Raw genomic sequence first — 66590 nt, 5'->3', positions numbered from 1 at the left:
GTTTGTGTGGTGCTGACTCTTCCCATTCACTTCTGGCAGCTAACACACAACTCTGGGCTATCCCCCTTAATCCTAGCATTGGTTCAGGAAAGAGCACATGGACCAGCCCCTCCAAAGCCCTCCCTGGAGCTTTTCCTGGAAGAAACAAGAGATCAGTAGGCATTAAGATTATGTAGGCCTTGAGTTGCAGTCTGCTCAAGTGATGACTCACTCTTCCCCCACTATTTAGCAGCTGTGGGGTTTGGGAGGTGTATTAGTCTATTTTTACACTGCTGACAAAGACATACCTGAGACTTGGCAATTTACAAAAGAGACGTGTAATGGACATACAGTTCCACATGGCTGGGGAAGCCTCACAATCACAGCAGAAGGCAAGGAGGAGCAGCAGGCAAAAAAGAGAGCTTGTGTAGGGAAACTCCCATTTTTAAAACCATCAGATCTTGTGAGATTCATTCACTATCACAAGAACAGCGCAGGAAAGACCTGCCCCCATAATTCAATCACCTCACACTGGGTACGTCCTGCGACATGTGGGAATTGTCGGAGTTACAATTCAAGATGAGATTTGGGTGGGGACACAGCCAGACATATCATGAGGCATTAAAAAACAATTATACTATCTCCTTCTACAGTGCAAGGCACTCCCCCTAGCTACAGTGATTGGTCCAGAAGTTAGCTAATCAAGGCAAACCACAAGCCTTTCAATCAACCCTTCAGGAGCTACATGCTCTCTTCCCCAGGAAATGACCCCCTGGCCTAGCCTGAGGATAAACGTAACACATGCAGGATGGCAAGGCCCACAGAATCCCAGAGAAAGATTGATGAGGCCACTCTTGAAGATGGTTCTACATCTTTACTTTTTAATTGTGCAAACAAATAAATCTCTTTTGTTTAGCCAGTTTAAATTCCATTTTATACTGCAACAAAAGCATTCTATTGCGTTCAACATCTTTCTACCTTTGTTTTTTTGGTTGTTGTTAACTTTTCTGTCATTTGATAGTGCCAAAATTTTGTAATTTTGTGCTCTTGGGCTTCAACTGTTCACGCATCTTTCTTTTTTTTTTTTTTTTTTTTTTGGCAGTGGGGGTGCAGTGATGGAGTCTTGCTCCGTCATCCAGGCTGGAGTGCAGTGGTGCAATCTAGGCTCACTTCAACCTCCACCTCCCAGATTCAAGCAATTCTCCCACCTCAGCCTCCTGAGTAGCTGGGATTACAGGCATGCACCACCAGGCCCCACTAATTTTTGTATTTTTAGTAGAGACAGGGTTTCACTGTGTTGGCCAGGATGCTCTCAAACTCCTGACCTCAAGTGATCTACCTGCCTCAGCCTCCCAAAGTGCTGAGATTACAGGCATGCCACTTGTCTTCTGATCTTTAAAGTCATCCAGCATATCTGTGAAAGCAAGCATGGAAGGACATGAATGAGAACACGCTGCTATTGATCCACAGTCATCTGTCCTTTCTTCACCAACAATCTCTTTTCATGCAGGCCTGCTCGACCCAGTTTTGGACTGTCTAACTTTACTCCAACCTTGCCCACTAGCAGAACATTGTATCTATCAATTACCCCCGATTCCTTATGGAGAACTATGGCACCCTGGGCAAAAAACACCCTGTCTTGAAGCCCAACCCAGGCTCCTGGGACTTGTCCAGACTGAGGTCTTAGCACATACCTATTAAGAGAAAGAATCAAATAGCTGCAACATGACTTTCTACTGATTCTTCTGGCTTTTGTGACCATTCCATTTCAATTCTTTTCAAAAGTTCTATTGGCAATATCTGCTTCTTAAACATTAGCGATTCCCCAGGTTTAAGTGCCACATAATAATTCCAGTTTTAATTAAATCCATAGAAATTGAGTGTTCTGTCCAAAATCAGGCTTGGAATTCAACTTTCTAAAGTCCAGGAGAGGATTCAGTTAATTTCTACATCTGGTAGAACAATCTTTAATAGCCTTAATTGGATAAACATCTTGGAAAAGTTTATATTTAATTCTGGGGGTGATGTTTTTCTTTTTCTTTTTTTTGTAAAGACAGGGTCTTGCTATGTTACTCAGACCAGTCTTGAACTCCTGAGCTCAAGCCATCCTCCCACTTCAGCCTCTCAAAGTTCTAAGCTTATAGACATGAGCCCCCACCGTGCTCAGCCTGGATGTGATGTTTTTAGGCAGAATGTCAATATAGAAATACCTTCTGAATGAAGAATCCAAAAGGCTTTATTAGGTCGGGAAAGTAAAGGGACTAAGAATGTTCTATCTTGAGAAGAAAATTCTTAGGAGAGAGCTGACAGCTGTCTCACATATGTAAGTGTCTGGACTGGATTAAAGGAAACTGGATTTAGGCCAGGTGCAGTGGCTCACGCCTGTAATCCCAGCACTTTGAGAGGCCAAGGCGGGTGGATCACCTGAGATCAGAAGTTCAAGACCAGCCTGGCCAACATGGTGAAACCCCACTACTAAAAATACAAAAATTAGGGTGTAGTGGTGGGCACCTGTAATCCTTGAGGCAGGAGAATTGCTTGAACCTGGGAGGTGGAGGTTGCAGTGAGCCAAGATTGTGCCATTGAACTCCAGCTTGGGTAACAAAGCGAGACTGTCTCCAAAAAAAAGGAAAGAAAGAAAGAAAGAAACTAGATGTATTTCATGCTCCTCATGAGGAGGACTGGGAACAAGGATCGAAAGGAGCAATTAACTCAATTTGGATTAAATGTATAATAAATGAGATTTTTCTTCCTTCTTCTTCTTTTTGTTTTGTTTTGTTTTGTTTTCAGACAGATTCTCACTCTCTTGCCCAGACTGGAGTGCAGGGGCATGATCATGGTCCACAGCAGCCTCAGCCTCCTGAGCTCAAGCAGCCTTCCCAGCTCAGCTTCCTTAACAGCTGGGTACACAAGTACACATAACCATGCCCAGATTATTTATTTATTTATTTATTTATTTATTATTTTTTATTTTTTGTAGAGCTGGAGTCTTGCTGTGTTGCCTAGGCTGGTCTTGAACTCCTGTGCTCAAGGGATCCTCCCACCTCAGCTTCCCACTGTGCTGGGATTACAAGCAAGAGCCACTGTGCCTGGCCTTGAGATTTTTCAATAATTTGAATTGTTCCCAAAGGTAACAGATTGATTTGTGAGGTGTTGAACTCCCATCTGTAAAAAATGTTAAGCAGCATTTAGATGCCAACCTATCAGGGTTGCTAGAGATACACACTCCCAACTGGAAGTGGCTTTTAAGATCCCAGATATTTTTTAAATTCTAGAATGTGTCTCAAATGAAATGCAATTTGTAAAATCTTAACTGGCGCTTCTCAAACTTTAGTGTGCATAAAATCACCTAGAAAACTGGTTAAAACACACATTCAGGGCCCCACCCCTCAGAGATTCTGATTCATTAAGTCTGAGGTAAGCCCCAAAATTTGCTTTTCTAATAAGCTCACAAATGATGCTGATTCTGTTGGTCCAGGAACCATGCTTTGAATAGCCCTACAAATCACTAGTTTTTATTCGCTATTTTTAAAAAGACTTGGCAAGCAAAAAGAAATGAAAAGTAATGTGTACTTGGTGTTCAAATAGGAAATAAAACAGTGTAATGGCGTACTTCAAAGGAAAAAAAATCTTCCGAAATATAGGCCACATCCACCAAACAGTATGCAAACATTTGGAGAGGAAATTAAATGGTACATATGGCTATGGGTGTTCATTTCTAACTAAACTAAACAGTCCATCAAAGCCTTTCTTTCAGACATTTCATTAAGTAATTCTGAGGAGATGTCATTTAAATATTTGTTGTTTGGGGGTCAGGGACCCACTTAGGTTCAGGTATCTCTTCTGCTCATCTCTAAATCCTTGTTTAGCAACTCCACCCAGACCATTAGCAAAATCCAGGGTAAGCTTGTCAGTTAGGAGTAAAGGAGAGCTGTTTGGGACAAATAGTATAATTCAGTTTGTAAATGTGTTTACCCTTGAAGTGGAGATCTGAGCAATCATCTTAAAACGATAAGCTCCCTAATGGTAAGTTCAAAGGAAATCCTTATCCATACTTCAAGGCTCATCTTAAATTGCACTCCCTCATTAAGTCTTTCCTGATTCCATCAATAGACTGTGAGCTCCAAATCCTTATCTCACTGGCAGATCTCTTAAGATATAACCAACAAATTCCGAACTATAATGTTATTTGTTGTATCAGTGTGGATTCAATCACACAGTGGGTTACATAGAAGAAGTATAATACAAAGAATTATTAAACTCTGATAAATGAATATACAGAAACAAAGACAGTAAAAGAAAACTATAAGGCACCCTAGGGCTGAAGGAGAGTAATCAAGGAAGAACAAAGTTGTAAGGGGGCCCCCCTCCCCAGACCTGGGGTACAGACCTCATTGGAGAAGGTGTAGTTCAGCCTGATAACAGAAACAGAAAAGTTCACTGGTTTGCATTAGCCAGAGCTGGTCTGGGGTCACTAGGAGAGCAGGAAGCATCCCTCCAGAGTGCAGCCAGAGCTTAGCAGATTAGAAGCCAGATGCGTAGTTATGCACAGGTGGTGGGACTCCAGGCAGCACGCAAGCCACACAGTAATGTCTCAGTGGAAAACTCCCAGTCCGTTGACAATCCACATGCAGGTTTGCACAGGGAATTGAGGCAGTCATGTGGGCAGGAAGACTCTGGGACACCAGTTTCCATGCCAAGGGGTCCACGGGAAGCTTATTGCCAGGTAGGCTGAAACTACAAGGTTACCTAGTGACTGCATATTCTAGGAATGTGACCAAAACAGAGTTCCACCAGATGTCTTCAAACCCACTCCACCAACTCACCATGCAGTAGTCAGAAACAGCAGGGGACATCTTTCCAACAGCCTCTACTAAGAAAACTTAGCATCATGCTCACTGTAAGGAGGAGACACTAGAGATAATTCTGCCCATTATCAAAGGGCATATATTGTGGAGTGAATCTGGAGCTGAGAGGCAATAAAGTGATGGTTGACATATATGTGTTATTACAAGATTGTTGATTCTTTTAGGATTAAAGACTGGGTTTCATCTCTGTAGTCTCTGTGGTACCTAGGTCTTATTGTAACAAACTATTCCTCAGTAAATATTGAAAATTCCTGGATTTTTTTTTTCAGAAATTGACAAGCTGATCCTAAAATTTATATAGAAATGTAATGGACTCAACATAACCAAAGCGATATTTGAGAAAACAAAGTTTGAGGACTTGCATTTTCTGATGTCAAAACTTACTACAAAGCTACATTAATCAAGACAATATGGAACTGGCATAAGTATAGAAATATAGATAAGTAGAAGAGAACTGAGATCCCAGGAATAAATCCTTAAATTTATGGTGAATTGATTTTTTAACATAGGTGACAAGATAGTTCAATGGAGGAAGAATATATTTTCAACAAATGATGCCAGAACAACTGTCTACCCATATGCAAAAGAATGAATTTGAACCCCTATGTCATACCATATACAAAAATTCAGTCTAAATGGATCATATATCTAAATTTAAGAGTGAAAACTATGAAACTCTTAGAAGAAAAGATTGGAATAAATATTTATGACTTTGGATTAGGCAATGATTTCTTAGCTATAACATCAAAATTCAAAATATTTGTGCTTTAAAGGACATCATCAAGAATATAAAATGACAGCCCACAAATGGGAGAAAATATTTATATATCTGATTAGGGATTTATATCCAGAACTTCTGCCAATCAATAGTTTAAAAACAAAATTACCCAATGTTTAAAATAAAGGATTTGAATTGATATTCTCCAAAGAAGATACATAAATGATCGATAAGCACATAGAAAGAGGCTCCAAACCACTAGTTATTAGGGAAATGTATGTCAAAACCTCAGTGATCTACCACTTCATACCTACTAGGATGGCTGTAATAAAATACAAAACACTAACAATTTTTGGAGGAAAATGTGGAAAAGTTGGAACCCTCATGCATTGCTGGTGGGAATGTAAAATAGTAAAGTCACTTTGCAAAACAGCCTGGTAGTTTCTCAAAATGTTGACCATAGCATTACCATATGACCCATCAACTCTACTCTTAGGCATATACACCAAGAGAATCAGAAAGCTTATGTTGACATAAAAATTTATACATGACTATTTATAGCAGTATTAGTCATAATAGTCATAAAAGTCAAAAAGTGAAAAACACTCAAAAGTCCATTAACTGATGAATGGCCAAATAAAATGTTCCGAAATATAGGCCACATTCCATTGTATGGATATACAATACTTTTTCATATGATGATTAAAATAAATTAAGTACAGATACATAGTACAACATGGATAAACCTTGAAAACATTATTCTAAGTGAAAGAAGCCACACACAAAAGGCCACATATTGTACAATTCCATCTATATCAAATGCTCAAAATAGGCAAATCCATAAAAACAGAGTAGAATAGTGGTTGCCAGAGACTGGGGAAAAGGGGGAAAATGGTGAATGACTGCCAGTGGATATGGGGTTTTGAGAGAGAGAGATAAAAATAGTCTGGAAATAGAAGTAGCCAAGCATGGGAGCTCACACCTGTAATCCCAACATTTTGGGAGGGCGAGGCAGGTGCATCACTTGAGTACAGAAGTTCGAGACCAGCCTGTGCAACATGGCAAAACCCCCATCTCTACAAAAAGTCAAACAATTAGCCGGGCATGGTGTCATGCACCTATAGTCCTAGCTACCAAAAAGGCTGAGATGGAAGGATCACTTGAGCCCAGGAGGTGGAGGCTGCAGCAAGCTATGATCACACCACTGTACTACACCTGGGCAACAAAGTGAGACCTTGTCTCAAAAAAAAAAAAAAAAAAAAAAAAAGAAAGAAAAAAAAATGAGGTAATGAATGATATCTGAACAATACAGTGCATATACTAAAAACTATTGAACTGTGTCCTCTACAAGGGCGTTTTACAGTATGTGCTCAGTTCTGAATTATATCTGAACTAACCTGTTAGTTAAAACATTGAGAACTAAGATTTTGATGTTTGCTTCCATTTTCTTCTTCCCTTTCCAAGTATAGAGTCACATCCAGAGAACCTATGTAGAAAAGAACAAAACCTTCTTTTCTTGGAACAATTAGAACAAATAGAAAATTGGAATGTAATAATCATTGACGTCAAGTTTCATACATCCTTATAAAAATACCTAATTATAATTTTTGATTGTCATGAATTTTGAAAACTCATTAAAATAAGTGACACAGACGCTATGGCACTAAATAACCAATGGAATAGAAGACTTGACCAAGCCACCTCGTCTCTCCCTGGGCTTCCAAATCCTCAACTATGAAATAGGAAAGTTAGGAGAGATGACCTTCAGTATCTGTATGCTTCTGTTATTTGTTCTAGAAAATTAGCTTTAAAATCAAAATGTCAAAGACCTTGAATGTTTACAAATTAAATACATAGTAATAAGAATTATTTTCTGCCAAATACAGTTATTATTAACTGTGGGTGCAACTGTATATCATGCTTTTCTTTTTCTCTTGATAGAGTTCATGACTTCTTATCACTAGGTTAAAATATGTAATTCTGTGTACGTAGAAAATATTATTATATTTGAATTTTTACATGTTCTTTGAAGGAATTCTTTACCCACTTAACAATTTAGGCCTTCTAATTCTATACATACTTGTACATACTTTGATTACAGAGATTTCATTTTTCTCTGCATAAAGTTAAAATACAGGCAGCTAAAAAAAGCCTGTGCTATTTCTGCCAGCCCTCTCCTGGGACTCTGCTCCCTAGTTAGGCAGTTATTTAAAATTGAGCGATTGTACTGTCTTTTTCTAATAGTTACAATTTTTAAAACTTGACTTTTCTTTAAAAAAAAAAAACAGAGAATAAAGCAACTGCATTCAACTGGTCAGTGTGCTCCCTGGAAACCCAGCAGATACTTTTCTGTCTATATTTGGATTTAAGTATATATTTAGACTCTTTATCCCAGAGAGCTCAGTGATTTGCACTCTGAAAGCATGTGCTCTTCTGTTAGTCATTTTAAGAAACTTTTTTTCTTGCCTTCCCACTTCAAAAAAAAAAAAAAAAAAAAAGGATGAAGGGCGAAGACAAAAAAGAAAAGGAAAGAAAGGAGAAATAATTTGATTAAAGCAGGAAGAGAGAATAACAAGGAAGACAAAATTATGTCAAATCAAACTCCCCAGGTCTGTTCCATCCATTCATCTGCTTGCTACAAGAGGAGATCCTGTTGTTCACGGCCTGTTCACGAAAGCCCACCCTGCTTCTCCTCTGCGTACCCACAGTATGTTACTTAATGCTTATTTTTATTCTCCTGCGCATTATATTAGTTACTTAAATGTCTGTCTCCCTGACTAGAACTGGATTTCCTCGAGTACTGAGTCAGATTGCCACTGAGTCACATTGAATACAAATCTAGTCGTTTCTCAACTTAAAACTCTTGAGAGTCACCTAAAATGGGGAGAGATGTATATTCCTTGAACAGTCCCTTGTACAATGATTTCATAAAGTGGAATCTCAATACAATTTGTTGAATTAAATTTGCGTGTGAGATCATTCAGCATAAACCATATGAAATGTTCATTTCCTCAGGTCAAAAACTGGCAAGAATTCTATTACTCTGGCGTAAAGGAATTTCAGACACCCACTGTTTGGTGTTGCCTTCCTCCTTCCTTGTAAATGAGCTCTCCTATCACGCACTTCATATTCAAGGGATTTTGTCAATATTTCATATGGCTCATTTTAATAATTTTCACTGAAGAGTTTTAAATTTATAGAGGTATATTAATAGTAAAAGGACTATTTGAAATTAATTTCTTTCTGTCTCTTACAGATTTGATAATAAGGATCACAACAGGGGCCAGGAATTTCTTTATGGAACATAAACGGAGCAATGGTTTTTAGTCTTTTAGGGTGAATCCGACAGAAAACATGGACACACCTCCCAGAAAAATGCTCACACGTACACTCTGACCATTTTGCATATAATTCCAGCAGACTAGTAGATCCTTCCACCTCCTCCAAACAATTAATAACTCCTCCTCTAGAACACTATATTCAGAAGATGAAAGAAGTGTTGAGCAATGGTTCAGTAATTCCAGCTGAACCTCAGTTTTAGAACGAGAAAAAAAGTAGTCTGTTTTGGGATCGACCCAGTCCACAATTTACCAGATGGTTGCCACTCTTTGCCTGTATAAACACAGTCAAACAGGAAGTGCACATAATATATTATCCAAATTGAGACACTATTGAGGGTGAAAGAGGCACTGACAATTACAGCAAGACAACAAAACTATGATCTATATAACTATGATCTATATATATATCTTTAAATATTTGGAGAGTTTATTTTTTAAATGTGTCAGATCCCTATTGTCTAGATGACTCCCATTTTTCTGCCTTCCATAAGGAGCTAATACCCATTAGCATAATTAGCCCATAAAAAGCAATGATCAAATTCATGGATTTTTCTTCCTTTTATACTTCAACTTGGAGTAAGTCAGTTAAACTCTACAGGGCTCAGCCTCTGCACCAATAAATGCACAGGTGGAATAGATGTGTTCTTAAGGTTTTTTTCAAGCTCCACCATCCTATAAATTCAATTTGAAAACGGATTTTTTTTTATCAGAAATGCTGCTAAGTAAAAAGGTTTCTAGGCCCCCTACTTAGAAAAAAAGACCTTCAAAATCAAAGTATTTTTGTAAAAAGCATATAAGCTTAATTGATTAAAAATCGTGATAGTTTATAATCAAGCTTATAATCTACAATATAGTCTGTAACTTTGAAGTGTAAATGTAACTATGTTAAGCACATCATGCATTTTTTTCATGTAATTACCACAATAAGGTAGATACCTTACTCTCATTCTACAGACAAGAAAAACAGAACTTAAAAACTTGACTGAGGTTACACTGCTGATAAATGACAAAATCAAAGTTAAAACCCTGTCTGACTGCAGAGCTTGGACACTTCACTGCTGAACTTAAAGTTCATGAATTTACCAAGTACCATCCCTGCTTTAAACTTAGCTATCAGTCTACTATAGCCCTGACATATCCAAAAATGCCATATTTCCTAGAACATCATAAAAGGTATCTCTTATACGATCACTTAATTGCCTATCACAATAAGTGATAATGGTTACACTCTGGGTTTAAATAGAGCAGAAAAATGTATTTAATATTTATTAGTACATATTAAAAATACCAAGTCTGCTGAGACCAATTATCTAAGGAAGTTCATAATGAACCACCCTCAAATATGAAACAGCTCTAACTGTGAGGGCTATGACTCCATCTGAAATAAATTTTTAAATGACAACCCCAAAACTATACTTTGCATTTTTACATGTGATACTTAAAAACCAGCTGCTATCAAGAATTTTTAACCTTAAAATATGATGTTTAAGTATGTATATATAAAACATGTATATGTAAAATTGTCAATTGCTTTCAGCATTGAGAAGAGACACTAGCACAACATATGGCTACCACTACTGATACTTTAAAAGACACTACCTTATGTTATAAAATACTACCTTGGAGACAGTCATAGACCTTTATGGATATTCAAACCTAACTAATGATAGGTTTAAATGACTTAACCTTGAAATCTAATAATTTAAGTTAGCATGCAAGATTACAATGCAGATTTTCCTTGAGATATATGGAAAAGTTAAGCAAAAGTTGGTAAAGGATATTTCATTAAATAACCAAAGTGAACCACTTCACCAACTTAATAAATACTGAAGACTGTGCCATTCTATATGCTCAGGAGGACGCAGCGACAGGTTAACAAACAATCTTAGGGTTTCTACCTGAAATTGCCCTTCTATCCTTACATTAATCAGCTAATTTGCTGGGACAAGGCAGAATGAAGATGTGCCTTCAGAATATAAATCTTTGAAGACCATAAAGATGTTCCATTAACTAATTTTGACATTTTCTCAACTCCAAAACATATTCTTTGTGTAAATGCTATATCATATCAGTTAGATTTTAAGCACCTGTGAACAACGAGAATCTAAACAAATACGTTTTGCTAGTTAGCAAAAATAAAAGCAAAAATAATAACAATGGAAGATGAAAATGTTAAAGTAGTCAATATTTTTGGTGATCTGAAAACTATAAACTTTAAGAAATTTTCTAGAAAATAACGTGTTTTGTGTCTTTCATCTAGAATGTAACTTCACATCACATAAATCATAATACTAATGAAAATTATAACAAATTCATTTTCCTCCCCCACAATGAAAGTAGTATAAAATTTCATTGAGAGATCATTGGATTTATATCAAATTGCATAATCAAAATTAAAAACAATAAACACTTGTACAAAATGTATCCCATGGAAAACCAAAACTGGAGATAAATTGTCTTGTAAAATGCATTAAAATACAGGTCCAAAACCACAGGCAATCTTTAACACAAGCCTGAAATCCTATTGAATCAAAGGCAAAACTTGAAGGTCATTTTAGCACCACCATTCAAAAACTTAAACCAGCCGGGTACAGGAAAAACAGAGGGAGGTTTCTTCAAAACCACCTACACAGTGGCTGTTTTCCTGCTCCCAGGTCTGTCAGTGGAGACCAGCTTCCTGCTCAAGCACAAGGAGCACACAGTGCATATGGAAAACTGTGGAGTCAGCCAAATTCCCACCCACACTACCTCCTATCCTCAGCCGAGCCCTAACAAGCCACAGAAACTGATCAACTCAATGTGATGGAAAGAAGAAACCCAGGACTCACTTCTTTTGTAAATGGAAATCTTTAGGTACATTGCAGAGACTCAAATAACCCACAGAGGGGTTGAATGAAGTATCATGAGTTTTAGAAAGCAAAGACTGAAAAGGTACATTTCATTACAAAAAGAGACTTGAGGAATAAAGGAATAGAGATTTCTTAACTATAAATGGAGAAAGGAGCAAAAGATATTGAGAAATGGTCACACTAAGGAAGCTAATATAAGAAATAAAATCCATTTCAGAGGAGCTAGGAAAGGAAGAAAAATAAATAATTGAGTGATATAAAAAATAAAATATTGGCTCTACAAAACCATTAGTAAATGAATTACTATAGAGTGCAGAGTTTTCTGGAGAGCTGGGAGTTTATCCTTTAACTCATATTTAAAACACATTTAAAACAAATTTAACCAAATTTAATCTAATGCAGATCTTTCTAAAATCAATTACATATCATTGCTTTGACTTCTTAAATGTGATTTTTTTTTTTTTAAACAGAGTCTCTTTCTGTTACCCAGACTGGAGTGCAGTGGCACAATCTCAGCTCATTGCAGCCTCCACCTCCCAGGTTCAAGAAATTCTCCTGCCTCAGCTTCCCAAGTAGCTGGGATTACAGGCGTGCACCACCATGCCCAGCTAATTTTTGTATTTTTAGTAGAGACAGGATTTCACCATGTTGGCCAGGCTTGTCTTGAACTCCTGACCTCAGGTGATCCACCCACCTTGGCCTCCCAATGTGCTGGGATTACAGGCATGAGCCACTGTGCCCAGCCAAATGTGATTATTCTTAAAGGTTCATGAAAGGAAGCACTGTCCAATGATTTACAGACTCTGGCCTGAGCACAGGTGCTTGGCTGACCCTTAAGAATCACCTGGGAAACTTCATAAAAATACAAAGAAAAGATTCTGACTTACTACAACAGGAATGAAGCCCAGAAATCTGTGCTTTTTAAAACCTTCTCAGGTAATTTGATTCATGGCTAGTTTCAGGAACGGGGAGTATAAGGGGAAGAACACTTGTCTGACTATTAGTATTCAGGCAGTGTTACTTTGATAGCTGTGCATGCATTCGACACACATTTATTGAGAATCTAATATATCGTAATATTGAGTACTGTCTTAGCTCATTCAGGCTGCTATAACAGAATACCATAGAATAGGTGGCTTATAGATAACAGGCACTTATTTCTCACAGTTCTGGAGGCTGGGAAGTCTAAGATCAAGGGACCGGCACATTCAGTGTCTGGTTGGACCTGCTTCTTGGTTCATAGACAGCCATCTTCTCATTGTACCCTCATGGGGTGGAAGGGGCAAAGGAGTTCTCTGGTGTTTCTTTTATAAGGGCACAGATACCACTTATGAGGATTCTGCACCCATGAACTAATCACCTCCCAAAGTCCCCACCTCCAAATACCATCACACAAGGGATTAGGTGTCAGCATTTGAATTTGGGGAGTACACAAACATTCAGTCTATAGCAAGCATCTAAGATAGGCTTTGGCATACAAAGATGAATAAAATATGGTCTGCCAAAGAGTCTACATTCAAAGAATGGAGCCAAATACATTAAAGTACAATGAAGTAAAAATATAATAGGATGTAATGAAAATCTATCCTGGAGAGTGAAAGAGCTCCTAACTTAGCCTCGGTTTCCTGGAGGAGATATCTGAGATGAGTCCCAAAGTTTGAGATATTAGTCAAGTGAATTTGAAGAGATAATGAGGAGGAAGAAGGGGCAATGTTCTGAGTCCCCCTAAATTATACAAATAACATCAGTAGTTGATGGTAGAAAGTGGGAAATGGATGGGTAAGAGTTTGAAGTTTAGTTTGCAGGCAGTGGAGAGCTATTGTGGTATAAAGTCAATGAGTGTTTCCATCAGATTTACATTTCAGTCAGATGACTTTGGCCAGATAAGTGGAATATAGATTTAAGAAGATAACAAATGGAAATAGAAAAAAGACAGAAATGGAAGAAGAAGAATGAGTTAGGAACCTATGGAACAATGGCAGGCAAGAGGTAATGAAGTTCTGATAAAAAGCAGTGAAAATTGAGATGGAAAGGGGAAGATAAATTTGAGAAAAATGGAGGTGAAAAGACAAAGTGATTGATTCGAAGAGGAAAGGAGGTGGAAGGGGTAGAAAAGGTGAGGGAGAGAGAAATTAAAGGAGTCAAGGATGACACCCTCAGACCATGTTAGGCAAGTCATTTACTCTTTCTAAGTGTCAATAAAATGTGTACCCTAGATGACCTCTAAAATAACTTTAATTCTAAAAGTCTATGATCATTATTATATTGATTATTATATTATTCATTGATGTCCTCAAAACATTTTAGAGCTTGCCCTTACACTAAGGGGCTCTTCGATATTTGAAGTTCAGGTATCTGCTTTCTCAAGTAATTATGTTCTCTCTTGATGTGATGTGTAAATGGAACTTGTCAGCAGTAACAGTAGCTGCTGACAGCATACCTGCCTATAGCAGTGTCCTCTTCTAAATGTGCTATTTCTGTATACTGTAGGTATGGAAGGAAGTTAGAGAACTGAGTAATCTCCCTCTCTTCTGAGCAATATGCGCCTTCATTTGTAACTCCCTCTGAGACTTTCTTTATTCTGCATTGTTTTACTCTTAGTTGTGTACATGCTTTGTATGTCCTATTAGGGCTTAAGCCCCTGAGGACAAGAAGGGTTTCTTAATATTCTCTGTGCTGCTTCATATAAATCATCCCCTACAGTGCCTTGCATACAGAACTTAAACAATGCATAGGTGTCTCTTTTGCACCAAGATTGTTAGAATTGTTAATAGATTATGAATAAACTGACTGGGTGAGGACCCAAGAAGCAGTTTTTTTTGGTTTTTTTTTTCTGAGTAGATGAACTACAATGCTCAAGGCAATTCAAAAGTCATTCAGAAAGCCTTTTGCTTAGTTTCTTGTTCTTAACTGTGTTCTAGATAGATAAAGTTGTTAAGAGACAGAGATATGGAACAGCAAAATATTATTAAAGGAGGAGAAACTTAAGATGACTCAAGTACAATTTGAGAAAAAGGCAACTATCATGGAAAGTAAGCATAAGCAGTAATCTACTTTTTAATTAAATGAATTTTGATAAATCTATGTAAGAGTCAAATGTGTACATTGTCAGAGAGCTAAAAACTATAACATCCTTTAGGTAATCTTATACAGGTACTTGGAAAATATATGTCTAGCAGTTTGTATCAACCCTTTAAGTTTATTATCTTGCCTGACAAACTACACAGATAAGAAAGTTAAAGCTCAACAGTGTGTTGCTGATTCCAAAATTGTGCCATTAGAGACATCCCTAAGGATATGACCTTTGCTCAACTGTCATTAAGATTATGAGGCCTATACCTCTTACATACATTTCAACCGAATTATTTTTATAGCATTTTTTTAATATCTATAAAATTTATGACAAAATTTGGTTGGGTGCAGTGGTTCATGCCTGTAATCCCAGCGTTTTAGGAGGCTGAGGTGGGTAGATTGCTTGGGCTCAGGAGTTTGAGACCAGCCTGGCAATATGGAGAAGCCCCATCTCTACAAAAAATACAAAAAATTAGGCAGGCGTGGTAGTGCGCGTCTGTTGTCCCAGCTTCTCTGGAGGCTGTGGCAGGAGGATGGCTTGAGCCTTGGAGGCAGAGGTCGCAGTAAGCTGAGATCGTGCCACTGCACTCCACCCTGGGTAACAGAGCCAAACCCTGTCCCCACTCCCCCCAAAAAAATCTTTTTTTTTTTTTTTTTTTTTTTTTTTTGAGACGGAGTCTCGCTCTGTCACCCAGGCTGGAGTGCAGTGGCCGGATCTCAGCTCACTGCAAGCTCCGCCTCCCGGGTTCACGCCATTCTCCTGCCTCAGCCTCCCGAGTAGCTGGGACTACAGGCGCCCGCCACCGCGTCCGGCTAGTTTTTTGTATTTTTTAGTAGAGACGGGGTTTCACCGTTTTAGCCAGGATGGTCTCGATCTCCTGACCTCATGATCCGCCCGTCTCGGCCTCCCAAAGTGCTGGAATTACAGGCTTGAGCCACCGCGCCCGGCCAAAAAAATCTTATGACAAAATTTAATTAAATAGTTACACTGTCACTATTCAGAAAAAGAAGGCAACAAGGTCAAAACTGAACAATTAACCAACTTCCTGTAATGGTGAATATTTATTGGAGAATAAAATATTAATAGAGATAATAAAATATAATGGAGAATAATTATTCTCCAGCTCCTGAACACCATAGTACACATTTTATTTGGGAGTGTCAATGATGTGGAAAGGTCCAAGTTTGACAAAATTTCAGAAATTAAGAATTAAGGACTGCCTATAAATATTTAAGAAGACAAGAAATCACTCAATTTGGATTTTGTTTTTCAGTTTCTAATGGGCTGCAGAAGCAGGTGGGAGCTGATTACTATTCACAGATGGCCTAAAGTTTATGTCTCCAGTGTCCTCACGTTTCCCCATTCCCTACCTAAGTTGTGTCCTTCATGAGGTCTGAAAAACGGCTGAGAAATCACAGGCTAATCTCATATTGCTCTTTCTCTATACTGATCAAAGTTTGGCAAACATCTTTTTGCACTTAGTTTACTTAAGACAATATTAGACTTCTCCCAAGATATTTTCAATTAGAAATTAAGCAGAGCAGGAGGCTTCAAAATAAACATAGAAATGGGATGAGTTTTACAGAGTAAGGACTTTCGATCTGAACCTAATTAGAATTTAGTTATAGCTGAATCAGCTCTCACACTGATTATGTTCCAACTACATACTGGGCACTTTGTAAAACACAGGGATAGTAGTAGATCTCCCATCCAGAAACCTGTAGTTTAATTGGAGAGAGGAGCACATAAACAAAGGAGCTGCTATGATGTGGTAAATGCTAAGACAGATATATGCACGTATTATTGAAACTTTCCTTCTTTGCCTTTTACACCTAGACCAGAATTGGCAAATGCATATGTCTTAGTCCATTTGTGCTGCTATAACAAAATATCTGAGACTGGGTAATTCATAAATAATAGAAATTTGTATCTCACAGTTCTTGAAGTGAGAAAGTCTGCTATTGTTTGGATTTTTGTCCCCTCTGAATCTCATGTTGAAATGTAATCCCTGATGTTGGAGATGGGGCCTGGGGGAGGTGATTGGGTCATAGGGGTGGATTCCTCATGAATGGCTTAGCACTATCGCCTTGGTGGTGGGTGAGTTCTCACTCCATTCACATGAGATCTGGTTGTTTAACAGAGTCTGGGACCTCCCCCTTTTCTCTTTTGCCTCTGCTCTATGTGATGTGCCTGCTCCCCCTTTGCCTTCCACCATGATTGTAAGCTTCCTGAGGCCCCCACCCAGAGCAAATGCCAGTGCCATGCTTCCTGTACAGTCCACAGAACCAATTAAACCTCTTTCTTTAGAAATTACCTGGCCTCGGGTATGTCTTTATAGAAGTGCAAAAATGGACCAACAAAAATCCAAGATCAAGGAATTGGCAGGTTCGTTGTCTTGTGAGGATGCAGTCTCTGCTTCCAAGGTAGCACCTTGAACACTATGTTCTCATTTGGCAGAAGGAGGAAGGGCAAAGGGGGATGAACACTATGTCCTCACATGGCGGAAGAGCAGAAGAGAAGAAATCCACTCCCTCAAGCCCTTTTATAAGAGCCTAATCTCATCCACGAGAGCTTTGCCTTCATGACTTTATTACTTCCTAAAGGCCCTACCTCTTAACACTATCACATTGGCCAAAAGTTTCATGAATTTTAGAGGATACATTCAGACCACAGCAATATGACACCGTGCCATCACTCGTATCTCCTATTCCACAGCAGTCATTCTTTCCCAATAAATTTTCACAAGCTTTCTTGTGAAAATACAGTGTGCCACGCAGTTACTACCAGTAACTGGAACATGAGATGAAACCCATCTGCCTCTCCGTATCTAGGATTACATCTGCTAGTACCGTATTGGCAGATACTATTTGGGGTCTGATTTCTTGCCCAGCTGGAGATACGTACAGAATTCTTTAATTTCTGTTTCAGCTTTTTTCAGTCCCTTTTAAGTCAACCACTGAGTTATTTACTATGTGAGGAAACCCAAGATCCAAGCTCATTTGCAGAGCATAGATAACAGATTTCCCATATGCAATGAAAAAGCTAAGCATACCTCATGCTATCAGCTCCATTCCATAATATTAATGCTAACCAATATATTTTTAGTATAAACTTAGATACCAATAATACCCGTTATTTTGCAAATAAAAAACCTGAGGATTAGAAAGAGCCAGGATTGGAATCTAGGGGCAAAGTCAGGTCTCAAGTCTTAGAATTGTTAACTGCTACACTGTTGCACCTTCATTTCTCCAGATCCTTCTAAATGTTCCCAGAGAAAAGTAGCATTCCTTCCAGAATTTCTTGATTCTCTTCATATATACCATTTTTACAAACTCATTGAAGGCCAGGTCTGGTGATTCACGCCTAAAATCTCAGCAGTTTGGGAGGCTGAGGCAGGCAGATAACTTGAGCTCAGGAGTTGGAGACCAGCCTGGACAACATGGTGAGACTCCATCTCCACTGAAAGCACAAAAAATTAGCTGGGCATGGTGGCACCTGCCTGTAGTCCCAAGTACTCGAGAAACTGAGGCATGAGAATTGCTTCAGCCTGGGAGGCAGAGGTGGCAGTGAGCTGAGATTGCACTGCTGCATTCCAGCCTGAGTGACAGAGACCCCATTTCAATTTAAAAACAACTCAATAGGCTTAGCCAGGAAAACACATACAGGAAAGCAAATGTAGAAAAATATTAACAACTGGACATTCCAGGTGAACACTCTGTGAATGTTCACTGTACTATTGCAACCTTTCTGAAGGTGTGAATTTTTTGAGAATAAAAATGTGGAGGCAAAAATGTAATAGACCTAATTTTCACTGAGTAAAGAGGGTTTTTCTCATTGCGGAGTGTTAAAATAATAGATACCTTGGAATTATAATAGAACAACTTATATGTGCATCAAAACATGTTAAAAATCTTTGGGGAGGTGTTGGCAAAAATAACCTTAGATAATTTCATTATGATGATTAAGACACAGCATAAGAAAAATTCCTTCTATCCTTTCGCTTTTGAGAATTAGTATCTCCAATCAGAACAACTTGACTAATTGGAATAAATGAACAGCAGCCAAGGCACTCAGGTTGGATCTAGGAGAAAAGTCATATAGAAATCATAGAATTTTTTTTTTTTTTTTTTTTGAAACGGAGTCTTGCTCTGTCACCCAGACAGGAGTACAGTGGCGCGATCTCCGCTCACTGCAAAGCTCTGCCTCCCGGGTTCACGCCATTCTCCTGCCTTAGCCCCCACCCCGAGTAGCTGGGACTACAGGCGGCCGCCACCACGCCCGGCTAATTTTTCTGTGTTTTCAGTAGAGACAGGGTTTCACTGTGTTAGCCAGGATGGTCTGGATCACCTGATCTCTTGATCTGCCCGCCTCGGCCTCCCAAAGTGCTGGGATTACAGGCATGAGCCACGGCACCCGGCCGAAATCATCGAATTTTAAAGGAGAGAGAGATTTTTCAAATTGTCTGGTTCAGCCTGTTCATTTTACTCACTATGAAATTCAATAGCAGAGATTTTAAATAAACTGCACAAATTTCTGCAGCCTGAGAGTGGCAGAACTAGTCATTTCTCCTGTATCCCAGTTTAGAGCTTATATCATTCTGATTCCTTTAGTAAGTGATGAAGAGCTAACTCAACACTGCTTATGAAAAAAAAACTGGGGACAACATTATGGTGATAGATTTATGGGCTAACATAACTGAAAAAAGCATACAGGTGTAGCTCTAATATTTGGAGTAGCTAGCTAAAAATATTCATCTCTCAATCACATATTCTGCTGGGTTGACTTCATTCTTATGCCCTATATGGTGGTCCTCCTGCAGTTCCAAGCTCATACCACCACAGGCCAATCCTGTAGACAATACTTTTCTTATAATACAAACAAAAGTCCCCAAATTGAGTCTTATTGGTCCTGATTGGCCTGACTTGTGCCTATTCTTGAACCAATCACAGTGGCCATGGGAGGTGGGGAGAGTAAAATGCATTTAATTCACTTAGTAAAAGCCATATTCTCCATTCCAATCACAGCTGGGAGTGGGAGAGAGATTGGTCAATAAGAAAAGCTGGGGTATTGTTAACAAAGAAGTAGGTACACCTTATTGCTCATCTGTCAGTAACAAATGTGCTTTGCCTAAAAGAAAAAAATAGGTACAGATAACAATACCAAACCCCAACACTTACCCATAAATAACAGTAAAAAGAATAAAGTATAAGAGAAGACAAAATCACTTTTAAAAAATGTTTGAGGCCAGGTGCGGTGGCTTACACCTGTAATCCCAGCACTTTGGAAGGCTGAGGTGGATCACGAGGTCAGGAGTTCCAGACCAGCCTGGCCAACACAGTGAAACCCCCGTCTTGACTAAAATTACAAAAATTAGTTCGGCATGGTGGCGGGCAACTGTAGTCCCAGCTACTCAGGAGGCTGAGGCAGGAGAATCGCTTGAACTCAGGAGGCGGAGGTTGCAGTGAGCGGAGATCATGCCACTGCACTCCAGCCTGGGCAACAGAACTAGACTCCGTCTCAAAACAAACAAACAAACAAACAACAACAAAAAAAAATAATTGAAAGGACTGTCACCAAAAAAAAAAAAAAAAGATTAATTTATTCTTTTGTACTTCAGAAATGAATTAGGACCAAGAGGCAGAGGACATAAGGATACAGATTCAATTCAGTAGATGCAATAAACTTTCTAACAATTAGTATTAGTTATTTGGTAATTGAATGGGCAGTATCATGAAGTAATGAGTTTCCCATAGTTGAAGGCCTTCAAGCAGAAGAAGGGTGACCATCTACCAGAAATGTTATAGAAGGGATCTCTACATTGGGTGATAGCTTACTCTAAACTGCCTCTTAGATTCCTTCCAACTCTAAGATTCTAAATTATTGAGAACAGCATGAATAAAAGATCCAAACCCATTCAAGAACTAAATAATTCAACAAAAGGTAATAGAACTTTCAGCTATGAAGTTGAATCAACCAGACTTTGGGTGCCAGCAATCCCATTTTACAAGAAAAACAGATATAGATCTTTTTAAATGATTTATTTTTAAATTACAACATTAAAATTAATTTTACAAGGAAACACATCCCCCAGAGTCACATTGTCCAAAAAGCCATTTTAAAATTTTCTCTTCCAAATTTGATCTTTTTGTTCACATAATTTCACCTCTGTGAGACTTATTTCCTAAGCTGAGAAGCTAAGTCCTGAATTACTCTTTGTACTTGCCTAGCTCCTGGGGTACAGGATAACTGAGTGGCTCTGTTCCTATCAATCTGCGCTTTTTCACTTAGCATTACATTTAAATGTTTATCACATTGATACAAAATTTTTACCATTTTAAGGCTTTACATATTTATGTTGGTATACCACAGTTTACTTAGGCATTTTCTTACAGGAAGACATTTAGGCTACTTTCAGCTTTTCACACTAATTATGCCTTGAACATCTTTATGCAAACAACCCTTTTCCCTTTTTGTTTTTTAATTTTCATTTTTATTTGAAATAATAATTGTATACATTTACAAGGTTCAATGTGATGTTTCTATATATATATATACATTGTGGAAAGATTATATCTAGATAATTAAGTTACCCATCAGCTCACATATCATCTTTTTTTTTTTTTTTTTTTGTAGTAAGAACATTCAAAGTCTACCCTTTTAGCAGTTTTGAAATATGCATTATTATTAACGATGGTCACTATGCTATGCAATAGATCTCAAAAAGTTACTCTTCCTATATAACTGAAACTTTGTACCCTTGGGACAACATCTCTCTGTCCCCCACCCCACCCCTTTTTTAATCCTTTCCTAGTACTGGAGTTAGTAGGCCAGAGGGTACAGATATCTCTGTGGTTCTGAGTATGTACTGCCAAAAGAATGCTATCAGTTTTCAGAGCTCCTAGCAATGCCTGAGTTTAACCATCTCTCTAAAATATTGTTCACATCAGGTTTTATTCAACATTTTAAAAATTACTAACAGATATTAAATAGTGCTCAATAATTGTCTATATTTCCACTTCTCTAGCAATTTTAAATAGCCTTCTCAATACTTTATTTTTTTTTTTTAATAAAACAACTGTTAATCTACCTTCCTACTGTAAGGAGAGAACTCAGCAGTACATTTGAATGCAGCAAAATCACACTGGAGAACGTTAATAGAGCAGAGAGAATAAAAATTAATTCCAACCCAGGCGTAGTGGCTCACACCTGTAATCCCAGCACTTTGGGAGACTGAGGCGGGCAAATCACGTGAGGTCAGGAGTTTGAGAACAGCCTGGCCAGCATGGTGAAACACCGTCTCTACTAAAAATACAAAAATTAGCCAGTGTGGTGGTACATGCCTGTAATCCCAGCTACTTGGGAGGCTGAGGCAGGAGAATCAGTTGAACCCAAGAGGTGGAGTTTGCAGTGATCTGAGATTACACTACTGCACTCCAGCCTGGGTTACAGAGCAAGACTCTAAACGTCTCAAAAAATAAAACAAAAATTAATTCCAACAGAAAGAGCACATTTTTCCTTCTCCCCATCAGAATGGACTGTCTGGGAAGGAAAGAGAGCATTAATAGAGCATTGTTTTAGCTAATAGAGCTTCCTTAAACTGAAAGAACACTAAAGGAAGTGAGGGTTCTCCAAGTTTCCTTTCCTCTAAATTTACATAAATTGTGCAAGAACCATACAGTTTCCTAGAATTTTGGTTCATATTCCAAACATCTCAAAAATAATTCCCTGTGCCATGCTAAATAGAAAGGAAGCAGATGAAAATCATAGGAGAAAAATTAAAGCATATAAGGAAGCTTAGAATAACATTATAGCGTGTCAAAAATCAAACCAACAAATGAAGTTTTGGGTAGTTTCCACAAATAACTGCATTTGTTTTTCTAAGATTATATTAGCAATTGAGTCCAGAACTCTCTGATTTGCTCGTTTCTCCCTCTGGAAAGATGTACAAATGAAATAAGAAGAACATTAAAAATAATAAAGGCATGAAAGTGAAGAATTAAAAGTCCTTGTTCCCATAGCAACTGCACAAACCACATTTGCACTAGACAGGCCATTCCTTAGACATGCATCTGTTTCTTGCCACTTATTAATTTCTGGGAAAGCACAAAACACACTAATAAAATCACAACTCCATATGATTTGACTTTGGGAGGCCAAGGTGAGTGGATCACCTGTGCGCAGGAGTTCGAGACCAGCCTGGCCAACATGACAAAAATCCCATCTCTACAAAGATAGAAAAATTAGCCTGGCATGGTGGCACATACCTGTAGTCCCAGCTACTTAGAGAGCTGAGGCAGGGCACGAGGATCACCTGAGCCTGGGAGGCGGAGGTTGCAGTAAGCTGTGATCACGCTACTGTACTCCAGCCTGGGCGGAAGAGTGAGACTCTGTCAAAAAACAAACAAACAAACAAAAAAACTACGTATGATTTGAGAGCAACATGTTATAGTTGCCTAGGTAATAACAATCTTATATTTCCCTTGGGAAACTGACAGTGCTAGCTTTATGTGTATATTTTTCACATCGTGCAGCAGAGTGAAAATAGCTCGTCTCCCATAAGATTAGGATGTAATCTGGATAATGTCTTTTGTGTAAAACGCTAGATTCATTTAAAGAGGTGGTTCTCCAGATCTCCAGGAAAAACCAGACTCTATGAACAAAAGAGTAACAGTTTAAAGAAGAACTCACTCACTAAACTAAAGGTAAATGATATTAGAAAAAAAAAAAAAAAAGGTTCAGTGCTAGGTGGAGATCTAAGGATTCTGGCTACTCTTTGGTGAAAGTTCTTGACTTCTGCCAAGAAAATAACACAAGAATTGGATTAAAATGAAGCTTCACAAGAATAGGAACCTAGACTTGGGCCTAAGGCCTAGTAGCGTTCAATAAGAGAATAGGGACTTAGAGTGGACCCAAGGCCTATTAGCGTTGAATAAATACCTGCTAAAAAACTGAATGAATACACTTCTCAAAGAATCAAGAAGTCGGAATCTACAAAAGACCAGACAGTATACTCTAAAGGACTTTTTAAGACTTGTCCCCTAAGCTGAACAAAGCTAACTTCTGTATTGTACCTGCCCAGCTATATAAATATTCTGTGCCTTCTGAATCTTTTTATATATACAGAATTTCTGCTCACTTTAGCCTGATTGAAGAGTGCATAGTTGTTTGACTTATCAAGTTACCAATCAAATGCCAAGAGAGAGAACTTCAAAATGTGCCTTAGTTCATGGGGTTGACAATAAAGAGCTGATGTTCTCTGGTTTGCTGTATATAATTCTAAAGTTTTATCCAAAAAAGTTGATTTTTATTTTTTTATTTTTTGTTTTTTAAGACAGTCTCGCTCTGTCGCCAGGCTGGAGTGTAGTGGCGTGATCTCGGTTCACTCAACCTCTGCCTCCCGGGTTCAAGTGATTCTCCTGCCTCAGCCTCTTGAGTAACTGGGGCTACAGGCGTGTGCCACAACACCAAGCTAATTTTTGTATTTGTAGTAGAGATGGGGTTTCACTATGTTGGCCAGGATGGTCTCCATCTCTTGACCTTGTGATCCGCCTGCCTTGGCCTCCCAAAGTGCTGGGATTACAGGTGTGAGCCACTGCGCCCAGCCAAAAAAAAAGTTGATTTTTATAAGAAACACTACTAATAGCCAAACCAAAATTCCAAGAATGAAAATGTTGTCTTTAGGGGAAAAATAATGAGGTCATCAGAGGCTACTGGGTTCCCATGGTGACATTTGTTTCTGATTATACGTATATAATATTAAATACTCTCTTCTGGGGTTTTAAAGACTTTTAAGAAAGGGAATGAGCCAGATTCATTTTCTTTCTAATTTTTGATATCCAATAGCATATTTTCTGGCCCCTAGAGACTGTTTGTGGAAGAGACAATTAGAGAGGGCGTGTGTGAGAAACTATGTGTGAGAGATGGTGTGTGCGAGAGGTTGTATATATATGAGACAAACTATATGTATGTGAAATCATGTGTGTATGAGAGAGATTGTGGGTATGAAAGATTGTGGGTGTGTGAGAAAGACTGAGAGTCTCCTGACTACAAAAAACAGGAAACAGGTCTTAAAAATAAGCCTATGGGATTCTGCCTATTTTAATTCCTTTTCTGGGCCTGAAAACATTTTAATAGAAGGTCCCAAATAACTCTTACTCTTCTTCATGTGTACACATGTTTACTTTCCATATTTACTTTTCTGATATTTTACCTATACAATAACCCATCGCTTTCTCAATGTACAGATAAGGCATACACAGAAAAAAGTATATTTTATTTAAACACCCCTCCATTTTCCTTGAACAAAATGGATGGGGTAGTACAAAAAAGAATTACAAATTGGATATATTCCCCTTACCACCCACTGAGAAAGATGTATTCTTACCCAGTTATAGAAAGATACACCATTGGATACACCATCAAACGACCCAAGCCTCCAATAAACTACACACACTAGGAAGCACTCAACAGAAAGGGACAAATACACAGACCTTCAGTGAGACACTAGGAAAGGAGGCTAAAGGAACAAGAGGGACAGTGAAATGTGTGTTCCTTGAAAAGGATGGGCAGCTACTCAGGCAAGAACAGGGGGACCCTGCTGGAGAGTGTAACTGGGTGTATGTGTGTTTCTCTCTCACATGCAAACCCACACACACTCATCTCTTACACAAATGCACTCTTAAATATATCTACTGGCTCTCTCACACTAGTTTCTCTTTCACACTTGATCTCTCTGTGTTCTGTTGTTCCCTCATACAGTCTCTCTCTCACACAGTCTCTTGCATACACATACACTCTCTCTCTCTTTCTTTCTCTCTCTCTTTCTCTCTCTCTTTGAGACAGGGTCTGGCTCTGTCACCCAGGCTGGAGTGCAGTGGTGTGATCTCTGCTCACTGCAGCCTCGACTTCCCGGGCTGAAGAAATCCTCCCACCTCAGCCTCCTGAGTAGCTGGAATCAAAATGCCACCACCACGCCTGGCTAATTGTATTTTTAGTAGAGACGGGGTTGCCCAGGCTGGTCTCCAACTACTGGGCTCAACCAATCCTCCCGCCTCGGCCTCCCAAAGTGCATACAATCTCTTATATGCAGTTTCTTTTCTATAGAATCTCTCTTACACACACAAATGACGCTCAACGTCTGTCTCACACTCTCTAATGGTTTCTTACACACGCACAATGTCCCTCATACATACACACAGCCTCTCTCATCGTGTACAATCTCCCTCATGCAGTCTATGTCCATAGTTTTTCACACAACCCCCTTCTTCTCTCAGTCTGTCGGCCTCTCAATCTCTCACACACATCCCCCCCAACACACTCCGTTGGCCCCGCCCCCTGTCTTGGCCCCTCCCCTGTATGGCTCCGCCCCGACAGCCGGGGGTTGGGCGAGCCAGTGACAGGAGGGGCCGGGCTGGTACTTCAGGCGCCCAGGCCGGCGGGGCGCGCTCCCGAGGCTCCTGTCAGCTGCGGGTGCGGCAGATCCCAGGGCAGCCCTCGGGCGGCGGCGCTCCCTAGTGCGTCGCGGCGTGGTCCTCCGGCGGCTGTCCCGGGCGGCAGGAGTTGGTGGCGGGATGTGCTCAGCCAGGGAGCTGCTGCGGGGCGGCGACGGCGGGGAGCGCGACGAGGACGGGGACGCGCTGGCGGAGCAGGCGGCGGCAGGGACCGAGCGGGATCCCGATGCGAGCCCGCGGCGGCGCGGACAGCGGCCGAAAGAGAACGAGCAGGTGAGCGCGGGGAGGGGCGGCGGCGGAGCGTCAGGGTCTGGGGCCGCGAGCCCCGCCCAGCGGTGGAGGGAAGGGACCCGGCCAGTGGGCCGCGCCGCAGCTCTGCCCCGCGTGGGGCACTGGCTCCGCGGCTCTCTGGGAAGCCGCCGCCGGGAGCGGTTAGACGGCGCTCCCGGGAGGAACCGCGGGGTCGCGCGAGTGCGGACGCCAGCGCCAGCCGCGGGGTCGCGTGTCTGACGGGGTCAGCGTGGCCAGTCCCCTGGCGTCCGGCAGAGGATTCTCAGGCCGGCGCCCAGGGCTCGGAGGAAATGCCCTCCATAGTGGTGATTTATTTAAAAGCCTCACTTGTAAACACTTCTTTTTCAACTTCGAGTCCGTGCCTTGCGCCGGGACTCCCCTCCCGCCCTCCATCTTGCGTTTCCGAGCCCACACCTAGCGTGTCTGGAAGGTGTGGGTGGATTCCGTCCAAGGGCAGCGCTGAAAGCATGAGTAGGAGCGGGTGTTACAATGGATGTCTTGACAGGGACTCTCCCAGAGCGAGTTCTTCACATAAACACAGATGAGATCAAAGCTTCAGTTAAGAAGTGGAGAGGCAAGAATATTGCTTTCGGTTAGCATTATACTAAAGAGAAAGAAGTATAAGAGGCCAGCCATAATAAGGGAAGAGAGAAGTTGGGTTATTTTTTAAACTCGCTGAGTTTGATCTCATTTAAATAAAGTGTGATAATGGGCATTATAACATCAGATATCTTAAAGATTAGACAAAAGGTTTAATTTTAAAATTGAATTGTATGTTGGATGAATTTTCTACAGCAAATACAGTATTTAGACTTTCCAAATACCTGAGGTAAGCCAATCTTTAGAATCACGTTAAGGCGCAGGAATTCAAATGATTATTGGCCTTTATTATAGCCTGTACTGTTAGAACAATTAATACCTGTCTCTCCTCATCTTTCTTCATCTATCCTTTCTGTCACATTTCACAAATTCCAGTATCATCACTAAATGCGTTAATAGATGTATACCTTATATTGTTTCAGTAGGTTACTTAGGAAACAGAGTAACACTGTGCAGCACACAAAATATGCCTTAGCGTTAGGTTTGTTCACCACGTGGAGTGTAATTTTTCATCTGTGACAATATAAGAGAAAATGACTCAAGCAAATAATTTGGTAGCTAGTTCTTCTGATTGCCTTCCTAGTGGTTTTTCCCGTTAACTGTACTCAGTTGCTCAAGGGCTTGGTTTCCTCTAGCTTAAATTGCTCAACTGGAAAAGTGAAGAAGACAGCACAAGAATTCCTTTGGGGGTGGGGAGGGGGTGCATTTGAGCAGGGGTTTCCAAAGTAAATTTTCAAATGGTTGTAAGGGAGCATATAAAATACTTCATTTAAGCTTCTGTGCACTTCATTAGTATGATTATGTAGACATCACTAATAGCTGTGGTCTTTCCAAAATTGCTTATGTTACAAAGTAAAAGGATAAAACAAAAAATGAAATGTATGTCTTAGAAAACAGATATCACTTTGCATACCTGCTCCTTCATTGAATGTCATGAAAGTTCATTTTTCATTTTCCTGTACTCTTTTGAAGTGTTATTTTTATCATTCTCTTTTTGCCTCAAGATTTATTAATGTATTCGAAGCCCCCATACACAATAATTAAAAATCACTTCTGAGATAGGCATTACCTACTACATTAGCAGCAAAGAAGAATTTGTCAAGAAGCCAAAAATAAGCAAAAACTTGGTGCAACCCAACCCACTGGTGTAAAAAGCAAACTTTTCTGATAAATCGTTTCTTGGTAATATTATCATAAAGCCTTGCCGTTTTTTTTCAAGTCCTGTAAATGTAAAACTGTTATGCGTTACATGTGTAAAGATATTTGAGGGAGAAATGTAATTAACAACAATGGAACATATCCCAAGGACTCGTTTTATTTAGCTTTTATTTAAGGAGATGATTTTTGTTTGTCTTCTTGGTGGTTTTAAGGATACAAGGACGCCAGATTACAAATGGAATATTTTTGAAAGATTGGTTTCTAAGTTAATGATTTAGAACTTAAGGTGAACTTTTCCATGAAAACAATGATATAAACAGAAACAGAACCAAAACTAATTAGCTAGAAATGAGACAGAGGCCATCTTCCTGCCGTCTTTTCTGCTTGGCACGCTCACTTGGTGTTCCAGAGTCATGGATAGCCTCATGGATATTGAGAGGAAATTAGAGGCAGGAGCTAGCAGAGGCGCTCCTTCTAACCCGGAAAAGAGCTATGGTTGTATGCTCTTGAACTCGGTAACTCCAGAGGCACCTGACTTGTGCTCCTCTAACTCTTTCAATGATTTTGTCAACACCTACTTTTCTGTACTAAGTCCCTTTCTATTTCTATTCCCCTCACAGAGTTTGCCCTTTCCTGATAATTTGATGGAGGTTTCTTTCTTGGGCTATTTCTCAAGCTAAAGCCTCCTCCACATACATCCCTTCCTTCACTGATTTTTCTTTCCACTTCTATCTGAAAGGTTCATTCCTTTTCCTCAACCTGGAAGGCTGTTTGATCAGCTTGTTATTATAATACCAGAACAAAATGTATCTTTATTTTGTTATTTATTTCATATAATACTGAAATGCTAGTATTAACATAGGTGTTTTATTACTAGTTAAGATATTGTCTGCATCATTTTTTACAATTTGTCCTTAGATGCTACTCCATTTGAGCAAAAAAAGAAGGTTCCCCTCTGTCCTTCTGGCCTGAGTCTTTCCAGGTAGGGTGACTGACAAAGGAGGCCTGGTTAAAATCAAGTCACTTAAGAAAGAAGGCATTGGGAGAATGAATCAAGTCCCGTAGATGAAGAAACTGTGCCAGGTTTGAAGTAGGATCAGGTGTCTAAAGAGAGAGAAGCAAGGGAAAGAAGGAATTTCAAGGAATGACCAAAGAACTGAAGAGACAGGACATAGCTATTCCATATATATGTTGGTAATAGTGTGCATGAGAGATGATCCAAGTATGTTCATGAGGGTGAATGCCAGGTGGCTTTACCTAAAAATTTCTGTGCCTCGATGCATAGCTGGAAGGCTAAACATTTCCAGTCCATTATTATATAATGTTAAATGTCAATAGCATCTGACTAGATGTGGCACAATGTACACTTACAATCTGAAATAACCTAACATGACCCTCTTACCTAGAGAATAGGGAAGTCCCATTATCCTTAGATTGACTTTAGAATTATTAACTCAAGCTTTAACATCTTTATGATGATAAAAGTAATGTGTGCTTTGGAAAATTAGAACTATAAAAAGATCTAAAGAAGAAAAAAGCCTTTGAAATCCCACTCTGAATAATATTTTGATATCAAATATGAAACATTTGGTATTACTACAGTATATTCATTTGTCTATGTGTATATGCATATATACACACTTTTTTTTTTTTTTTTGAGGTAGGGTTTTGCTATGTTGCTCAGGCTAATCTCAAACTACTGGCCTCGAGCAATCCTCCCATCTCAGCCTCCCAAAGTACTGGGATTACAGGTCTGAGCCTCTGTGTCCAGCCACACACGTATTTTTAACATGTTTTAATATAAATAGAATTTTGTGTCTTCTTTTACAAAAGGTTCTGTCATTTTCCCATGTTATGGAAATTCTATGTGAAAACTCTCTTTAGGACTGCCAAATAATTCGTTCCCCTAACACCGCACATTGAAGTTGCTTCAAGCTTTCTTTTATAAATCATGCTGTATAATCTTTTATAATATTAAGCATTATATTAAAATCTATATTAAGTTTTTTATTTTTGTTGGTATTATGAAAAGGATTTTTTCCATATCATATTTTATTTCTGGTGTCTAGCTATTGGCTTTTATGTATTTCATTTTTAACTGGCCACCTTTCTAAATTTTTATACTGGTACTAATAAATACTAGTATCTCTTAGACTTGATCTTCTAGGTATATAATTATCCATTTTATAGATAAGAATGATTTTGCTTCCTTTCAAATGATAATGTCTCATTTCTATTTCTTGCCTTTTGCAATGCCTAGAACTTTCAGAACAATGCTGGCTCATAGATAAATTTAAGTAAATAAATGAAGGAACTTCTGTAACAGCATTTGCCAAAGTGTGTTCCATGAGATGAGCTGTAAAAAAGAAACAAAATGGGGGGTCAGTGAGGGGGCCCATGCCTTTTTATCTATCAGTAGAAATATGATTAACAGTACAGATTCTAGATCAGGGATACCTGGGTTTGCCTTTTATTGACTGTAACTTTAGGCAAGTAACCTCTCTGGGCTTCAGTTTCTGCATCTGTATAATGGGAATAATTGTATCAACTTCGTAGGATTATTGGAAGTTTTGTATGAGTTAATAATATGTGAGATGTACTTAGAGCAGTTTCTGGCATATAGCTAGCATGTGAGTGTTAGCTGTTAGACCTAATTTTGAACCAAAGTCCTAACTGAAACAAAATCTGAGAAAGGCAATTTTAAGTTTTCCAGCCTTTGCAATTAGAAAAACACCTTAGGAGAAAAGCAGAATAGAACAGTGTTAATATAGTTTGGATGTTTGTGGCCTCCAAATCTCATACTAAAGTGTGATCTACAGTGTTAGAGGTGGGGTCTCGTGGAAGGTGTTTTGATCATGGGGGTAGATCCCTCATAAATGGTTTAGTGCTATCCCTTTGATGATAGGTAAATTGTCACCCACTTAGTTCACACGAGATCTGGTTGTTTAAAAGAATCTGGGATCTCTTACTCTCTCTCCCTGTCTCTCTCCCTCCCTCCCTCTCTCCCTCCTTCTTGCCATGTGACACTGCCTACTCTCCCTTCACCTTCCACCATGCTTGTAAGCTTCCTAAGGCCCTTACCAGAAGCAGATGCCAGCACTATGTTTCTTGTACAGCCTGCAGACCCATGAGCCAAATAAACCTCTCTTCTTTATAAATTATCCAGTGCTGTATTATCTGTGTCTGATTTTTTTATAGCAATGGAAACTGACACAAGTATTCCTCAACTTTAATGTGCATAGGAATCATCTCTTATTAAATGCAGATTTTGATTCAGCTGGTTTGGAGTGAGATCTGAGATTTTGCATCTCTACAAGCTCCTAAGTGATACTGATGCTGTGCCCATGGACCACATTTTGGCAAGGGAATGGAGAATAAGCAAGTCAATATACTGTGTTTACCACACTTGCCCTTCAACATAGTATCAGTAATACATACATATGAAGTTGTTTAACTATTTTCTTAGAAGTGTATATTTAAACTCTTGGTAAAATATGAGAAGCCAATAGTTGTTCCCTAGGCCACATTATTTGCTGTAGGTCCTACAGCTAACTCATGCTAGAGCAGACTAGAACCCAGGTTTCTGAACACCAAAGCTAGTGTTTTTTGTTTCATAAATACAAAAAGCACATGACATGATGGAAGAACAGTCTGACAAATTTTCTGCCCTTCTTTAGATTGTGTAGTTCAAAACTAAATGTTAGTTTATACTCACTTCCTTTCACATATTTTAAAAGCAGTTTGCAAGCAATATTGTAACAAGTGCTATGAGCTTAGATGAATTCTGCCCTAACTTAATCTCATCTTGTTCCTAAGGACATCCAGTCACTAGAGTAACTCAGGGAATAATTTTGCATTTGATAGGCATCTTTTGTTCATTTTTTTAAATCATCCCGACTGGAACTTCTAAATCAGTGGTTCTCAACTGGGGGCGTTTTGTCCACAGGGGGCATTTGACAATGTCTGGACATTTTTTTATTGTTGAGACTAAGGGGGTGGTACTGACATCTAATATGAAAAGGCCAGGAATGCTGCTAAACATCCTATAATGCTATAGTCCCCTACAGCGAAGTATTGTCAGGCACAAAATTTCAATAGTGCCAAAGTTGAGAAACAATACTCAAAATATGTAAGGGTTACAGTCCTTTGAGTTGTCAAAAGTAATTACTCTGATAATAGATATTCCAATAGATAGTTTAAAATTGTTTATTTGCTTGAAACCTGTATTTTAAACAGACTTCTAAATGATCCCTTTTCTCTCCGTCTCTTCTAGCAACTCCTCAAATGCAACTTGCTGTATTTTGCTTTCTCGCACTTTCCTTTTCTGCCTTTCTTTCCTACCAACCACCTACTTTCTGTCCCTGTTGAGTCTCATTCTCCCATGTGTTTTATCCTTCTCCACCCATCTCGACCACTTTCTCTTCTTCTGCATACATCTTCCCCTACCTCTTCCACGTCTTTACAGAAGCTGAGCATTATGAAACAACGAAAAGGGGTTTGAAGTATGACAGATCTAATTTTGAATCCTGGTTTTACTACTTTATTAGCCCCCGTGATCCTGATTACTTAATCCCTCAGAGATTCAGTTTCCTCATTGGTAATGGGTATAATGCTACCCACCTCTTAAAGTTTTTATGAAGATTCAGTCTCATTTTATATGTAAAATGCCTTAACACATGGGAGGTAGGCCCTCAATAAATATTTACTCCTTATTTTTCCCTCACCTTTTCTATTTTTCATCTTTTTCTCTGATTTTCCTCCTCTTATTTCCCTCAACTAACACATCATAGAACTGTTTTTAGTACATGTAATTCTCAAATTTATAGAATATTTATTGAACAAAGTGTTAAGATTGTCTTTTCTAAACATTAAATACATTGTTTCACAATCTCTAAAGAAAAAATTAAACCTGTCAAGCTAAATTATGTTGTTTTTCTATGTAGATCTCTAGTTGGTTTTTTTTCCCCTTGTTGCTCACTAATCCTTGAAAGGAAAAATACCCACCTTCTCTGTACAAACTATTCCCAGTTTCCTATTCAAAAGAAGTGATAAGGCAAGATTAAAGGGAAAAACTGAAAGTACCATGGCATCAGTCTTGCTGTAACCAAAATATGTAGAAATTCTGTGTCTCCATTCATGTGTTCTTTAAGACTTAGCAAAACTATCCTCATTTTCTGTCTTTTCTGGAGTCATAATCTTATCTTGCAGTAACAGCCACCTATCTCCAAAAACCTTGTTTCTACTAGTTAGTTATGTTTTATTGCGTTGTGTTTGTGTGTTTAAGAGAATTAATAAGATACTTGAAGTGTAGCTTCTTTTGAGCAGATCAGCTGAGTTTCTAACTAACCTGATGCAGAAGATACTTTGTATCTTCTGATCTTTTTCTCCATACCCAGTGTTCCCCCCTCCCCACAACCATTTAACTTCATTGGCAGCTGAGTCTAATCTTGGCATAGGAAAAGGAAGTGATTGGCTTTATTTCTTGCTATTTTCTTGTGGCAACAACTGCAGCTTATCAGGGTTCTAATCAAAAGGAAAGCATGGTACAAATGTTTTTAACTTTATGGAAAATAAAGGATAAAATTATTATTAATGCTTAATATCTAAACATAATGTTAAGAAAGTTAAATTCCCATTGTGGTTTTTACTATATTTATTTTCATGTAACTTTTTAAATATCTGTGTTTGAGAATTTCTTTTATTTCCTCTTCCAATTAATCCAAAATAATTTAATTTTTGTTTTGATTAAACAAAAATTTAATCCTCGATTAAAGTTTTACTTAAATGTCTGCAGATGGTCTACAGAGGTAGGGAATTTAAGTTTGATGTTGCGTGACTGCAAATTCCATCAGTCTGACTGAATTGAGGATTTCTTATTCCATGAGTTTTAGAGGTAATAGCAACAGAAGTGAAATTTTCACTGCCAGAAATTGAGAATTGAGAAGGAAAGTCATTTTTCAGGAGAGATACTTGATTTTGACTACTTTTTTCCCTAAGTTTGATACTTTATTTTTTAAAATTTATTTCTGTTTATTTTTGAGACAGAGTTTTCCTCTGTTGCCCAAGCAGGAGTGCAATGGTAGGATCTCAGCTCACTGCAACCTCCATTTCCCAGGTTCAAGCAATTGTTTTGCCTCAGCCTACCAAGTTCCTGGGACTACAGGTGCGTACCACCATGCCTGACTTTTTGTATTTTTAGTAGAGATGGAGTTTTGCCATGTTGCCCAAGGCTGGTTATGAACTTCTGGCCTCAAGCAATCTGCCTGCCTCGGCCTTTCACAGGGCTGGGATTACAGGCATGAGCCACCATGCCCACCCTGGCTACTTTTAATGAATAAGTTCACCCATCTTGTAGTAGCATCTAGCATATTGTCCTGCATGTACAAGGTACTAAGTAATGTCACCAGAGATTTCATATTTTTTTATTTAAAAAAGGAGGTTTTTGAAAAAGTATAAAATGTAGAAATTTCTTAACCTGCAGTTTGAAATCAAAAAGAGGCTTGGACAGGGCACAGTGGCTCATGCCTGTAATCCCAGCACTTTGGGAGGCTGAGGCGGCGGGTCACCTGAGGCCAGGAGTTCGAGACCAGCCTGGCCAACATGGCGAAACCCCACCTCTACAGAAAAATACAAAAATTAGCCGGGTGTGGTGGTGAACATCTGTAATCCCAGCTACTCAGGAGGCTGAGGTAGAAGAATCGCTTGAACCCAGGAGGCAGAGGTTGCAGTGAGCTGAGATCAGCCACTGTACTCCAGCCTGGGCGACAGAGCAAAACTCTGCGCCCACTGCCCCACCCCCAGACCCCCTCCCCAAAAAAAGAGGCTTCAGTTAGGCATATTCTTGAATTCGTGGCCCACTATTATATATCATTAGTTTATGAAAAGCCCTTCTCTTATTTAATTATTTTTCCATTGTATAACCATTTCTTTCACTACAATAGGCAGTTGTTCCAATACGTCTGTTAGATATTACGGAAATTGAGTGTATCTTTTTGACTACCTGGTGGTTTCATTTGTGTATTTGCAATTATGACTTATAATTTTAAAAATATTGAATCCCGGTAGTTAAAATGAAAAATGAATGCAAATTTTGATATTTTTCAGTTTATAATCATTTCAAAGACTAAGTTCTAGTTGATAGTCTCATTGGTTTTTATCCATCCCCTCAAAAAAATCTTTTTTCTTTTATTGGTTCTATGTAGTTTAGTGGGAGGTAAGTATAAAACAATGCTATAATTTTTCATTTACTGATAAATGACAAACAAGTTATAATGATAAAGAAGTTATAAATTATATAATATAATGCTGTTATTAGATGAAGCCTTATATAGGTAGTAAATTTTTACATTTAATTATATCTTTTTTAATGTTTTGTAGAAAATGAAAACTGCAACTTCTTATAGAGTCCGATAAATAGGAAAATATGTCCAGCCTCACTAGAAAGAAAAGAATTGCAAATTAAAACAATTAGGAATGATTTTTCACCTATCAAATTGTCAAAGATTAAAAAGATGAAAGGTGTGGGTTTAGAGATATAGTGTATAAAATACTATATGGCTATATGAGATATAGTGTATAAAATACACTAAAAATTAGAGGTATAAGTTAGTTCAGTATTTCTAGAAGGAAATATGATATCAAACCTTAAGAACAGATACTATTATTGCCCCTACTTTAACATGTACAAATTGCAGAGCAAGGAGGTTAAGTAACAGTGAAAGTATAGCAGCTAGTAAGTTGCAGAGTTGAGATTCAAACCCATGCTTAAAAGCCCTAAACTACCAAGCTAGTGTTTGGCCATGAAATCAATTTAGTGGATTTTAAACAGGATAGGATAATATGGAAATTATTAGAATGCATCACACATGGTATGAGTGTCACTTTGTAGAACTTAATATGTACTAGTTCAGGTTATATTTGTTATTGTGGATGACAGTCACGATCACTGCAGTAGCACAGACAGATCAATTCTATCTCAGGTGATGTACCTGGAACTCTTCCCCCAGATCTTCCCTTGGCAGAGCTTCGTATCCCAGCATATCTATTACTTCCTCCGAAAGTTCAGCTCTGACTACTTTGTGGAAAGAACCTCCCACCCCATAATCCTCTCTTCCACTAGCCTGTTTTCTTTTCCTCATAGCTCTTCTTGCTAGTTGAAATTATCTTCCTTGTTAGTTAATATGTTTATTCTCTGCCACTCTTCACTGACCTCTCCACAGGCACACTCTAAAATGTAGAGTGTGTGCCCAGTCCCCATGAGGACAGAGATTACATTATATGGCAAATGTTTCAGAAAATTATTTGGGCATCTCTGAGCTACTAGAGATGAATCTGTCAAAACTTCTATTGAAAAACATACTTGCTAGTAAAAACTCAATTGATGTTTTTGCTGAAGAAGTGTGACTTCCCAGGTGAAGTTACCATGACTGAAATTAGTTTTCAAGAGGGAGAAACTTGGACTTTGTGTATAACAGGAACATGTCCTTTTATCAGAATTAACAGAAGAGGAACTAGTGATGTTAGTTGTGCATTGAGCTTAAAAGATTTCTGTGAAACATTTGTAAAATTGTAGGCAAGGATGTAGTCCTTGAAATGCTGTATTTAAAAATATCACAATATAAAGAAAGGCTAACACATATAGAAACTGGGCATATTAACTTGTATTGCTCTAAATTTTGAGTTCTGTTTTTTGTTTTTTTGAAAATAGGATAGTAAGAAACCCAGATAGTCAATGAAGCCCAGAGCTAGTAGAAAGATAGTGAATAAAATTCTTATCAGCCATTTCAATTGTGACAATTGAAATTGAAATTATAATTTTCAAAAAGGTAAAAAGTATGGCTCTCATTAAACATAAAAGGAACACGTGGTAAATATTTTATGTAACTCATGATTTAGAGGGAACCCAGTAAATGTTACAACCTTTTCAAAGAAGAAATCAAAGAACTAAAAACATTTATGGAGAAGATACGTTGAAATGGATTTCAAAACTGGCTTTTTCCACAGGCAGAGAGAGGGAAGTCAATTGAACCTTAACTGGAACAGAATTTATTCCTATAGATAAGAATATTTTTGCATTGCTCTCAATTATCTGTAATTTATAGACTTTAAAATAACTCAAAGACCATGAAGACTAACAATGTTCTAAACAATGCCGTAGAGACACCCAATAATTTTTTTTGCTTATTCTAAATAGATAAATAGAGAAAGAAAATTTAGTAATAGACAAAGATAATTTCTAAAATTTGCTACACACAGTAGATTAAGTTTTGGATAGCAGGGCTATGTATGTCTCTTTAGAGTGTCATGTGATATTAGAAAATATTAATTATATTCCAGTCTTCTTTTCTAGTACTGTTGAATGCATACATTCAGTGTACATGTGAAAGTGCATAATTTACATGAAAAAAAGTAAAAATTGATTTCTTTTTGACATTCTTCTGTTGAGTTATTATACAACTAAAACTAACCTGAATCTGAGATCACTCCCAAAAACCGCAAACATTTACAAAAAAAATTTGATGAGAACAAGATTGCTGCTCAAAGGATTCCATATCTATGTCTAGATTTTATTTAGCACAGAAATCCCAATTGCTTGTTCATGTCATCCTAGCATATTTTCTCCGTGTGTTGAGTGGTCACTTGTTCAGAGACAACTTTGTCTACTCAAGAGTTTCACAGCAATGTAGAGGCACATTTCATTTAAGCTTTTAAATTTAAAGAAGGGCAGGAACAAAATGATTTTTTTCCATAAGGAATTAACCAATTAGCATGACTATCTTTGGCATCAATAAAAATATCCAATGTAAAACCCTTGAGAAAAATTACATAAAAAAATAGATACCAAACTTTGTCATTTATTATTTATTTTATTAATTATAATTTATTATTATGGTTTATTTAACAGTAATATACTGAAAAAGGTATAATGATTCTGCCATTTCTGGATGATAATATTTTCTTCTTGGAGTTTAAATGATTCGCTATTTGGAAATCAAAGTCTTTGGGCACTCTATATTTGGCTATGATTTTCAACCTCAAGTTGCTCTAACAATCTTGCTATATACTGAAGATACTTTCTCCTTTTACATAACATTGAACATAAATTGTTTTAATAACTGATTGTAATAATTGTATTATATAAATGTTTCTGTATTTATTATTATTTATTTTTCTGGCTAGCAGGTACTTTCTTGATAGCTTTTAACCCATTCATTTCAAAAATTTAATGAGCTCCTACTGTTTTTCCAGGCACTGATCTAAGTCAAGATATAAGGAAACAAATAAAAACAGGCCACATTTCATTTCTAATTAATCTTGTGTTGTAGTAGGGAAAGAGAGACAATGCATAAATGAACAAGTATATCAGCCAACAAGTAAATCATTGGGTTATATGCACTATGAAAAAAAAAGCAGGAAGGTAGACAGGGAGTGTGGATATGAACTAGGATTGCTATTTTTATTGTTATTCTTATTTTTTCATTGCTATTGATATATAATATTTGAACATATTTATGGGGTACATGTGATATTTTGAAGCATGCATTGTGTAATGATTAAATCAGTGTATTTAGGATATCCATCATCTCAAACATTTATTATTTCTTTGTGTTGGGAACATTCAAATATTCTCTTCTAGCTTTTTTGAACTATACAATATATCGCTGTTAACTGCAGTCACCTAACTGTGCTATTGAACACTAGATTTTTTCTTACTGTATGATTGTGCTTTATCACCCCCTTTCCCCCCATACATACATACTTCCCAGCTCTGTTAACTGTCATTCTACTCTGTCTCCAAAAAAATCAACCTTTTTAACTCCCACATATGAGTGAGAATATGTAATATTTGTCCTTCTGTGCCTGGCTTATTTCACTTTTAAATAAAGTGGTCATGGAAGAGCTCACTGAGGTAATAGTTGAGCAAAGACCCAAAGGAAGTGAGAATTATCTACTTGACTGTGCCCCTCTGTTTGCTTTGACTCTTTAGTAGGGTAGAGCAATTTAAGTCCCAGTCTTAGTAATTATGATAACATACCTGTCTTCAATCTAGATTCTCAATTCTTTCTCACAATCCCCACTTCCAGTTCTCTATATTTTGTTGCTATTTTATTTGCTCCTACTGTAAGCAAATGCAAATTCTTTGTGGAAAGATAGAAGGAAAAAGTAAACTAACTATGGACTTATTTCAGTTAGCAAATTTCCTCTTTTAAAAGGTGCATTTATTATACCAAAGCCAGACAAAGACACATCAAAGAAAGAAAACTGCAGACCAATATCTCTGATGACTATTGATGTACAAATTCTCAAGAAAATATTAGCAAACCAAACAATATACTAAAAACGTTATTCATCATGACCAAGTGCGATTTATCCCAGGGATGCAAGGATAGTTCAACATGATGATCAATGTGATGTATCAACAGAATGAAGGATAAAAACCATATGATCATTTCAATTGATGCTGAAAAAGCATTTGATAAAATTCAACATCCTTCATGATTAAAAAAAAAAAAAACACTAAAAAACTGGATATAGAAAGAAAATACCTCAATATAATAAAAGCCACATACGACAGACCCACAGCTAGCATCATACTGAATGGAAAAAAACTGAAAGCCCTTCCTCTAAGATGTAGAACATGAAAGGGGGATGTCCACTGGTCACCAGTGTTATTCAACTTAGTAATGGAAGTCCTAGCTAGAGCAATCAAACAAGAGAAAGATACAAAGGGCATCCAGATTGGAAAGGAAGAATTCAAATTATACTTGTTTGTATATGATATGATGTTATATTTGGAAAAACCTAAGGACTCCATCAAAAAACTATTAGAACTGATAAATTCAATAAAGTTGCATAATACAAAACCAACACACAAGAATCAGTAGCATTTCTGGCTGGGCACAATGGCTCATGCCTGTAATCCCAGCACTTTGGGAGGCCGAGGTGGGCAGATCACTTGAGGTCAGGAGTTTAAGACCAGTCTGGTCAACATGGTGAAACCCCATCTCTACTAAAAAATATAAAAATTAGCTGGGCATGGTGATGCATGCCTGTAACCCCAGCTACTCGGAGGCCGAGACAAGAGAATCACTTGAACCCAGGAGGCAGAGGTTGCAGTGAGCCAAGATCACGCTGCTGTACTCCAGCCTGGGCAACAGAGCAAACCTCCATCTCAAAAAAAAAAAAAAAAAAAAAAAAATCGGTAGCATTTCTCTATACCAACAGTGAACAGTCTGAAAAAGAAAATTTTTAAAACTTATCCCATTTACAATAGCTACAAATAAAATTAAATACCTAAGAATACATTAACACATTTAACCAAATAAGTAAAAGATGTCTACAATGGAAAATGTATAACACTGACGAACGAAATTGAAGAGGACACCAAAAAATGGAAAGATATTGCATGTTCATGGATTGCAAGAATCAATATTGTTGAAATGTCCATACTACCCAAAGCAATCTACAGATTCAATGCAGTCTCTATCAAAATACCAATGACATTCATCACAGAAATAGAAAAAACAATCCCAAAGTTTATTTAGAATCACAGAAGATCCAGAATAGCCAAAGCTATCCTGAGCAAAAAGAACAAAACTGGAGGAAACACATTGCCTGACTTCATATTATACTACGGAGCTTTAGTAACCAAAACAGTGTGGTACTGGCATAGAAACAGACACATAAATCAGTGGAACAGAATAAAGAGCCCAGAAACAAATCCACACACCCACAGTAAACACATTTTCAACAAGGGTGCCAAGAATATACACTAGGGAAAAGACAGTATTTTCAATAAATGATGCTGTAGGAAAACTGGATATCCATATGCAGAAGAATGAAACTACATCCCTATCGCTTGCCATATACAAAAATCAAATCAAAATGAATTAATACTGAAACACCTCAGACTATGAAACTACTACAAGAAAACATTGGGGAAAAGCTCCAGGACATTGGTTTGGACAAAAAATTCTTGAGTAATATCACAAGTACAGGCAACTAAAGCAAAAATGTACAAATGAGATCACATCAAGTTAAAAAGCTTCTGCGAAGAAATAAAGATGTTCTTTGAAACCAATGGGAACAAAGACACAACATACCAGAATCTCTGGGACACATTTAAAGCAGTGTGTAGAGGGAAATTTATAGCACTAAATGCCCACAAGAGAAAGCTAAATGCCCACAAGGAAAGATCTAAACTTGACACCCTAACATCAATTAAAAGAACTAGAGAAGCAAGAGCAAACACATTCAAAAGCTAGCAGAAGGCAAGAAATAACTAAGATCAGAGTAGAACTGAAGGAGATAGACACACAAAAAACCCTTCAAAAAATCAATGAATCCAGGAGCTGGTTTTTTGAAAAGATCAACAAAATTGATAGACCGCTAGCAAGACTAATAAAGAAGAAAAGAGAAGAATCAAGGAGATGCAGTAAAAAATTATACAGGGGATATCACCACCGACCCCACAGAAATACAGACTACCATTAGAGAATACTATAAACACCTCTATGCAAGTAAACTAGAAAATCTAGAAGAAACAGATAAATTTCTGGACACATACACTCTCCCAAGACTAAACCAGGAAGAAGTTGAATCCCTGAACAGACCAATAACAGGCTCTGAAATTGAAGCAATAATTAATAGCCTACCAACCAACCAAAGTCCAGGACCAGACGGATTCACAGCTAAATTCTACGAGAGGTACAAAGAGGGGCTGGTACCATTCTTTCTGAAACTATTCCAGTCAATAGAAAAAGAGGGAATCCTCCCTAACTCATTTTATGAGGCAAGCATCATCCTGTTACCAAAGCCTGGCAGAAATACAACAAAAAGAGAATTTTAGACCTATATCCCCAATGAACATCGATTCAAAAATCCTCAATAAAATACTGGCAAATCGAATCCAGTGGCACATCAAAAAGCTTATCCAGCACGATCAAGTTGGCTTCATCCCTGGGATGCAAGGCTGGTTCAACATATGCAAATCAATAAGCATAATCCATCATATAAACAGAACCAAAGACAAAAACCACATGATTATCTCAATAGATGGAGAAAAGGCCTTCGACAAAATTCAACACCTTCATGCTAAAAACTCTCTAATAAACTAGGTATTGATGGGAAGTATCTCAAAATAATAAGAGCTATTTATGACAAACCCACAGCCAATATCATACTGAATGGGCAAAAACCAGAAGCATTCCCTTTGAAAACTGGTACAAGACAGGGGTGCCCTCTCTCACCACTGCTATTCAGCAAAGTGTTGGAAGGGCAATCAGGCAAGAGAAAGAAATAAATTAGGAAAAGAGGAAGTCAAATTGCCCCTGTTTGCAGATGACGTGATTATATATTTAGAAAACCCCATTGTCTCAGCCCAAAATCTCCTTAAGCTGATAAGCAACTTCAGCAAAGTCTCAGGATACAAAACCAATGTGCAAAAATCACAAGCATTCCTATACACCAATAACAGACAAACAGCCAAATCATGAGTGAACTCCCATTCACAATTGCTTCAAAGAGAATTAAATACCTAGGAATACAACTTACAAGTGATGTGAAGGACCTCTTCAAGGAGAACTACAAACCACTGCTCAAGGAAATAAAAGAGGACACAAACAAATGAGAACATTCCATGGTCATGGATAGGAAGAATCAATATCATGAAAATGGCCATAATGCCCAAGGTAACTTATAGATTAAGTGACATCCCTATCAAGCTACCAATGCCTTTCTTCACAGAATTGGAAAAAACTATTTTAAAGTTCATATGAAACCAAAAAAGAGGCCCGCATTGCCAAGACAATCCTAAGCCAAAAGAACAAAGCTGGAGGCATCACGCTACCTGACTTCAAACTATACTACAAGGCTACAGTAACCAAAACAGCATGGTACTGGTACAAAAACAGAGATGACCAATGGAACAGAACAGAGCCCTCAGAAATAATACCACACCTCTACAACCATCTGATTTTTGACAAACCTGACACAAACAAGCAATAGGGAAAGGATTCTCTATTTAATAAATGGTGCTGGGAAAACTGGCTAGCCATATGTAGAAAGCTTTTGAAACTGGATCCCTTCCTTACACGTTATACAAAAATTAATTCAAGATGGATTAAAGACTTAAATGTTAGACCTAAAACGATAAAAACCCTAGAAGAAAACTTAGGTAATACCATTCAGGACATAAGCATGGGCAAGGACTTCATGACTAAAACACCAAAAGCAATGGCAACAAAAGCCAAAATTGACAAATGGGATCTCATTAAACTAAAGGGCTGCTGCACAGCAAAAGAAACTACCATCAGAGTGAACAGGCAACCTACAGAATGGGAGAAAAATTTTACAATCTACCCATCTGACAAAGGGCTAATATCCAGAATCTACAAAGAACTTAAACAAATTTACAAGAAAAAATCAACCCCATAAAAAAGTGGGCAAAGGATATGAACAGACACTTCTCAAAAGAAGACATTTGTGCAGCCAACAGACACAGGAAAAAATGCTCATCATCACTGGCCATCAGAGAAATGCAAATCAAAACCACAATGAGATACCATCTCACACCAGTTAGAATGGCAATCATTAAAAAGTCAGGAAACAACTGGTGCTGAAGAGGATGTGGAGAAATAGGAACACTTTTACACTGTTGGGACTGTAAGCTAGTTCAACCATTGTGGAAGACAGTGTGGTGATTCCTCAAGGATCTAGAACTAGAAATACCATTTGACCCAGTGATCCCATTACTGGGTATATACCCAAAGGATTATAAATCATGCTGCTATAACGACACATGCACACATATGTTTATTGCAGCACTATTCACAATAGCAAAGACTTGGAACCAACCCAAATGTTCATCAATGATAGACTGGATAAAAAAAAAAAGTGACACATATACACCATGGAATACTATGCAGCCATAAAAAAGGGTGAGTTCATCATCTTTGTAGGGACATGGATGAAGCTGGAAACCATCATTCTGAGCAAACAGTTGCAAGGACAGAAAACTAAATACCTCATATTCTCACTCATAGGTGGGAATTGAACAATGAGAGCACTTGGACACAGGGTTGGCAACATCACACACTGGGGCCTGTTGTGAGGTGGGGGGAGGGGGAAGGGATAGCATTCGGGGATATACCTAGTGTAAATGACTAGTTAATGGGTGCAGCACACCAACATGGCACATGTATACATATGTAGCCTGCACGTTGCGCACATGTATCCTAGAACTTAAAATATAATTTAAAAAAAAAAGGATGAGTTCATGTCCTTTGTAAGGATATGGATGAAGCTGGAAACCATCATTCTGAGCAAACTGTCACAAGGACAGAAAACCAAACACCGCATGTTCTCACTCATAGGTGGGAATTGAACAATGAGAACACTTAGACATAGGGTGGGGAACATCACACACCGGGACCTATTGTGGGATGGGGGGAGGGAGGAGGGATAGCATTAGGAGATATACCTAATGTAAATGACAAGTTAATGGGTGCAGCACACCAACATGGCACATGTATAGATATGTAACAAACCTGCACGTTGTGCACATGTACCCTAGAACTTAAAGTATAATGATAAAAATTAAAATAAACTGAAAAAAAAAAAGCTTCTGCACAGCTAAAGAAACAGTCAACCAAGTGAAGATACAACCCACAGAATGGGAGAAAATATTTGTAAACTACCTATCTGACAAGGGATTAATAACCAGAATATATAAGGAACTCAAATGATTCTATAGGAAAAAAGTCTAATAATTCAATTTTAACGTGGGCAAAAGATTTAAATAGACATTCCTCAAAAAAAGACATACAGGCCAGGTGCCGTGGTTCATGCCTGTAATCCCAACACGTTGGGAGGCCAAGGCAGGCCAATCACTTGAACTCAGGAGTTTGAGACCAGCCTGGGCAATATGGTGAAACCCCATCTCTACAAAAAATACAAGAAAACTAGCCAGGCATGCGCTCAGCTATTTGGGAGGCTGAGGTGGGAGAATCACCTGAGCCTAGGAGTTCCTTCAAGTCTTCAGTAAGCTGTGATCACACCACCACACTCCAGCCTGGATGACAGAATGAGACCCTGTCTCAAAAGCAAAAACAAAAATAAGACATACAAATGGCAAACAGGCATATGAAAAGATGCTCAACATCACTGAGCATCAGAGAAATGCAAATCAAAACTACAGTGATATATCATCTCACACCAGTTGAAATGTTTTTTATCCAAAAGACAGGCAATTAAAAAAAAAAAAAAACTAGTGAGGATGTGGAGAAAAGGGAAGCCTCATACACTGTTGGTGGGAATGTACTTTAGTATGACCACTATGGAGAACAGTTTGGAGATTCCTCAAAAAACTAAAAAATCGAGCTTCCATACAGTCTATCAATCCCACTGCTGGGTATATCCCCAAAAGAAAGGAAATTAGTATCTCAAAGAGATATCTGCACTCTCATATTTGTTATAGCAGTGTTCACAATAGCTAAGATTTGGAAGCAACCTAATTGTCCATTAACAGATGAATGGATAAAGAAAATGTGGTACTTATACCAAAGGGAGTACTAGTCAGCCATTAAAAAGAGTGAGGTCGTCTTTTGCAACAACATGGGTGGAACTGGAGGTCATTATGTTAAGTGAAATAAGCCAGGCACAGGAAGACAAACGTCGCATATTCTCACTTATTTGTGGGATCTAAAAATCAAAATAATTGAACTCATGAAGGTAGAGAGTAGAAGGATGGCTACCAGAAGCTGGGAAGGGTAGTGGGGCGTGAGGGGGAAGTGAGGATGGTTAATGGTTACAAAAAGAATGGAATGAATGAATGAGACCTAGTATTTGATGGTACAACAGAGTGATTGTTGTCAAAATAATTGTACATTTTAAAATAACTAAAAGAGTGTAATTGGATTGTTTGTAACACAAAATTAAATGCTTGAGGGGATGGATACCCCATTTTCCATGATGTGCTAATTTCACATTGTATACCTATATCAAAATATCTTGTGTGCCCCACGAATATATACACCTACTATGTGCTCAGAAATTTTTTTTTTTTTTTTTTTTTTTTTTTGGAGACGGAGTGTTGCTCTGTCACCCAGGCTGGAGTGCAGAGGTGCGATCTCGGCTCACTGCAAGCTCCGCCTCCCGGGTTCACGCCATTCTTCTGCCTCAGCCTCTCTCAAGTAGCTGGGACTACAGCCCTGCCACCACGCCTGGCTAATTTTTTTTTTCTTTTTTTTTTAATTAGAGACAGGGTTTCACTGTGTTAGCCAGGATGGTCTTGATCTCCTGACCTTGTGATCTGCCCGCCTCAGCCTCCCAAAGTCCTGGGAAATTTTTTAAAAATGTTTTTTAAAAGTACATTTCTTAATGAAGATTGTATACTCACACCTTACAATGAATTTGTTTATTCTGCTTTCCTTTTAATACCTGGTTCAACTCCTTTACAATAAGAGATTTAGAAATTTGATTATTTGATGTGAAGGGGTGAGGTTGAGATGGAGAATGTAAGTTATTTACGGCAAAGCATGTTTTCTGAAAAAGAAATTTTCCAATAAACTGTATTACAGTTTATTGGAATGAACTCAGAATTTGTTGTCAGACTACTGCCTTCAAATCCTGGCTGGCTGATTTGGGGGAAGTCCTCTGGAGTCAGTTAGACCTCTAGACTCTAATAGCACCCACCTGACTGTGATTTTGTGTGGAGCTAATGCTTGGAATATATGTGTTTAATAGTTCATTGAACAAATGGCTATAAGCAAAGGAAGATGGAAAAAGATCAAAATTAGAAGGATTTTTTTCTGAAGATATTAAAAATACTAATAATTTTCTCTTGGCCAAGGTATGATTTAAAAATTGGGTCTTCAGCATATAAACTATATACGTATTAATAAAAATCATTAGAGAAGATGAACTCTCCATCAGAAGAGAACATAGAGTAAAAAGATAAGATGCCCTCTAGATAAGCCCCTGAGGAGTTCTAACTATAAACTCAGAAGGGAATGGGCCAACGGAAGTAGACCAAAGAGAAAAAGGGAGATGAAGACACCTAGAATGACTAGTAGGCTTCTGGCTTGCACTGCAGGTTGTGCCATTTATTGAGGCGGAGGATACTGGAGGAAGACCAATTTTAGAGCAGATGATTATGAATTTGGTACTGGGCATGTTGAATTTGAGGTTCCTATAAGACATTCATATAGAAATGTTGAATATGTAGTTGAGCATTCTAGTCTAGAAATCTGAAGAGTTGCCTGAGCTGAGAAGTGATGTTCTGAAAGATAAGAAGAAAACTGTGAATCTTTATGAAAATATGGGTCATTTTAATTAGGAAGGGATAGTGCAGCAGTGTTTTATATGGTAATTTGGGTACATATCTTTATATACTAAGTAGCTTAATAGCAGGGAATATGGGTTATTATTTTGTATACCCTACAGCACTTAACCTTACTCTTGGTAAGCATTCAATAATTATTTGTTGAATTGAACTAAATTGACTAAAGAGTTTATTTTGCAAGCTAGCCTATTCTGTGAATCAAGGATTGTGATTTAGCTGAGTTGAAGCTTACTAATCAAAGATTCTCAAGGAGGACATGACAGACATCAAGAACCAGTGTGTGGCTTCCTGAAAGTAAGCAGCAATCAGTCTGGCAAATCAGTCAGGTCTGTTCAGGCTTGCCACAAGTAGGGCACAGCACATCTTGCATAAAATGCAGGTGCAAAACTTGGTGAGAGGAGAGGATCATAACTTTGGTATGTAAGCACAAACTGTATTACAGTAAGCATAAAACTTCTAATAATTTTCACTATATCACCATTCATCTAAAATTAAAACAACTAATATACTTCGTTATGAAATAAGGTGACTTTATGTAGATATACTGTTTTTCAAAGAGTTTTTTCACAAGAAATGTCACAGATTCACACACATTTCTTTATATACAAGACTAGATTCCTACAGACTCTTTAGTCCTATAAATAATGAAAAGCAATTAAACTTTTTTCCCTACTTAGTTCAAATGATTGATAGCTTAATAGATACTTCATTTAATAAGAATTGTCCAGCAGTGGTTATTTCAGAACTGCAAAGAAAAAAATCAGCCAAGTCAATGGGTTTGACAAAAAGTGGAATGTATAAAACAAGCTGTTATTGTACAGGAAACAATAAACTCCCAAACAATTAATATATATGAATGGCATTTTCATAGGTTTTTGAAAAATTGTCAGATTTGTAAGTACTGTTAACTTTGCTATGAGACAAAATTCCATCATAGATCTTACTAAGAAATTATTGATAAATTAATTTTAAAAGAAACTTAGTTCTAACAAGGATGGTTCCTATATTTGAATTTATTTTTTTAATTTGAGACAGTGTTTGGCTCCTGTTGCCCAGGCTGGAGTGCAATGGCGCAATCTCAGCTCATTGCAACTTCCACCTCCCAGATTCAAGCGATTCTTCCACCTCAGCCTTCCAAGTAGCTGGGATTACAGGCGTGCGCCCCCACACCTGGCTTAATTTTGTATTTTTAGTAGAGACGAGTTTCAGCATATTGGTCAGTCTGGTCTTGAACTCCTGACCTCAAGTAATCCGCCTGCCTCGGCCTCCCAGAGTGCTGGGATTACAGGCGTGAGCCCTGGCACCCAGCCTTTGATACTTCTATTAGTCATGCCTACATGTTCAACTCTTTAAATATAATATGGAAAAGATACAACAGCATAAGCAAAATAGTCTTCAATCTTCCATATAGCTTTACCTTGGACTAGGTACAAACTTAAAACTCCTATCCTAAAATTTAATTTAAAAGAAGTATTTACAAAAATCATAAATGTTAGCCGGGCGTGGTGGCTCACGCCTGTAATCCCAGCACTTTGGGAGGCCGAGGCGGGCGGATCACAAGGTCAGGAGATCGAGACCACGGTGAAACCCTGTCTCTACTAAAAATACAAAAAAAAATTAGCCGGGCGCGGTGGCGGGCGCCTGTAGTCCCAGCTACTCGGGAGGCTGAGCCGGGAGAATGGGGTGAACCCGGGAGGCGGAGCTTGCAGTGAGCCGAGATTGCGCCACTGCACTCCAGCCTGGGTGACAGAGCAAGACTCTGTCTCAAAAAAAAAAAAAAAAAAATCATAAATGTTGATAATTCTTTCAACAGATGCTGGCCAAACTACTAGAAGAGCGGCATCAGTGATACATTCAATGTTTTTAAGAATTAGTCCTCATCTAGTTAGTGCCTCAGATTCTTTCTGGTGCCTCTGATTTTGAATATTATTGCTTTTCTTCATTTTGTCCTAAAAGGAAGTGACTCATCAAACACACAAACTAATCCAGTTCCAATCAGGATCTATATTTTGCTTAAGGAATGAAAAGGTATATGTTACAGTGTAAAATCTATTTTTGTACTTAGATGCATGAATAAGAGGAGTCGGGATTATGAGTAAATGCTAATCTTAAAAAGAAATGGCAACACCTCTAAGAAAGAGACTACAAAAGAGTGAGAAAGATCCAAAACAACCTTCAGGAATTGGATGGACAATTATCAAGAGGTGACTGAAAGGATTTGGGAGTATGGAAGGAGTACCAGGAACATTGAGACAACATAATTTTATAGTGAAGCATCTCAACACAATTTTTACCAATAACACTTAGCAGCCTAAAAGAAACAGGGAAATTGGAGACTGTAGGAAGTCAGGGCATGGGGAGAAAACATAGCTATGAATTCATAGTTGAAATGGTAGACACTATGTATTCTCAACTGCAAGGAGAAAATAGAAGCCAAAAGGACTAAATATATAACTAATCCAGAGGCTTTTAAAATTCTGCTTCTTTCTTGGTATGTATTGTCATGTATTTGTTTATCTTCTTTTCCTGTATGATACTGTGTCTTACTTGTGTTTCACAAATGTGAGACTCCTGACCTTTTATAAGAAGGTAACAAGGCATTTTTCAAAAAGCCTTTCTTTGGAGAGGTTGAGTGGGATGGTGGAGTGGATTAAGTGGAACAAAATTCCAGTTGTTTGTTGGGAAAATATTTTTTAGTCTAAAATCCCTCTGAGACTCACTCCAAACTAATTTCTTTCTGTCATTCTTCTTCCTTCTTTCGGTCTCTCTATAACTAAATTTAGTTTAAAATTATGTTTTCTAGAAAGGCCGCCTTTCCATGATCATTGGAGCACATTCTGCTCATGTTAGAAGTTCATCGTTCTTAGTCATTAAGCACATACAGTAGTCCCCCCTTATCTGCAGGGGATACATTCGAAGACCCCCAGTGGATGCTGAAATTGATAATAGTACTGAACCCTATATATACTGTTTTTCCTATGTGTACATAGCTATGATTACATTTCATTTATAAGTAAAGACACAGTAAGAGATTAACAATAAGAATAAATTAGAACAATTATAATAATACACTGTAATAAAAGTTGTATGAATGTGGTCTCTCTTTCTCTCAAAATAATCTTATTGTATCATACTCACCCTTCTTGTGATCTGTCAATCTAATAATTGAGGTGACTACTAAGCGACTAATGGGTGGATTGTGTCAACAGCATGGATACGCTGGACAAAAGCTTGAGTCATGTCCCAAGCAGGATAGAGCAAGATGGTGTGAGATTTCATCGCTATACTCAAAATGGCCCACAATTTAAAACTTACAAATTATTTATTTCTGAAATTTTCCATTTAATATTTTCAGACCACAGCTGACTATAGCTAACTGAAACTGGGAAAAGAGAAACTGGGTAAGGGGGACAACTATAGTATTAAGGCAAGAAAATTTCAGGGGAAAGCAAGCAGTTATTTTTTGGCCAAATATGATACATTTTCTCTCTCAACTGGATACAGTTAGAAATAGGGAAAAAAAAAAAAAAAAAAGCCCACCTTTGAAGTGCTCACTGTGCTTAGTCTTTGTGCCAACTTCTGTAGTTTTTCTTTTCTTCTGGGGGTAGGAATGGGATTAAAGGTTAGAGATTGGTTTTGTTTTTTATTTTTAAGAAAAGATGAAATTTTTAAAATCCTGGTCAAATAGTAAGTATGACAATTGAGACCAGGTGCTATACTATAGTGAGCCAGATGTGTGTATAAAACAAGAAGCTGTTATTGTACAGGAAAAAAATGCAAAAACCACAAAACCATTTTAAAATTATTATTTTTACTTTCTTTTTGTGCCGATAGCACCCCCACAAACATGGTAAACATTCCTAAAACCCACTGGACTTTCTGTATGAAGTGTGGCAAGCACCAACCCCACAAAATGACACAGTACAAGAAGGGTGATGATTCTCTGTATGCCCAGGGAAAGCGGTGTTATGACAGGAAACAGAGTGGCTATGGGGAGCAAGCTAAGCCAATTTTCCAGAAAAATAAAAACTACAAAGAAGATTGTGCTAAGGCTTGAGTGTGATGAGCCAACTGCAGATCTAAGATAATGCTGGCTATTAAAAGATGCAAGCATTTTGAACTGGGAGGAGATAAGGAAAGAAAGGCCCAAGTGATTCAGGTCTAAGTATCATCGTTTGTTTTGTTATGAAGATTGTAAAATCTTGAGTTTATGGCTGGGCGCGATGGGTCACGCCTGTGATCCCAGCACTTTGGGAGGCCGAGGCAGGTGAATCACGAGGTCAGAAGATCTAGACCATCCTGGCTAACACAGTGACACCCCTTCTCTACTAAAAATATAAAAAATTAGCTGGGCATGGTGGCGGGCACCTGTAGTCCCAGCTACTCAGGAGGCTGAGGCAGGAGAATGGCATGAACCCTGGAGGTGGAGGTTGCAGTGAGCCGAGATCGTGCCACTGCACTCCAGCCTGGGTGACAGAGCAGGACTCCATCTCAAAAAAAAAAAAAAAAAAAAAAAAAAAAAAAGGATTATTTTTGCTGAATATAAGTGAATGAAGACAAGTATAACTGAACTGCTTTTAAAAACTGATACATTGAAACAATTAGAATGTGAATCATCACAAGGCTGATTTTATATTTATAATGAAGCATATAGTGTAGGCTTTAGAACATAGGCTTTAGAGCCAGATTGCCTGAATGTGTCTAGATTCCACCAATTACTAATAGATCTTGACTAAATTATGTAATCTTTCTTCCTCAATTTCCTTTATGTTTTGAAGATCATAGTACTGAAAACATTGCCCAGCACATACTATTCAATTAATGTTCATTTTTTAAATTAATAAATGTGTCATGAAATAAGTTAAAAATTTCATTTAAGCATTGTTGTTTTCAAGGCTTACATATTTCAGAGCATATCTACATAGGGACAGCCTTTGAGATAAAGAGGAATAAAAAGCAAGAAATGAGTCTTTGCAGGTGACTAAATTCTGAAGTGAAGATGTTTTGTAAACCACAGAATCAGTTCGTGGTATAGGACAGCTATAATCCAGCTATCCTTTTACATAATAATACTAAAGAGGTTAAACACACCATATCATTTTTTACAGCATCATTTACATACTTGAAAGCAGTGCATTAGTGGGGTTTTTGCCAATTCTTTTGATTTAGTTTTTGACCAAATTGACCTTTCTTGAACTAAATGCCAAGCATTTTGCAGCTCTTAAATGGTGATCACATTTTGCCTTAAAATATATGTATTTGTTTATAAATGTTAACCTCCACACTAGATTATTAGCTTTCTCAAAGTTAAGGATGTAGTCTTATTTAATGCTTTATAGGTACCAGAAAAAATGTTTGTTGAATTGGTTCTAGAGAGTAAAGAGTTTTTAAAGCAAAATAATCATAAATGTTATGCTGAATATAAATGACAGCATAGTTTTATTTGTTCATTTGTACATTAATATGTTTATATTTGCTGTTTTTTTTTCTTTCTGGGCTGCCAGATATTTTGTTTGTTTTGAGGCAAGGTCTGGCTTTGTCACCCAGGCTAGAGTGCAGTGGTGTACTGCAGCCTCGGCCTCCTGGGCTCAAGCTATTTTCCTACCTCAGCCTCCTGAGCAGCTGGGACTACAGGCGCCCACCACCATACCCCACTAATTTCTGTATTTTTTTGTACAGTTAGGGTCTCACTGTGTTGCCCAGGCTGGTCTTGAACTCCTGAACTCAAATGATCTGCCCACCTCAGCCTCCCAAAGTGCTGAGATTATAGGTGTGAGCCACTATGCCCTGCCCTGCCAGAGATTTAATGTGGGCCATAGAAGAGGAGACCATTTTAATGTTCGCAGAGCATTATTGATTTACTTTTTATAGTTCTACATTTTTAAAGAACTTCTCCAGAGAGTTATATATAATGATAGAAAGTATTTTAATTGTGCTAAAAGTTTTTCTAAAAAATAGGTTTGAGAGTGACATTTAATGTATTGAAAGCAACTAAGGAAAAAACAGGACTATTCTGAGATTTGGGTTTCTGGTTAACTTTCTTTAGGCTTAATGAAAAAATGAGTTAATTACCAGCTAAAGTACTTGGCAGACTACTGCATAATGATGGAAAATTGCCTACTTGATATTTGTGAAAATATAGTGAAGAAGGAGAAAAAGGGAGCCATTTTTTAATTCATTTAATCTTCAAGTGTACATTTAAAGCCTTTTTTTAATGTTAGTAAGAACTGCCTGATTAAATGGATCCTCATAAGTCAAACTTTTATACTGAGAATTTGATCACAGGACATGTGAAGAATAATAAACACTCTTGAAGGTGCTTACGGTCCCAGTACTCATTCCAGAGAACTAGCTACCTACCATATAGCATCCTCTGATTCAGCCTCACAGAAGTTGTCCCACAGTTCACCATCAAAAGTAATGTCCAGAAATAACCAAGGTAGGGTTTCCAGAACAATGAGGTAAGGAATGCAAAGCAGCAATTTAACTGTTGAAAATTATTAAGCAAAACAAAATAAAGCAATCTTTTAAAGTCTCTAAGAACCATCCTCGAGGTATTCAGCAAATAGAGAATTATTCATTCAAGAAAATATACTAAATCTCAGACTACAGTTTCGCCCTGGAGGAGTAGGCCTCTGGTGTTTCTCAGCTCTCTGCCCCTCCTCCTCCTAGCTCTGTGTTGTGGAATCTCAATTCCAGGTAGGCATAGCTGAGAGGACCAAGTCTGTGTTCCCCCAACCAGTCTCTAAGTGAGGCACAGCAAGTCGAGAACACAGAGGCCCAGCCTTCCCCTCCCTGCACTCATTGTAGGGCAGAGGTTCCCTCCCAGGAGAGGTAACCCAGGAAAACCAGGGGCTGCTCCCCAACCTCAAGTGTGTAATTTTACAGCAGGGTGTCACCCCAGGGAAAACTAGTGCAATGGTGCAGGAGCCCTGCCCAGGAGGAAAGGCAGATCTTATGAGTGAAGAGCTCCATAGATTTCCCTGAGAGGACTTTGTTTAATTGGGAAAGGGAATGGAGAACTTCATGACTAAATTTGTTGTTGAAAGCAATACAGAGCTTGGTGAAGAGCAATTAAAAGGAGGCTGATAGCGCCATAATATATCAAAACATATTACTAGTGGCACCATCAAAACAACACAGCAACCAGAAGTTTTAAAGAGAGAACCAGGGAAAGAGCCAAGAATAGCCTTCCTGGGATCAAAGTCAACTGTGAGAATTGAGAAAGCAGGGCTCATGTGCTAGGCTACACCCACTCAGGAGCAATTATAGTAGGATATGGGGTAGACTTGAAAGCATTCTCCGTGCTGTACATAGACCCATCAACACAGGACAATAGCCTCAATGGCACAAGGGGCTTAAATTCAACATCTGACCAAACACCAATTGAACAATAAACTATTCTGACCCCTTACTCCTTGGAAGCCAGGCTTTAAAATGACATCACAGTCATCCCTGGCAGTCTGAAAAACTGTGTATATGCCCAAGGCGTTTCTCTGTCAGTTGCCAGAGTGGGAATCTCCAAGCTACTAGTCCCTGGCTGAATGTGTAAAGTGTTTACCACAATATCTAGCATATGGGTAAATTCTGATTAGTGGTAGCTATTATTATTATCATCATCTATAGTCAGAACTCTTGGTTTCAAGTGACAAAAATCCAACTCGTACTAGATTTTGGAAAATAGGAATTTATTGGCTCATGTTATGAAAAAGACCAAAAGTAGATATGCTAGCTATATCCGAGTACTGAAATTGTGTCAATGAAACTGTCTCTATCCATTTCTTGGCTTTACTTTATGTTGGCTTTGTTCTTAGCAAGCTTTTTCCCCTCCTAGTAATATGGCCTACATCTCACCAGCTATCTAACTATAATTTGTTTGTTTTTTTCAAAAAAAAAAACAAAAACCTGTCTCTTTTTCAATAGTTGCAGTAAAGTCTTGACTAGAGCTTTCATTGACCTGTCTTGCATTACATACTCATTCATTAAGTAAGTACATGCCCAAGAAAATGAAATGTTCAGCCAGGCGTGGTAGCTCACGCCTGTACTCCCAGCACTTTGGTAGGCTGAGGTGGGTGGATAACCTGAGGTCAGGAGTTCTGAGACCAGCCTGGCCAACATGGTGAATCCCTGTCTCTACTAAAAATACAAAAATTAGCTGGGTGCGGTGGCGGGCGCCTGTAATCCCAGCTACTCAGGAGGCTGAGGCAGGAGAATCGCTTGAACCCGGGAGGCAGAGGTTGCAGTGAGCCGAGATCACACTGTGGCATTCCAACATGGGCGACAAAGCGAGACTCTGTCTCAAAAAAAAGGAAAGAAAATGAAATGTTCTTATTGGTCAGGCTTGGAGCTGGGGAATGGAGACATCTTCAGCCAACACATGGACTAAGAGCAGGTAAAGTATGGCTTCCCCAAAGTTAAATCAAGTAGAATATATGGTATATATACTAGGCAGGCAAAAACAGCAGACTTTCAGTACTGCATATGTAATGATATGCATTAACACAACAACATGTAATACTGGACACAGGAAGACAGTTGGTGAATCTTAAATTGTCAACTCACTCAGCAAAAGCCTGTTTATAGAATGTAACTTGTGCCATTTCCAAAGTGAGTAAACAGGTTCTACCAATATTAATGTGCACAGATTGTTCTGTGGGTAGGGATGTTCAATAGAAAACATCCCACTTCAATTTCTATATAATTAAATTGTCATAACACTTGAAAAAAATACAACTGAACTTAATTATCATGAGAAAGATGATCACTAAGGCATTAATTATCTCAGGCAGCATGGTACAATAGAGAATAGCAGTAAAAATCACGAGATACAAATTCTGCCAAAAATATAGTAATAATAATTACCATATATTGAGTGCTTATTCAAAAAGCTTTTATCTGTTTTCTTATCACAACAACTCTATAAAGTAGGTATTATTATACACATTCTATGGGTGAAGAAACTGAGAGTCAGTGGTTAAGTAATTTGCCCAATGTCACACAGCTGATACATGACAGAGCAGGATTTGAATCTGTCCTGTTTGCTACCAAAGCCTTGGTTTTTTGTTAATGGGCTATGGTACTTAACCTTTCATTCCTAATTTCTAAAGTAAGAGACTGTGATTTAATTATCTTTGAAGATGCTTCTCAAAAATCCAGTGATTACTTACGGGTTTGCCTTTAATTTCTCATGATTAATTTTGGGTATCTTTTAAGAAGGATTTTGAATCAATTAGAACACCCTTCTATTTTTACGTATGTCTTTAATCATGGACAAAAAAAAGAATATCACTGTTTTGGTGAGAACACTCTTCATGTGCATGTCACAGTCAGTACTCTCTGTGAAACCACAAAGGAAACTACATTTGACAAATGTTTTTCCATTGGGACCTCACATACAAAGAATAAATTTTGGCAAAGACAAAGGTGATTAACGTTAGAACAGGAAAAAAGCTCCATCTGTATTTCTGCACTCATGTACTGGTTTAGTGAAGTCTTATGGGTTTGCTTATTGTTTGTAGGGGAGGTTTTTTGTTTGTTGTCTTACTGCAATTCTGCCAACCACGTATCTCTTCATTCTTGCCGAGTCTTTTTTTTTCACATTTGAATCTGAATTCATTACTACTTTTAAAAGCTGTGAAAATGTACTAACCTGCTGCAAATAGCTTTACATAGTTTAAATTTTTGTACAAGACGAAAATAAAAATTTGAACAACTTTTCTGCTTGAATACTTTTAGGTATTCTGTAAACTGTGAGAAAAGATATAAAGGAAAAAAGTAATATTCATTTTGCTGTGTAAAATGTATTCATTCTGTGTAAAGTAAAAGTGTATTTATATAGCTTATTTTTTCAGAGGTGGAGTACATAAAAATTTCTCTGAAAACTAAGCAGCATTAACTAGATGCTAGTTACTAATGTAATAATAACTGGAGGGTGTACAGTGTAGGGATTAATGGTGGGTCCCCTGGAGTAAGAATATCTAGGTTCACGTCATAGATCCTTCAATTACTAAGTATAGGTCAATGTCCAGACATTTAATTCCTCTTAAACTTTACAGTTTCCTTATCTATAAATGGGGGGAAATAATAGTGCCTCCTTTACAGATTGTTGCAAAGATCAAACAAGATAATGCACATAAAACACAGTGCATGTTACATAGGAGGCACTTGGGTTAGCTTTCCTATTCTACCATTAATAACACTACCAGTACTATTACTCTGAAAATTACAAGCATCTTGACAGAGAATCAGACCCCTAAGAACTCATCTGTTCATATTAGTGTCTGCCCTTAAAACACAGTGGGTTAGGAATTATACTGAGCATGTAAGTTTTAGCTAGCAGCTCTCATTTTCTGTAATTTAGTCCAGAATTTATAAATATTTGAAAAATTTCACAACTATGCTCATGGGAGAATACAATGAATATTGATATTACATTTAAGTTTTCTTTGTTTTAAATTTTTGTGGGCTTTTTGCATAGTATGTTATTGTAGAATATTTCCATTTTTCCTTCAACAAATACTTATTATGAGACTATGATGGACCAGGCACAGTGCAATATACAAAGTACTAATGTAAAATTTGTAAGACATGTTTATTGCCCTTAATACCCTTAGCGGGTTCAAAGCTAGTGACAGAACATAGATATATAAAGAAATAATTTTATAAGAAAATACTATGCTAGGCATAATAATGGCTGTTATTAAAAAGTCAAAAAACAACAGATGCTGGCGAGGCTGTGGAGAAAAGGGAATGCTTATACATTATTGATGGGAATATGAATTAGTTCAGCCACTGTGGAAAGCAGTTTGGAGATTTTTCAAAGAACTTCAAACAGAGCTACCATTTGACCCATCTATCCTATTACTACATATATACCCAAAGAAAATAAATTGTTTTACAAAAAGACACATGCTCTCATATGTTCATCATAGTACTACTGTCAATAGCAAAGACAGAATCAACCTAGGTGCCCATCAATGGTGGATTGCATAAAGAAAATGTGATATATATATATACACACACACACACACACACACACACACACTATGTAATACTGCACAGCCTGAAGAACAAAATCATATCCTTTGCAGCAGTCAACATGGATATAGCTGGAGACCACTGTCCTAACCAAATTAATGCAGAAACAGAAAACCAAATACCACGTGTTCTCACTTATAAGTAGGAGCTAAACATTGGGTACTCATGGACATAAGGATGGCAACAGTAGACACTGGGGACTACCAGAGGGAGGAGGAAGAAAGTGGAGTATGGGTTGAAAAACTACCTATTGGGTACTATGCTCACTACCTGAGTGATGGAATATATACCCCAAACCTCAGCATCATGCAGTATACCCTTGTAACAAACCTGCACATGTACCCCCTGTATCTAAAATAAAAGTTGAAATGATTTTAAAAAGAGCTAAAGAAATAATTTAAAATTAAAACTTTTGAGGCCCCTAATTTTATGTCCTCTTTATACAGTATTTCTCTATGAAGAATTCTGTATTTCTCTGTTTGTTAACAACAATTAAATATAGGCAGTAAAAAATACAGGTGTTCGTTATACCAGTGTTTTCTCAAAATGTGGTGAAAAGCTAGGTTTTTGTTTTTCAATTCATTGCAGACTGATACATTTGTAAAATAAATTTTAAAAAAAGAACTTTTTCTCACTATGGTCAGAGGAAAATGTTAACTACTGAAGAATGGTCAAAGAGGTGCAGTACTGCTAGCTTTGAAGATAAAAGAAGAGGCCCAGGAGCCAAGGAATACGGGCAGCTCTAGCAACTGGAAAAGTACGGAAATAGATTCTTTTGAGCCTCTAGAAAGAAATTCAGTCCTGCAAAAATGACTTCTAATAGAACTATAAAATAATACGTTTATGTTGGTTTAAACCATTACATTTATAATTCTTATGGAAGCAATAGAAAACTAATATTAAACACAAGTTCTCTTTACTTGAGGAGTATATGTGGAGAAATAAAAGAAAATAAGAATAACTTTCCAAAGATGACCCAGAAGAGCTAGGAATAATTTTTTCAAAAGACATGCAAAAGTCATTGTTCCAAAGTGAATCACATACTTTCCAAAACTAGCTCTAGTAAAGAGAAAATTATTCTTAGAATCATCTCTGGAACTGAGTAGGTAGAATTCACTTCACCTGAAGAATGAAGGCTGGATTTAAGGTTCTAATAGGCAAGAGGAAAGAAGACTAGATGCTGAGTAATATCCACAACAGAAATACTGCTAATCCCATAAAAATATATACATGGTTTTCAGATTACTGTAGTAAATAATATTTTGGAAAATAGTGCCCATCTTTTGTTTGGCCAAAAAAAAAAAAAGGAGCAAAGTAGAGACTCTATCAAATACTTCTCTAATGCCTGCCAGAAAGACACATGATAAATTCTTCCTGTTTATTCGACAAATATTTATTGAGATGTTTCTATATGCTGCTATTCCCAGGACATAGCCTTTGCTACATATTCATATCAGAGGCTATCGGTGGCCAGCAAAAATAAATACTGCTCCTACTTCATGAAGCTTATAGTACAGGTAGACATTAATCAAATAATAACACACATTGGCATTGAGTTAGAATGCATTGAAAGAGTATTATCTGATGCCGTGAGACTGAGTTGAAGCTTAAGCTAAGACCAAAAGAAGAGGATGCCTTAACTAAGCAAAGGAGAGAGGAAATAATTTTTTAAGCAGAGAAAATAGTATGTGCAAATCCTTGTGGTGAGCAAGAGCTGAAAGACCTATGTGGCTGAAAACAGACAGAGGAAGGCTGATGACAGAATGAGACCAGAGACTCAGATAGAAGCCAGACTAAGCAGGGCTTCATAGATCATGTTAAAGATTTTGGCCTTGATCTTAAAAGCAGGATGGAGGTGGCATGATTGAATTTGCACTTGGAAAGAACCACTCTGGCTACATTGTGGTATATAGATTATAGGGGAGCTAATGGACTTGTGCAATAGCAGTGTTAGGAAACTATTGGAATAGTCAAGAGATCTTAGTAGATTCTTAGGATTATAGCAGTAGATGGAATAGTGTATACACTTTAAAGAAATGTTTAGAAGGTAAAACAAAGAGGATATGGTGATGACCTCGATGTGGGTCATGAGGAAGAGAAAGAGGGAGGGGGTCAAGAATGCCTTAGAGTTCTGACCTTTGGATCTGGTATATGGATGGTGGTGCCATTCACTAACCTAGGGAGCATCAAGAGAGCCCTCTTCCTCACAAATCAGCCAGATGGTTTAAATTTTATTGTAAATAAGAACTTCTAAAAATAATTGAATTGGATGACCTTTTGATAGCTCATGAGACAATCCAGAAAAAGCAATATGCTGTTACTTGTGGTAGTTTTGTGACACCACATGCATTTCATTGTATCTCATAACTCAAGTCATAATATAGTCCTTTCTTAATACAATTTACCCAATTGCAATACATTTGTAATGAGTTAATTCTACTTAATTATCTCAGCTTGTCAATTTTGTAAACTTAAAAAAAAAAGATAGAAACGCACCAATTGACAGAAAGAAGGGAGGGATCAAACTCATCAACTGTAACCATGCAGTTCTTTACCTCAACTTATTTCAAGTATCTCTTATTCCTACAGTGAAGTGCTGGTGCTGGCTCCTACCAGTCCTCAAAGAGCAAGTTGTTAAATGTTCAGGAACTTTGTGAATTGGCTGTTAATAGTTTGAAATTGGCCACAGTGGAAGTACTAACACTACAGAAACTGGAAATCACAACAGAATTGGCAAACACTGTAAAATAGAGCTTCCCCCAACCCCCAACAAAGCCCATTGTTAAACATTTACCAACACACCAGTCTTTGTATCCTTTAGAACTGTGTTATTTGAGAGGATAGCCTAGATACATAAAATACTGGAATGAGATTGACTATAATCTCACTGATTGAAGAATAGTGCTTATTTTCCTTCTCCACATTCTTTTTTTTTTTTTTTTCTTTTGCCTGCCTGGAAACTGATACCCTTTCCACATTCTTAAATGTCTTCCTTTAGGGTTGTTTGAACCCCCTATCCAATTCATTGCTGGATATATTTGATGTTTCTACAGAACTTCATTTGTGAAGATATGTTACTTTTAGGCATTAGTCTAGTGATTTTTTTTAAACGTTTTTCTTCTTTGTTAGATTGCCCAGATTAAGAAGTATTTCAGTAAGGTGGCAAAGTTTTAGAAATTACTGAATCTGGTTGATAGGTATGTAGGTTTATTATACTATTTTCTCTAGTTTTGTGTGTAAAATTTTTTGTAATTAAAAAAAAGAAGAAGCAGGTGGCGACAGCCACAGCTTTCCCAGACCTGTCCTTACTGGGTCTTCAACTTCCAGTCTCAATCCCACCAGCTGTTCTCAAGATCTGAGATAATGTGAGCATTGCCGTCTCCTCACCTGGCCTGATTTACTAACTCTCTATTTTGATTTAAGTGTTGCAACACCTCCTTCTTCCCCTGAAAAACCCACAAGCATTTGTAGATTTTATTTATTTTACAAAGAATTTAAACCTTCAGACAGTACCTACCATATCCAGATTAGGGTACTTTCTTCGTACTAAAACCACAAAAATACTGAAAAAAAAAAGTCTTAAAAAGCTTCAGTAACAACAAAAAAACCCCAAAGTACAGTGAGTGCATAGATTACAAGAAATTGGGAAGAGTAAAAAAAAAAAAAAAAAAAAAAAAAAAAAAGATTTTTAAGAACTTTAGTAAAAAATGAAGAATAAAAGGGCCAGAACCAGTATCAACATGCTAAACACTGGAGAAACAGAGAGGGATGAGGGATCAGCAGAATTACATACTAAATCGAGGACTCTTCAAGTTCTACCCTAAAGAAAAGAAAGCTTTAATGTTAGGCAAGAACAAGGTTTTTTTTTTAAAAAATGTAGTATATTGTTATAGATCATATCACAGTACAAGAAACATAAAATTGACCCAATTGTAATATATCAGTGAAGAAAAAAATAATTTAGAAATCAATTTTTTTAAAAAAAAAGATCCACAAATTATAACTTAAGAGAAAACTATCAGTATCAAAAAAGGATCACATAAATCATTTTATGGATTAGAAAGCTGAAGTTCAGAAAAAGTGAAGTAATTTGGCTAAGGTCATGTCACTCAGCTAGTTTAAGTGTTGCAGCCTGGACGTGAACTCCCTAGATAACTCTACAACATTTTGTTTTTCTGTCTTTTTCTGATATAAGTGAAAATCCAAAAGTAATTTTTAAAATTATATAAAATAAGCCGGGTGCGGTGGCTCATGACTGTAATTCCAACACTTTGGGAGGCCAAGGTCACTGCTTGCCTGGTGCTGATTTCTCTGAGTTCAGAGGAGGGAGCCTGTAGACCTGGGAACCAGGTATCTGAGGACGAAGCACCCAGTAATAGGTGCTGGCATCTCAAGAAAGCACATTGAGATTGGTTCTACAAGTGTTGGAAAACCTCCAAATTGCAATCAGCTGCTACTACTAGCAGGCACTGTTGCTGTCAGAGTGAAGAATTGTTGCTAGAGTGAGACTTAACAGAATTAAGAAACCCATCTGAAGGAAACAGCAAATTCCTTCTTCCTTCTCTACTTGTGAAGTATCACGCTGGTCCCTGTATTGGCAGAGCCTAACAGGGAGACACAAATGCTTGCAGAATTCCAAAGAGTCGGTTTGAAGCCAAGAGACAGTAGCTTACTGTCTTGGCCTTAATTGTAATACGACTGGAAGATAATAGAAATAATACTTTTGGTATGTATAATTGGGTGCATGTAGACATTTTCTGGGATACTACCTACTGGGTAGACATTTGGTCTTATTGTAAAAAAAATAAAAAAATAAAAATTTATTAAAACTATTTGTTTCTCCTGATGAAATTAATAAGAGCCACTTAGGGTGTCTGTATAATGAACAGGAAACTATGCAAGGGCCTGCTCTGAAGTCTGCTTAGCTGAGCTTAAGACAAAGATCACAGCAGTAGTGGCTGAGGGTTGCTCTATAGTAACAGCAAAAGTGCTTTGGTCAGCTGAGGCTCGGTTTCTTAAAGTCTTAGAGTCAAAGAAACCGTCTAAAAAAGAATCTTACCAGGACAGAGCAATCAGACCTTGCCTCATAAAACAGGACAGTGGCAGAAAAGGGTGTTCTGAAATCATGGTCACTCACAAGAGAAATACAAACATGGTTCTTCACTTAAGCAGCCATTTTTGTGCAATTCCAGGATCAAAAAGAACATTCCCATTGTATTAAGTTAACAGGTACTTATAGAATAATTATCACAAGTATGCCCAGCACTTTGGGAGATGAAGAACTAAGGTTCTTAAAGACCTTTACATATTTCTCATGTTATGTTCATGTTTTGTCTTTTTTTTTTTTTTTTTTTTTTAAGGATGTTGAAGATTCACAAAACCACACTGGTGAGCCTGTTGGAGATGACTACAAGAAAATGGGAACACTTTTTGGTGAACTGAACAAAAACCTTATCAACATGGGCTTCACAAGGATGTATTTTGGAGAACGAATTGTGGAACCAGTAATAGTCATTTTCTTTTGGGTTATGCTGTGGTTCCTTGGCCTGCAAGCCCTTGGACTAGTTTCTGTTCTTTGCCTTGTTATTATTTATGTGCAACAGTAAAACATGGCTGAATGGAATTGTTTGACATTTGGTAGCCATATATGTAATTGAAGAAGTTATATGTTTCATTTTTTGACAACCGAAAAAGTTTGCCTTGTTTCAAATTGTGTGCTGGATGTTTTGTAAGTAAATTTATACATGGATGTTACTTAAAACTAAACTCTTGATCATAACAGGGTTGAATATATATTTTGAATATACATTAGCTTATTCAAAACTCTTGTTTCACTACTATGATCTCTGTCCCCTTTATACACCTCTATCCCCATACCAAATCTTAACTAACACCACCAGAAAGTGAACAGGGAAAATAACAGGACATGGAATTCAAATCAAGCAATCTAGTTCTTACAAAGAGTTCCAATAAAACTTTTTAGAAGAAAAAGGATGAAATAAGCTACAAGTAAGTTTCACTTAGAAAACTGCTCCCCACTAACCCTCCCCACCAAATAATCCCATATTATTTGGGAAATATTTGGATTTCAGTTGTCCCTACCCAGCCTAAACTAAGGTAAATGATAATTAGCATACACTACCTTAAGATTGTGATGAGAATCAGTAAAGATAGAATGTTTTCTAAGGGTTGAAAATAATATATTTATTATTGCTGGGGAAAGTTCCCAGGTTAAATATAACTTTTTTAAAATGTAACATTTGGACCTAGACCTACTTTAGTATATCATTTGAAGTTTCAGACAATTTGGTGCTACTTTTTGTGAGTTTTTAAAGTCTCATAGCCTAGTTGACTTCACCCTATGCTAATGCCATATTTTCTTGTGTCTAACAAGTTGCATATTTTTTCCTAGAGAGACATTTTCAGTATATATTTTTTAGAAATTTGTAATTTTATAGTTCTTTCATAACAATTATTCTAAGTTTTAAAACAATGTATTTCCTATCTTGACATGGATTTTTTCACAAAAACAAATTATATTTTACTGTTGTTTTCAAGAAAAAATCAGATCATTTTTCTTTGATATCTATATCAGAAAGTGCAATATTAACAGTATAAAACTAAATGCTTAAATTTGGAACTTAGCCAATTTTGATAATATTTTTCTAAGACTAAAGTCATGTCAGCAATTGGCTAGCCATGTTATTAAGGTGTCTTAATTCAGCATTTTTAGGTTTTATATTGAAATTTGCATTTCTTTAAATATTTGAAAATGGGGAATGGCTTTAGTGATATTTTGGATTTTGTTAGAGAACCTAAAATCTTTACACTTTCATCTCAAAGACTATAAAGGAAAGAGGTAGTTAAGATCATTTAGAATTCAAGTTAAATTTCAGAAAATTGGGGCAGTCAGGCATTTTTATCTTTGGTAGGGCAACAAGTAAAACATGTAGAGTGCTCGCTATTCCACTTTTTAAAGCTTTTACCAAATCTTATTTCTAAAACTCTGTGCATTCTCAGTGTCTTCTCATTCTGAAGCAGAAAATAAGGAAGAACATTCAACTTAGATTTCTAAAATCAGATAACCCTAAACAAAAATGTTAGTCGGGGTCACTAAAAAGTATTGTGCATTTATATAAATACAGGCCTTTTGAAATTTGACTTTTAAAAAGCAAAAGACTTTGTACGATATCATTGTGTTTTTATTGCGTTTGCAATATTTTTATAGTAACCTTTATGAACTCAGTATAAGTGCAAGTTGTTTGAAAAGGTGTTTTTATTAGTGCACAGTAGAATTGTGAGGTTTTCAGTAGACGTCATGAGATTTTGTATATCTCCATAAAATATAAGTACATTTTTTTCTAATGCTACTGGAAATTTTACTTTTCCTTTGGAACACATCAACAATACTATGTACAAAATAATAGCTCTGGTTCCACCAGTACCTAATGTTGAAAAAATTTTTAAAGTAATTTTTAATAGTAACTATTTAGTATACTATCAATACTATGCATCAGCACACTGGTGTTAATAGGGTATATATTAAATTATATAAAGAAATAAGATATTTTGCTGTTATTCTTTCTACATATATTATTATTGGTTGTTAGTACAGTATACCATCAAATATTTGCCTTTGATATGAGAAAAAACAAACTTTGCCTATGTAATGGAAATAAAATATTTTCTTTTATGAAATAGAATGCAGATTATACTAATATCCTGAAATAAAACTGGTAATTTATTTGGTTCATGGTATAAAGAATTAGATTGGGCCAGGCGCAGTGGCTCACACCTGTAATCCCGGCACTTTGGGAAGCCAAGGTGGGTGGATCACGAGGTCAGGAGATCAAGACCATCCTGGCTAACATGGTGAAACCCCGT

At 37.6% G+C, this 66590-nt stretch overlaps 1 protein-coding gene across 2 annotated transcripts; it reads left to right on the top strand.

The window, feature by feature from the left end:
• Positions 1-26185: 26185 nt before the first annotated feature.
• FAM241A (family with sequence similarity 241 member A) lies at positions 26186-66269 on the top strand. 2 transcript variants are annotated; one of them, XM_050791337.1, is made up of 2 exons: positions 26186-26551; positions 64067-66269. In XM_050791337.1, exons 1-2 carry the CDS (start codon positions 26399-26401, stop codon positions 64310-64312), a joined length of 399 nt encoding a protein of 132 aa, XP_050647294.1. In that variant the 5' UTR covers positions 26186-26398; the 3' UTR covers positions 64313-66269. The 2 variants fall into 2 exon arrangements, with proteins under 2 accessions (XP_050647294.1, XP_050647296.1); XM_050791339.1 differs by lacking the exon at positions 26186-26551 and adding an exon at positions 34285-34490.
• The last annotated feature ends 321 nt before the right edge of the window (positions 66270-66590 follow it).

Source organism: Macaca thibetana, chromosome 5, assembly GCF_024542745.1.
Source record: "Macaca thibetana thibetana isolate TM-01 chromosome 5, ASM2454274v1, whole genome shotgun sequence".
In the NCBI taxonomy this organism is placed as follows: domain Eukaryota; kingdom Metazoa; phylum Chordata; class Mammalia; order Primates; family Cercopithecidae; genus Macaca; species Macaca thibetana.
Note: the sequence above shows the minus strand (reverse complement) of the source record. Positions and strands in the feature narration are given on the sequence as shown.

Coding starts and splice junctions, on each gene's coding strand:
- FAM241A (XM_050791337.1), top strand. CDS start 26,399: ATGTGCTCAGCCAGGGAGCTGCTGCGGGGCGGCGACGGCGGGGAGCGC. Junction 26,552..64,066: donor GGCCGAAAGAGAACGAGCAG/GTGAGCGCGGGG, acceptor TTTTTTTTTAAG/GATGTTGAAGATTCACAAAA.